Source organism: Conger conger, chromosome 13, assembly GCF_963514075.1.
Source record: "Conger conger chromosome 13, fConCon1.1, whole genome shotgun sequence".
Classification (NCBI taxonomy): domain Eukaryota; kingdom Metazoa; phylum Chordata; class Actinopteri; order Anguilliformes; family Congridae; genus Conger; species Conger conger.
The window spans coordinates 46,082,332-46,153,457 of record NC_083772.1 but is presented as its reverse complement, the minus strand read 5'-3'; the positions used below and the strand labels follow the sequence as shown (position 1 = coordinate 46,153,457).

General features: G+C 44.4%; 2 protein-coding genes across 2 annotated transcripts in view; both read left to right on the top strand.

Annotated features, from left to right (window-relative positions):
* The window catches only part of nrip1a (nuclear receptor interacting protein 1a), a 45,983-nt gene extending 40,469 nt beyond the window's left edge, over positions 1 to 5,514 (top strand). Inside the window, exon 2 of the mRNA XM_061216585.1 lies at positions 1,614 to 5,514. Coding sequence (XP_061072569.1) covers positions 2,098 to 5,514 — 3,417 coding nt within the window. The 5' untranslated portion in view covers positions 1,614 to 2,097. The remainder of the gene's footprint in view (positions 1 to 1,613) is intronic.
* A 23,261-nt stretch (positions 5,515 to 28,775) lies between these two features.
* zgc:153372 (uncharacterized protein LOC767695 homolog) lies at positions 28,776 to 42,828 on the top strand. The gene is made up of 11 exons (XM_061217326.1): positions 28,776 to 28,925; positions 29,188 to 29,253; positions 29,377 to 29,507; positions 35,135 to 35,285; positions 35,441 to 35,577; positions 37,178 to 37,247; positions 38,136 to 38,217; positions 38,689 to 38,820; positions 38,996 to 39,138; positions 39,354 to 39,476; positions 41,950 to 42,828. Exons 2-11 carry the CDS (start codon positions 29,224 to 29,226, stop codon positions 42,094 to 42,096), a joined length of 1,146 nt encoding a protein of 381 aa, XP_061073310.1. The 5' UTR covers positions 28,776 to 28,925; positions 29,188 to 29,223; the 3' UTR covers positions 42,097 to 42,828.
* The last annotated feature ends 28,298 nt before the right edge of the window (positions 42,829 to 71,126 follow it).

The window sequence follows — 71,126 nt, the reverse complement described above, 5'->3', positions numbered from 1 at the left end:
CTCAGAGGACTAACTTACAAATAAAACAATGCTAAAAATTTCTTTTGGAGATATGACCCCTCAAAATTGGTCCCCATTGGATAAAAAAAGTGGAATTTTAGGGCCTAATATCTCCTGAAGGAAAGGAGATGCATGTTTTCTGAACCCAGATGTAAATTCTACGTCCAAAATTAGATACACATTTTTGCAGATTTTGGGCTTTTCCTTACTCAATTTCGTGCCACGATGTGTTTAAAAACTCTTTGGTAGCAGTATGTTTGGAGCCATTGTCCTGCAAGGGGAGATGCTGTCCAGTGAGTTTTGAGACGTTTTGTTAGATGTGACTAGATGAGATGTTTCTGGACGCTTAAACTCATCCTGCTGCTGCCCTCAGCAGTTGCATCATCTGTGAAAACAAGTTAAGCCAGGTCCAGGTCCAGGTCCAGGTCCAGTTCTGGTGGCAGCTCAAGCCATAACACTGCCTTGTTCCGAGGTTGGGGGGTGGGGTGCTCTGGATCATAAGCAGTTGCTTTCTTTTTTCCACACTTTCCTCTTTCCATCACTTTGGCATAGGTTAATACTCATCTTGTTTGTGCATAACACTTTGTTGGGTGAAGCTTCTGAGGTCATGCTGGTGTGGTCTTCTCTCTCTAGTCTTTGACACATCTATGCCTCCATCCTGGAGAGTGTTCTTGGTCTGTTTGACAGTTGAAAAGGTGTTTCTCTTCATAATTGAAAGTATACTCCGGTCGTACACTAGTGCTGTGGTCTTCTTTGTTCTACCAGTTCACTTATTTAGTCCTCATGTTGACAGAACTGATACAAATGCAAATTCCGCGTGTAGAGTCCGCTCTAGGCCTTATGCATAAACTGATGATGCCCAATTTAACTGCCTATTGTCCCATTACTTTTACTCCCTTAAAAGGGGTGGGGGGACTATTTATAAAAAAACTGATGTCATTCCTTACGAGGATCACCTGATACAGATGTACATGCCCTCAAATGAAAGCAGTCTACTTCAGCCTCATGTTTCTTCTTTTCTGTCTTATCCAGTACTGAGACAACAATGCAGCAACGATTGTGTCAATATCTGAACTAGCCCTACCAAAAAGTATCCAGGCTAAAAATCTTTAAAGGTTGCTGTGACTTTAAAATTCACTAGTTGTGTAAAAAAGTGACTAAGGGGGTTTGAATAGTCACTATCTGGCAGCAAACCTGCTAGGCTGGCAGGACTGCACTGACAGCTGGAGCCTGCACTCAGTTACTCCCTCCCCAGTGACTCCCCTTTGCCAGACAGTGGAATTTCCCTGTGCTAATGGTCCAATCAAATGATACTTAAAATAAGCTATTTTAAGGCTTCATATGAGTGGTGATATATTTGATTCAGAAGAACCATTTTGTGAACCATATTCTGATGTTATGTTTTGAATATTCTCCAGTCGTTGCAAAAACTAGACATAAACTAGGCCAACTTTTAGCCCTGGCGTTTTTCTTTAATTGGGCTGCAGATGTTGTGTTTTTGCAGTGGGGTTGGAGAATTAAAGCTGAAAGAGTGTCATGTTTCTGGTGCTTGGGGGGAGGGGGTGTTGACATGTTTATTTTTTTCCCCTCACATCATGTTCTTTGTTTTGCAGGGTCTCTGTGGGAGTCTGAAGTCTGGAGAGCAGGATAAACTACCACCGCACACCTCCCCAAACCCCCCTCCCCTGAGGTCCCCCGGGAGGCCTCCCAGAAGATCTCCCAAACTCCAAGTCATGGAATGCTTGCTGAGGAAGAATCCTACAGCTATTCCCCCCGTCCTGCCCGTATAGCCCCACTCAGAGGACGTTGGGCGCAAAATGTGCCTTCGAATCCCTTCCCCTGTGCAGTCGGGCAACCCTCCAAGAGGCCTGACTCGCTCTTGAAGTTTTGAAGTTTCGAGCCCCTTGGGTTTTCCCTCATGGGATAACACCATTTCAGTTTTCCGCTTCTGTGACATCTAAAACACCATCTCCCCTCCCCGCTACCGCATTTCAACTCTGGGCTGGAAGTTTGGCTTCATTGCAGAATGAGAGTGAAGTGAAGGTTTCCTCGGTACGTGGCGGTTGAAGCGACACGAGGTGGACCCTGATATTGAACATGACTCATGGGGAGGAGCCTGGCTCTGAGACTCACCAGGATTCCGCCGTGCTAACTTATCTGGAAGGCTTACTCATGCATCAGGTGGCGGGAGGGCCGGGTGCTACGGGTGCCAGGAGGACGGAGGTCATCGGGCGCGAGGTCCAGGAGCCGAGGGCTCTCCCGCTGCGGTCCGACAGCCACGGCTCGGCCCACCAGGAGCAGGACCAGCAGGACCCGAGGGCGGGCGGCGCCTCCCAGCACCTCCGAAAGGCCCGCCTGCTCCGCTCGGAGGCCTGGGCGGGAAAGCTGGAGGTGGAGGGTCTGAGGGAGGCCGAGCCCACCCTGAACGGGCGGAGTGGGGAGCAGCACCACCACGGGGGGGCGCTGGAAGGCTCCCCGAAATGCAAGGGGGCGGAGAGCACCCTGCTGGCCTCCCTGCTGCAGTCCTTTAGCTCTCGGCTGCAGACGGTGGCCCTGTCCCAGCAGATCGTGCAGAACCTCAAACCGCCAGAGCCCGCCGCCCTGGACCAGGGCTCCAACGGGGACACCGCCGAGCGCCGCCCCTGCTTGGGGGCCGCCTCGAGTCGCCTGAAGGGCTTCCTGAAGAAGAGCAAGATGCAGAACCACAGCAGCAGTGTGCCTTACCGCCGGCGGAACGTCCCGGAGAGAACCGCCGAGTCCCCGCAGCTGCTGACGGCTGGCGGGAAAGGGACCACCGTCGCCACGGCGACGTCCGCCTCGGACTCGCTGTCCTGCGCGGCGCGGCTCAAGGCGGTGGCCAGCCTGGTGAACACGCGGTCGAGCCCGGCCCCCTCGCCCTCCCCGCGGCCCAGCGTGGCCTGCAGCCAGCTGGCCCTGTTGCTCAGCAGCGAGGCCCACCTGCAGCAGTACTCCCGCGAGCAGGCCCTGAAGGCCCAGCTGTCCGGCCGCTCCGCCAGCGAGAGGCTGGCTGCCATGGCGACGCACCAGTCGCAGCACGACCTCGGCAAGCCGCCCCAGCCGGCCCCCAGCGTCCTGGGCTCCTTCAGCCCCAGGAACGGGACGCTGTCGCCCCCGGGGCGGGGCGCAGGGGGCGGGACCACCTCGCCCCGGAGAACTCCGCAGCCGCTGAAGGAGAGGCGGGGTTTTGATAGGAGCTCAGCCAGGCCGTCCCAGAACTGCAGCAGCCTGCTCCTGCACCTTCTGAACAACCACAACGCGCAGAAACGCGCCAACGGTCACGTGGGACCGGGGGAGGCCCACAGACCTTGCCCCAGCCGAGGCTCACCCCTGCTGTCGGACAGCGAGTTCTCCAACCCGGAAACCAGCCTCCCGCGTGACAGCAGCGACACAGACAGCTCCTGCTCCAGCAGCTCCCCCATTGACCTCTCCATCCGGAGCAGGGTCGCCAGGGCCCTGCCAGCCTCTTCTTCCTCCTCCGCCCCATCCTCCTCCTCCTCCTCCTCCTCTCTGGACAAGCTGACGGAGTCCCTGATAAACCGCTGGAGGCCGGAGAACCCCGCGCCCGTTGCTGAGGAACAGGAAGGGGAGATGGGCTCACTCGTCAGGCCGCACCACAAGGTCACGCTCCTCCAGCTGCTGCTGGACCACCGCAACGGCGAGGGGAAGAGAGCCAGAACAAGCCCCGACAATCCTGACTTGCGGCAGGGCCTGGCCCCCCCGCTCGGCCGCGTGGCCGCCCGTCCGGGTCCCACCGTGGGGGCGCCGGCTGGTCGACTCACCTCAGTCTCCAGGGGCGAGGACAACACCACACGGAGCCCCCACGGTGGCCCAGTCAGTAGGGGGTTCCAGGCACCCCCCTCATTCCCCCAGCAGCAGGACTCAAACAGCACCATGTCCCAGTACAGCCAGTGCCCCCCGACTCCTGCGCAGTCCATCCCCCTGAACCTGTGCAAGTCCGAGGCCCCGTCAAACCCAGACACTGACTCGCAGGACCCTGCCTTCACCGCCAGCAAGCTGCTTCAGAACCTGGCCCAGTGTGGGTTACAAAGCTCTGCCCCCTCCTCTGCAGCCCTGAACACCCCGCTCCCTCCTGCCCAGCTGAGAGCGGACGCCCCCGTCACCCTCCTGGAGAGGCTAAACACCCCCATCCTGAGGAACGGTACCCCTGTTTCGGACATGCCCCTTTCCCTGATTATGAGCAATGGATCCCCCGCTTCAGACACGCCCAGGGCCAGTCTCACCAGCCCTCCCTCAGAGATCGAGAGCCTCCTGGAGAGACGCACAGTCCTCCAGCTCCTCTTAGGCGCCGCGGGCAGCAAGGAGAAGCCGTCGGCAGGCAGCGGGCGGAGAAAGAGGCCGGTGTGCGGGGGCGGGCCCTCAGAGCAGCGGCCCAACGAGCTGAGCCGCTGCAGCAACTCGCCAGACTTCAAGATCAAGGTTGAGCCCAGCGAGGACGGCCTGGCGGGGCCTGACAGCGAGGACGTGAAGCCCACGCCGGCCTCTCCGGGGGCCAGGGACGGCCTCCTCAGCCAGCTTCTGAAGCAGCAGTGCCGGAACCTTCCGGTGAACACCCCGACGGCAGGTTTGATGTCCACCCCGCCGGCAGGTTTGATGTCCATCACTGCATCTGTGAAAGAGGAGCCCAACGAGCTGCAGGCTCCGCCCATCAACCCCCGAACCCCACTCAGTGAGCCCCGAACCCCGCCCAGTGAGCCCCAGGCTCCTCCCATCCCAAAAAAGCGCAGAGTCTGCATTGAGGATTTCTCTCAAGAGCGGCCAGTTAGCACAGCTGGTGCTAAGAGTGGCAGTGATGCCCGTCCCTTTGTCTCGAGGTCCCCCGAAAGACTGGCCACCCAAAATGGAGGCAGCCCAGCAGAGGTCAACTCCCCCAGCAGCGGTTGCATGGGGAATTACCCCCGTGCCGAGGCCCGGGGCAGCTTCAACGTCCTCAAGCAGCTCCTGCTGTCCGACAACTGCCTGAAGGACCTCTCTCAGCTGCAGCCCGGGGGCCCCCCCTCCCCCCTCCACCCCTCTGAGGGAAGGCTGAACGGCACTCCCCCCTCAGGACGGCTCATCCCCTCTCACAGGGATCACCCTCACTCTGCCTCTCCGCCCTGGGGGGCGCGGGACTCCCCCAAAGTGAACCTGGTCCCTGTAAAGAGGAAGCCGGAGGCTGAGGGGCCGCTCCGATGGGTGGTGGGTGTGGAGGAGAGCCCCGATCAGCACCCCGACTCCCCACGCCTGACCAAGGCCAACCCCATCCTGTACTACATGCTGCAGAAGGGGAACAGTTACCTGGGGCGGGAGGGGAGGGCTCTGAGGGGGGGGCTCTGCCGGGGGGGGGCGCAGGCACTGCCCAGGGTAAAGGAGGAGCCCACTGCCCATGCAGAGGATGACGACTTCAAACTCAACACCAAACATTACCTGGACCAGCCAGAGGGGGCGCCAGAGGGCCCCGCCGACAGGCTCAACGGCTCCCTGAAGAAATGCTAATGCTAGTCATTAAATTACGAGACATTTTGAAAAAGAAAAAAAAAAAAACTATAGAAAAAGATTATATCTAGACTGAGTTCAGTTTTTTTTTTTTTGTATGCTTTGCTTTTATAATTTGCTTTTATTTGCATTTGGTAGTATAAAAAAACACAGCCACTGCAGTGCTAGAGGGCCATGTTCTCAGAATCTCACAAGGTTAACCGTACAATAAAAAAAAACCTTTTCCTTTCAAAATGTTAGTTTGTAATTATTTAGGATTTTTGTGATTTTTTGTTTTTGTTTATTTGTCATTCATATTTTTTCAAACTGGGGATTTGAGCGAAGCGTGAGCTGCAGGAGTGTTTTTATACATAACTTTTGAAAGGTATTCCTTGCTAGTACCCAGTCTTTCAAGCATCACCCACGCATGATATGACGTGATGATTATTCCTCTTGGCCTTGCGATGCCGTTGGTGAGACCCTCAGTGTGCAGGGTGGTCATCCCTGCCTGTGGTTCACCTCTTTCTGCTGGTCCAACGTGTTTACAGACGCGTTACTGTCCCATCGGATCTCACGTTTCAGAGAATGCAGTAAATGATCGGCAAACAGAATAACGCATATTAAATATTACTTATTTAGCTGACACTTTTATCCAAAGCAACTTACAGCTGATTAGACCAAGCAGGGGCCAATCCCCTCTGGAACAATGTGGGGTTAAGGGCCTTGCTCAAGGGCCCAACAGCTGCACTGATCTTATGAGGGCTTGAACCACCACCCTTCTGGGTCCCAGTCATGCATTTTAGCCATATGCTGGCCCCCTATAGCTGCAATTTCATTAAATCAGGTAAATTCAGCGCATTTCCCCCACTGATATACAATTTCAGTAATAACGATTTAAAAAACAAATATGTATGCATCTACTAGCAGTTATTAGACTAGGTTGATGGCAGTGAATATCATAACAAATGTCAACAGGAGAATCTGTTTTTGCACCTTAAATGGCTGTATAACTGGAAATGCATTTGACGTGCATACTTACATACATGCATACCTTTCAGAAGTTTGGAATTGATATAGTTGATATGGTTTGATAAAATTGCAATCATACTGCATGTAAAAATGTCATTGAAGCCCCATTTTCAACTGCCTTTACTCCATTGTAATAACAGCATTCTCTGTGGCCTCATCCTTAAGTAATCATGCTAAATGTGTCATTTGGTCTGAGAGGAACCACTCCCATTATATTAAGTGCAGCTGAAAACAATTCTGCTGCTTAATGAGGCTACAAAATCTATTTCAGTTGCCACACTTGTCTAGTATACTGGCATGTCTGAAGTTTAATTTTTGTAAATCCTGGAGTGGTCTCTTCACTGCAGCAGATGAAACTGATGTTTGGCAGGTGGGCCTTCTGTTGAGTGAGTCTGCTTGACTGCTTGAGGAAGGACCGGCTTCTCAAACTCGGGATGATGTGCTTCCGTCCTGCACAGCTGTGCCTCTGGGCCAGCCACTTCTCTGTGTCCTGGTTCGGTCCAGACTGCTCTCTTCATTCAAGACAGTAGTGCTCATCTTTGTATGAAATACGGTTTCTTGGCAATTTCACGCATGAATCCGATTCAATTCAGTTCAAGACTTTTATTTCATATGCACTAGAGTGCAGTGAAATATAAATAAACAAATGTTTAATGCATTTCTCTCAAGTGCTGCACATTATATAAATATAAATATAATTAAGTAAATTCTAAATAAATAAAAATGCTTCTTAAGCCAAAATCGAACCTTAGATGTACTAGACAGTGGAGCAACTGAAATAAATATATTTTGTGGCTTGATTAAACTGTAAAATAGTTTTCAGCTGTGGTTAATATAATGGGAGTGGCTTCTCTAGTGGCACATCAACACATTGGCATGATTACTTAAGGATGAGGTGGCAGAAAACGGGGCTTCGCAATCATGTGTAAACATTGAATTCAAAAAGTTATTTCAAACAGTAAGTAATTTGAAACCTCAATCAATGTTTTAGTTGTATTTTCTTTTTATAAATTTAATGCTACCTTGGTGAATAAAAATATCAATTTCTTTGAAAAACATAAACATTTCTTAGTGTTTCCAAACTTTTGAACAGTTTACATGCATACAAAGTGATCATCTGTTTGTATTGAGCAGTGTTTTAAACTTTCTGCATGTGCAATACCAATGGATTTCTACGCAATCGTTCAGCCAAATATAGGAATCTGAGTTTCAGAATGGGGTAGTCAGTCTGGGGAAAGATGTTTTCAGGATCAGTGAAGTCAACTCTTGCAGAATAACTTTGTTACTTTTGTCTTTTTAATTGGAATGAAGCTTTCTGTGGTTCTTTTCTGAGTTTGGCCAGGCTTGAGGAGGGTTGGGTCTGTATGTATCTGAGATCTTGCTTTTCTTTCTTTTGTAAAACATTTTTACTGAATACTTTTTGTTAATTATTTTTATTAATAATTCTTCTGCGAAGCTGTTAGCTCTGTATAAAACACTTTGTAGCATTTTAACTGTGCCAAGCCAAGTGAAATGTCATTTTTAAAAACAGAAAACAAATTGTAAAAACAGAGAGAACATTTATAGAAATTGACAGTGTATAAGGTTTGGATGGGTTTCTTGCTTGGAAATATAGAATTTAATTTAGTAACTGGAAAAAGGTTCTTATTGCCTGTGTTTTGAGAGTATCCCTGGTGTTTTTATATTTATGTAATGTGATCCCAGTGTTATAAATGGCCCTTGACTTGAGCACATTGACATTGTTGCTCAAGGGATCATTGGTAAATAGGGAATAAAACAAGCCAAGCAGTCTTTGAAATGAGGAAATTGTATTTTTAGTCTGTATTATACTGCCGCCCTGCTGGTAGATGACAGGCATAGGGTCTTCAGGGGTGGTAAAAATCAGACCACACTCTGAGGTCTTAAAATTGTCATATTTTTTCTTTCAAATATTCCCCCAATATTATATAGCCTACATTGAATTAGGCACGAAGAGAGTATAAAAAGTACACACATATATATAAATATATATTTGTGTAAATAATGCTTTCTTTTTGAAAGATGGCTATTTTATATGGTTTACCAGAAAGAGGATACAGTAAGATGTACTAGTTTACAATTCCCTAAGCCAATGTAAATACTGTTTAAACAAGTGTACATAACTGCATTGGAGGACAATGACCTTTGACCTGTTCTCTTGGGTTGTTTTCCCTTGTTTTCATTGGTTCTTTTTTGCATGTGTCACTATGTTGTAAGCTTATGATAATCTCTGTTGGACGACATGTTGTGTTATGTCTGATGCTCTACACTGCTGCCTGTTGCATGCTTACGCATGAGATGTCCCTCTGTATCAAACTGGATGTGGGGAATTTAAAGTCTTAAATATTGGTCTTTTACCACAACAAGAGCTCTCTTTACTCAAAAAAACACGAGCAGTCAGTAAATAAAATCATAGACTGACATATTTAAACTTAAAAAAATGTGCATTAAATGTTTTTCCTTTGTTTCTTTTTTCGCTGGCATTAATCCCGATCCGATCGCAGAATGCATGGCACAGTGCGCGCGAGGGGAGGGTTCGCACAGTGCGTTGTTGTGTTCTCGTCTGCCGGTTGGTTTTAAGGACAAACGCCCAAACTTCTATCGACGTGACGAGCTTAAATATGTGATTATGTTGTTTGTTGTCTTTTGGGTCTTTTTATTATACTTTTTTTCTCTCTTTTTTTGGTGTTTACTTGCACAGATTTTAAATAAAGTACTGAAATGCACAATTTGAATAAGCAAAATGAGTAATTTCGTCTTTTCACCCTTTTATGTTAGAAAATGTGAGGTTTTGTTCACCTGTCATATATACGCATCAGTGCCCCAGGTCTGGATAATTATAACGTGATACATTTTTTATTGACGTTACTTCTCAAATATCCTTCTACTGCATTTCTGCTGTCTAGACCAGCGCATCTTAAGTATTTCTTATCTAGTCATCACACTGAACACATTAAGCCTGAGATGCCGTTGTCATGACAGCCAGCCTGCTCGTTGAAAAGTTAAATGAAATTTTATAATACTTTTAGCTTTATTAAAGTATAGTATTGGTCTTTAATTTGAGATTGGCTGCTCAACTGTTTGAATCATGACCATAAAATAGCGATTGTCTGGAAATCTAGCCTGTGGAAGTTTCTTTCTGTGTAACAGTGTAAACTAACCATCTTCCCTCAGTGACGAAATTTTTCGTATTTCCTTCTGGAAACTTGAATGGCTCTTTACGTTCATGCGATATCTGTGGAAAACAGGCGGCGCGGTTACAATCGACTGCAGTCGGACGCTGTCCCTGATCGGGCGGGTGCTCGAACACACTGCAGGCTGCCTCACGCGCCACTCCCGACACATTTGGCTGACCTACTTTCAACACCGAGCCCCAAGTCTTGACCTCGATTCCTGCCGTGTGCGATGTCCCGACACGGGGAGACGAAACGCTGCGTGAGCAAAGGGAGTGTTCCACCGGGCCGGCGTCGGGGAGAAATCACGCCCGTGTGGAGTGGAGTTGTTCATGCTGGGCAGCAAAACATCACCATTGGGTGACGTTGGCTCAGCAGGTAAGAACAGTCGTCTGGCAGTTGCCAGTTCGATCCCACCCTGGATGTGTCAAACTGTCCCTGAGTGTGACACATAACCTCCAATTGCTTGATAAACTGGTTGATGCCTTGCATGGTGTGTGAGTGGGTGAATGAGAGCCATTAAACACTTTGGATAAAGGCGCTATATATATAAAGGCAGATATTTACATTCACACATTGCAGAACAGGTTCAACCTCAGGTCTCAAGTTAGCATCTCCAAAAGTAGGGCAGGAAGAAACTGTACCAAGCAACTTCTTTAGATGCCTCTGAATCACAGTGCACTGAAAAAGTATTTCCTGCTTTCCTGGCTTAATCTATTATTGCATAGGCCTATTCGGCACGCTGAGTGCTTTCAAATCTTTAGACAGAATGTCATATTAGACGAAGGGAACCTGCATTTTTATAATGATTTAATCAGGCTTGCAGATCATCCAAGTGTTTTTTTTTTTTGTTGCAAAAGTGAGACTAGCATTGTTTGTCATGCTTAGCAGTGGTTTCTACCTTCATACTCTCTCTTGCCCAGTCTTGGACACTGACTTTAGCTGAGGATCGAGAGGCCTGCTCTTCTGGGAAGATTCATCACTGTTCCAGGTGGATATAATGGCTCTCACTGTGGTTCAGTGGAGGCCCAGAGCCTCAGGAATGGCTTTGTAACCTTTTCAGACTGATATACCGTATTTCAACAACAATCTTCAACAGTTTTCTAACTATTTCCTTTGATGGTGGCATAGTGTGCCAATTACTTTTTCACAATGGGTGATCTGGGTGTTTGATAACTTTATTAATTAAATAAATAACATCCTTTTACAAACTAATATCACATTTTGTCTAAAGATCTGACACCATTCAGAGTGGCAGATGTGCAATAACAGAGGAAATCAGGAAGGGGAAAATACTTTTTCATGGTCCTATATTGATAGAGGAAAGGAAATGTTATGAAGATTTGCGGGATTTAAGATTGGCGGTCAGTTCGATAATGCTGTTGTCATTTTTTCAGGAATCAGTTGATCGCAGTTGTTTTTTGGACAGTCACTGTTCTTGTTCACCTTTTCTTTCTCTTGTTTTGTACGGTAAGGTCCATATTTCTCCAGGATGTTAAATGTGAGCTCATTCCCCTTTGGATGACCTCGTATCCTCGATCCCGTGTTCAGCCCCTCGACTGTGTCACGCACAGAGACAGGGACAGGGCATGGCACGAGGCCGGTCGAGTGCTGACGTCTGACGCAGTGAGCCTTCTCATCACCGGGATGGTGCGGCACAGTGCAAAAATAAATAAAAAAATGCATTGCACAGTGGCAGTGCCGTAGCTCCGTACAGCACGGGGGTTGGGGGTGTGGCTGAGTGTTCTCTGGCAGCAGATCCGTACAGCAGCCCTGCTTCTGAGGCTGATCTCTCATTGAGATTTCTGCAGCTGTAGGCCAAGAACTGGGTCATGCTTTGGTGTGTGAGTGTGAGAGAGAGAGAGAGAGTGCACTGAGTCAGTCTGTGAGTCTATTACGAGACGGCTTGTTTCACGGTGTGTCTCTTTAGAGCGCAGCCTTAAGCCTGATTTATACTTCTGCTCCCAATCTACGCAGAGGCTACGGCGTAGCCTGACGTGCACCTCCCCAGAAAAGCAACTCCGCGTCCTAGCCTCTGCGTAGATTTGATGCAAGTATAAATGAGGCTTTCAACTGCTGTATAGAACTGCAAACGGATGTTTCAGTACGTTTGAAAATGTTTATCACTTTCACATGATCATTTGACATATCTTTTGTATTTTCTTTCAATTTGTGGGTATCAGTCCACAGTCCACTTTATTTGGAAAATTCTATTGTTTTCATAAAAGCTGTTCTGAATCATTACAATGTGTTCAATGTATGTTTAATCTATGTTTTCGCATGTAGTATACACATTTATTTTTTCTTGTATCCAGCTTGATGTATACTTTTTGGCATTTAAGGCATTTCACTTGCTCATGTACCCTTGTGTATCGTAAAACTAGCACTTCTGACAGGCAACTGAAGTCTTTAAATCAGCATTGCCCTTTAGGTCTCACTGGGATTAAAGCAGGGATGAAACCAGGTCACTGGTAATTGCAGCAGTGGAAAAGTACAAATATAAGGTAGCACGAAGACACGGGCACATTAAAGAACAAGTAAGATAAAATGGCACAGAAAGAGGTACGGTTAATATGGCAACTGCATTAAATCCGCTGGATTAAAGGGGTAGCAGGAAAACAGCTGAATGTGCAGTCAGACTTTCCATTTGGTGAAGGTCTTGGGTTTCAGGATTTGAGAGAGGAATAAGTATTCAGGTTGTGGGGCCTCCGACTGTTAACTGATATTTATTTTTCCGTCTCTCTTGGTGTTTTGGTTATTTTGTGATTTTTTTTTCTTCACTTTTCAGCGTTCGACTTTTCTTTATAATTATTTGTTTGAAATGGCAAACAACAGTGTTGTGGTTTTTGAAACCTTTGCAGGTGAGAAACTTCAGTCTTTTGAGGCTTCTGGCTGAGGGAACCAATACTACTTTACATCGGTGGAGCACCAATCAGCTTGTCAAGCCTAGCAGTGATTGTGAGCTAGTTTGACAAAGTGTTGATGAAACCCTTGTAGCACACAATAAATCGCTGCTCACTTGCTAAATAGTGCTACAAGAAAGTTTATGAAATAAAAAAATCATTGGCCTGATCATTACACGAGAAGGTAATCAGGTTACCCGCCATAATTATCCGTTCATCAGGTTAATTGGTATGATTACCTGTTTACATTGCGCACTATGCAGTGAAGAAAATGTAAAATAAACATGGACAATTAAAACAGACGAACGCTAATTTCAGTTGGCTACCCTTTATTACAGTTGAATATTAGGCTACTGAGTAAGAACAGCGAGTAAGAACAGCCATAATTAATCGTTAAATAGGCTACAAAATCAGATCAATCTCCCTGAAATGATGTGTAGGCTACGCCGACTTTAAATTAATTGTACAATAATGCAGCACTACTTGGCATAAATACAGCGAGCTATATCACATAATTATTCAATCCAGTCCAGCAGAAGGGGCAGGGCAAGCAATGTTTGTTTGTTTGTTTGTTTTCTGCTAATTTTCTTAATCTTATTTTCTGTGGTGAAATTTACACAAGCCCCGCGTGTCGCTAAAATGTACAAATGGGTCGCTTCAAAGGATTTGACCAAGTTAGCCTAGCCTTCCACATCCCGACGGGTATCTGGAAACACTCAGGATTGAAAAAAAAATGTTCTTTAACCTTTTGATCGCCAGTTTATCTAAATATGCTTATTAGTAAAATAGTATTTAGGACCCTTATTGTTTCACCTGTTTTAGTCTTCATTGCACTCTATACGCAGCATTGTTTAAAACTAGCCCACAGATTTTGCCCATCCTCCCCTTGCATTTGATCTGTGGATGATGGAACTAAAAATATGACAATCCATCAAGTTCCAAGAGATTATGCTGGACTTTCAGAAAAGAAAGTCTTATTTTTCCCCAAGGCACCTTCACTTTTTGACAAGCTGTCCAAGCCAGTGAGCTGTTTTTGAGCAAACCTGTATAAGGCAGGGAGACAGATAAAAGATGTTCTCTCCTTCAATTATAGTGAGTGTTGTGGGGAAAAACGGATTGCCTTTCTGAGGTGCACAATTATCTCACTAATCAAAGAAAGCAAATTCTAGCTATCAGAATGTATTCAACAGAAGAAATCCATAAGGTCTGTACATCAGCTGTGCTTGGTGATGCCAACAAATCAGATTATATTTAAGTGATTTAAAAGTAATATTGTGGAGGTTTTTTCACTAGGAGAGAAAAATACCTAATTCTCCCTATTGTTTAGCTCATGTGTTCACTGCTTACTCAGTGTATGTTTAGCTTGGCAGTAGCTCCTTCAAAGCTGAAGGATGTATTGCCTGCTCTTAGCATACAGCATTTAGTCAGGTTATGTTCCCATATCCTTTCAAATCGCAGAAATTACTCAAGAAACCAAATTTGTATCCCATGTTCCTGGCTAATTGTATACCTATTTCACCATAGCACCAACACATCCCTCACCTTTAGTTATGTGCTATAGGTTAAGTGCTGCCTTTGATACTATACTCCTCTGCAGGCTAGAAAAATCAGTTGGTATTACTGGGCTCTTATGTGGTTTAAATCTTCTCCCTCTGATCTCAGTTTGTGAGGGTAAACAGTAAATCCCCTGTCTTAAGGATATCAGGGCTAGGATGACCCAAACTTTCCTCTTACTGAATTCAGATTGACTTAGATATTGGTAGTGGGTCTCAAACTGCTTAGAGAGAAATTCCTAGAGTTTTCTTAAAATTTATACAGCTTCTCTGTTTCCAGCAAAATAATTTGTTGAAATCTTGGCATACGTATTGATTCAGAACCTTCTCTTCAGCCACGTTAACAATATTACGAGCGGCCTTCTTCCACCTGAGGAACATTTCGAAATTATGGAAGGTATTGTCCCTCCCGGACGCTGAAAATTAAAAACGGTTCATGCGTTTGTAACCTCTGGATTACTGTCATGTACTAATCTACTGACTGCTTGCACTAAGTCAGCCCTGAAACGCCTCCGTCTTGCACAGAATGCAGCTGCTAGGGATCTTACCAGAACTAAGAGATGTAAGCATATCAGTCTGGTGCTCAAATGTCTTCATGTTAAATTTAGAATCGACAATAACATTAATATGCATCACAATGTGTTTTTCAAATACAGTCCTGGGGATTCACTGAGCAGGATTTTATTTTTATTTTTTTAAATATGATTCAAATCTTGCCATTTTAAAATTAGGCTTACATTCATGTCATGTATTGAAACAACAATAAAAACAACTGCAAATGAAGTGGTATTGGTATTGTGTTGATTTTATTAGTACCAAGATTCAAGGGGTATTTTCAAAATACGCATGAAAATACTTAATAAAAATATGTATTACAAATATGTATTACAACAATTATACAGCACAATGCATAATTAAAATGTAACTGGATTTAAAAAAATATTTAAATATATCAATGCTTTGTGGTGGACAGTACAGGATTACTGACTACTAGGATGTATTCATCTTGAGTGTTGCCTTTGAAGAGCCTTAGTGTTTGTTTTCCACAAGGAAACCGTGGACAGTGTCTGTCTGGAATAGTCTACTTTTACCAGAAGATTCTGGCGAGTTCACAAAGGGCCAGAGGTTCACAGGAACGAGGTCTGAGTGCAGGCTGAGCAGAGGGCTGGGGGGGGGACAGTGAGCGCTTGTGTTCCCAGTAGGGGGGAGGGGGTGGGGGCGCGACATGTTGCCTATCCAGCCCTCCCACCCCCAAGAGCAATTTCCACTTTATTTGATCTTCTGAAGATTACCCTTTCCTTAAACTTCAGCTGACCTTTCTTCTCCCCGTGAACTTCTCATTACTGTCGTGTTTATCAGGCCTGAACTACCAATAACCTCCCTACTTCCTCTGGCTGCAAGAGGAAGGAAAGAGAAGGAAATTAAACAAATAAGTCACTGGCTTATAGCAAGGTTGAGCTTTAAAAAACCTGACAATCGTCCGTTTGTCTGCAATCCCAACGCATGTGCGATGGTGCCTTTGATGTCCCAGTCTGACCCCAGTGGCCGTGAACTTCGGACGCCAGTGCAAAGGGTCGCTGAAGATTCAGACGATTGAAATTGAATTAGCAGGCCAAAAAAAAAGAAAAAAATTTGAAAACCCAAAAAAACCTCAAAGGCCCACCCGCCTTCCCAAAGCCCTGAACACAGCCTCTGCGAGGGCTTCCAGAACAATCTGCCACTGTCCACTCAGCCGGTGTGTTTGGGGAGACGACTTCTGTTTCATTTCAGCCTGACATCACAAATGCCATTATGTTCACTGTGTTATCTCTGTCAGGCTCTGCAGATAGACATCTATTCCGTTCCGCTGGTCTCCTCTAAACCACAGAGAAGAGAATGTCAATCTCTGGCCATCGAAAACGCGAAGGACAGGTGTGCCTGCTCTCCCCACCTTGTTAACTGACACTGGTTATTATTATTTAAGGCACAACGGACCCATAACTCAGATCTTACCCCCCTTAGACATGGCAGCTGAGGTAAAGTAGTCTTCGGAGACAAAATGGAGGTCAATATTAGATTAAAGTGAACCCGTCAAAGCCAGTGCCAGAGCCGTGTAAATGTCAGAGCTGTTTAACAGCTGAGGATGTGGCAAGAAAGACACTTCCCAGAATTCCTTTACAGATATCTAGAAATAATATTTAGAATATTAATAACTTGCAACGGTCATTAGAGTAAACAACTCTTGAATCTAAAGATAGCCGTGGCCCAGTTATAGTCACTGCGATGACTTCCACCCAGAGGCGTGCGGCTGTGCGCCCAATGTAGCGAGGGGGGGCGCTCGCCACCCCATGATAAAAAAATAAAATAAAATAAACATATATAGTTGGCCATTTGCCATTAAACATTAACTACATAAATTAGTACAACTAAAAATAGAACTGCTGAGAGGGGGTTGCTTTATTTTAGTGCGACACTTTTTTGTTGAAGTAGAAATGGCTAGCGACTTTAAACGAAATAGTGTGAAGTAATTTTGGAAACAAATCCCCAAAGCGAATGCTACTGCTAAGAGAATGAGAGCAAAGCGGGTGAGTGGTGACACTGACTGCTCTGTTGCTTCATATTGCCGAAAAAGGCCTCAGCCAACCCACAGCGGCGGATAAACGTTCATTCCAAGCTGGCTGGTATCATCCCAGAAGCTAAACGGCGGCTTGAATACTCTTGAATACAAATGCGACCGAATGTTTTACCTGCAGGTTATTTGAATGTAGTTTAACCGCATTTAAAGACGGTGCTTTCATTACGAGAGGGTGTGCTAATTGGAAAATTGGGTTGACAAAAAAAAAAGAAAACGCAGCAGGGGATCGACATAATACAGACATAAAACATCTGAACACCGTCGTAGTGCTGTCCTGATTGTCGAATATCACTTTAATTTGAGACAATGTGTTTTCAAGTAGCCTATGCTAAACAACCGCTATGCAGTGGTGCTGACGGTGTCTTGTAATGCAACAATTCTCTCAATAATGTTGCAGCTTCAGCTGCTACCTGGCTCACTATTAAATTAAATTGATTTTCACAAAGATAGGCTTAACTCAGGCAATGTTCCCAACAAACAGCTCCCAGTAGCATCCAGGTTATCAACCCAGCAGATAGCGGTAGCATGCCGATTTTGTTAATAATTCCATTAATATTGTGTCCCGTTTAAAATGCAAATACTTACTAAACTAATGTTAAATATGGTGCGGGTTTTTTTCTCGCCGCCCCCTTGTTGATTTACAATTCCTGCGCCAGATGGGAAGCTGATTAACCGTTTAACCGTCTCAAAACAACATACATACAATACAATGATACATTCATAAATAAGCCCAACACTGGATAAATAAATACTGAAAACACACAGGAATATATCGACACATTGTACGTTTTAGTTACTTCGTTGTATTTCAGCATTGTATTTATTTCCTTTGGGCTGGCCTGTGCAGCCGTTAAAACGCATAAATAGTAATCTCGACCTTTCAAGTAGGCTAAATCGATTTCGGGGGGTGGGGATTTCAAATAAACAAAAGACTACACAACTAAGATTTATCCATTCATATATATGTCTTCAATTGTATGTCTTAAATCATTTATCAAGGTTAGAGGCAGTCAACCAAGAAGAATTGTAGACTGCGCTACAGAAGACGAAATTGAAAAATACAGAACAATATACACAGGTTGCAGTGCTGTGGCGCTTCACAGATTTGATAAATTTCTTTGTGGCGTCACAAGGGGGCGCCACATAAGAGGGCAAAACTGAACGCTCATGCTTTTATTTGCATTCTCCGTTTCAGCGAATACGATGTTCATAAGTACTGAGAATTTATGATTCATTCAGGAGTGGAGGAAAGTAGACACTGCTTAGCTGTAGATATCGTCTTCACTAGCGCACCGCTGTTGTGTTTCGTGTTCAGGCGCCGCACAGAAGGACCAACAACGCGCTGCCCTTAGTGGAGTGGGAGAGACGAGAGAAGAGACGGGCAGAGCAGAAAGGGCGAGCTGAAAAAGAGCGGAGGAAGAGGGAGGATGAGGAGAACAGACAAGTAATGGAGAGGGAGATGGCCATAGTGAGAGAAAAGAAAGAAAAGATGTGGCAAGCAAAATAACAGCGGAGGAGAGAACAGGAGAGGAGGATTCAGAAGCGGATAGAGAAAATGATAAAAAGACAAAGACAGGACAAGGAAGGAGAAACAGCAGAATGAGAGGAGGTGACTGGAGAGAGAGAGAGAGAGAGAGAGAGAGGAAAACCAGAGAGAGGCACAAAGCCAGTTGCAGGCACAGAGATAGAGGGAGAGGCTAAAGAAAAGGGGGAGAAGGACAGGAGAGAACAAGAAAGAGGAGAGACCAGCCTTCTGGAAGAAACCAAACGGAGGGAGAGGGAAGAGAGGTAAATCCAGGAAGGGGAGAGGAAGTTAATAGAGAGCGGAAGAGCAAAAAATACTTATGGAACGGAAGAGGAGAGAAAAGTAAAAAGAAATCCAGCAGAGGGAGAGAAGAGCGAAAGAGAGAGGGGAGAGGAGGAGACAGGAGGAAAGGAGGATGAGAGAGAGGAGGAGATGAGGAGACAGGAGGAAAGGAGGATGAGAGAGAGGAGGAGAAGAGGAGACAAGAGGAAAGGAGGATGAGAGAGAGGAGGAGAAGAGGAGACAAGAGGAAAGGAGGATGAGAGAGAGGAGTGTTCAGGAGAAGGAGAGTGATGAAAGAAAGGGAAGGGAGGAGGAGAAGGGAGAAAGTGAGGACAAGAGAAAGGAAAGCAGAGGACGGCACACAAGGAGAGGGAAATCAGAGGAGGAGGAGAGGGTGAGGAGAGAGGAAGAGAAGAGAGGAATCAGAGGAGGAGGAGAGGGTGAGGACAAAGGAGGAGAAGAGGGAAATCAGAGAGGAGGAGAGAGAACAGGTCAGCCAGCCAGCTTTAGTGCTGATATCCTGACATTTAACATGAGACTTGTGGCGAATGTTACAGCACAGCAACAATGCTGTTTGTATTGATCAGAACATGCTAGCCAGCGTTAATGCCAGTTTTCCCTTCAATTGCAGTTTTTCACAATTGTTCACACATTAAAATTGGAACTTGAAACGCAGTCACTGAAACCTGAAACTCACGTACCAAATCCCTAAACCAAGTCTGATAAATTGCGAGCACAGTTTCTGCTTTACAGTAGTTGGTTTAGTGTGGTGAAGCAAGAGATAAGGAGTGAGAGTGAGAGGAGGAGGAGGAGGAGGAAGAGGACAAAGATGAGGTAGGACAGTTGTCTCACACACACACACTCAATCACATTACATTACCTTACATTACATTATTGGCATTTGGCAGACGCTCTTATCCAGAGCGACATACAGTTAATTAGACTAAGCAGGAGACAATCCTCCCCTGGAGCAAGGCAGGGTTAAGGGCCTTGCTCAAGGGCCCAACGGCTGTGCAGATCTTATTGTGGCTACCCCCGACCCCCGAACCCCCGACCTTGCATGTCCCAGTCATGTACCTTAACCACTACGCTACAGGCCACCCTTCACACACTCACACACTCACTCACACTCACACTTACACTCACTCACTCACACACTCACACACTCACTCACACTCACACACTCACACACTCACACACTCACACACTCACTCACTCACACACTCACACACTCACTCACACTCACACACTCACACACTCACACACTCACACACTCACTCACACTCACACACACACTCACTCACACACTCACTCTCACACTCACACACTCACTCACTCACTCACACTCACACACTCACTCACTCACTCACTCACTCACACACTCACTCAATCACACACTCACACACTCACTCACACACTCACACTCACTCACTCGCACTCAATCACACACTCACTCACACTCACACACTCACACACACTCACACTCACTTACTCACTCACACTCACACACTCACTCACTCACTCACTCACTCACTCACTCACTCACTCACACACTCACTCACACAATCACACACTCACACACACACACACACACACACTCACACACACACTCACACACTCACTCACACACTCACACTCACACTTACACTCACTCACTCACACTCACACACTCACTCACTCACTCACACACTCACTCTCACACTCACACACTCACTCACTCACTCACACTCACTCACTCACTCACTCACTCACTCACTCACTCACTCACTCACTCACTCACACACTCACTCACTCAATCACACACTCACACACTCACTCACACACTCACACTCACTCACTCGCACTCAATCACACACTCACTCACACTCACACACTCACACTCACTCACACACTCACACTCACTTACTCACTCACACTCACACTCTCTCACTCACTCACAATCACTCACTCACACTCTCACTCACTCACACTCTCACTCACTCACACTCAATCACACTCACACACTCTCTCACTCACTCACACTCACATACTCACTCACTCACTCACTCACACACTCACACACTCACACTCACACTCACACACTCACTCACTCACTCACACTCACACACTCACTCACTCACTCACTCACTCACTCTCTCACTCACACTCTCACTCACACTCAATCACACTCACACACTCACTCACTCACACTTACTCACTCACTCACACTCACTCACACTCACTCACTCACTCACTCACTCACTCACTCACACTCACTCACTCACTCACTCACTCACACTCACACTCACTCACTCACACTCACTCACTCACTCACTCACTCACTCGCACACACTCCCACACTCACTCTCATACTCACTTTCTTGCTCACTCACTCACTCACTCACTCATACATACTCCCACTTACTCTCACACGTATGCCCACTCACTCACTCACTCACTCACTCATTCACACTCACTCACACTCACTCACTCACACTCACTCACTCACTCACTCACTCACACTCACTCACTCACTCACTCACTCACTCACTCACTCACTCACTCACTCACTCACTCACTCACACTCACTCACTCACACACACTCCCACACTCACTCTCATACTCACTTTCTTGCTCACTCACTCACTCATACATACTCCCACTTACTCTCACACGTATGCTCACTCCTACTCTCTCACACTCCCTCACACTCTCACTCACTCTCACACACTCACTCACACACTCACACTGACTCACACACTCTCACTCACTTACACAGCTAGTCTTACACTTGTGATGAGTGAGTGTTGCCAATTGGTAAATAAAAAAATATATGTATATTTTTATTATGAATTTTTATCAGATTTCTTTCCCTTTTTCTCCCAATTTGGTAGCCAATTGGACCCCGTCTGATTCAATTAGAGCTAGCATTAGATACAACGCCCACACCCTGTCCCTCGGCGGCCGACGGGAGAGCGACATGCCTTCTTCAAGCCGTCTCGCCTCCCAAGTCGTGACTGTGATTCTGAGGCGCTCGAGGTGCTTGTTTGTGCGGCGATCTACTAACCCTGCCAAGTCCCTCCCTCTGGAGCAGAGAGCCAATTATTGCTGCTCCGCGTGAGCCGGCCAAACTTGGCTTTTTGCAGGACCGAGAATCGAACCCCGGTCCCCGGTGTGCAACTGCAGCAAACTGCAACCGCAAGTCTGCTGCATCTTAGCCAGTTGCGCCACCGCGGCTTCAAAAATATATATTTTTAAGTTTGACTGCTGTGCCTAATGTACAACTGTGAATGGTTGTAATTAAATGGTTGCCATTTATATAGTGCCTTTATCCAAAGCGCTGTACAATTGATGCTTCTCATTCGCCCAGTCATACACACACTCAGACCAACAGCGATTGGCTGCCATGCAAGGCACCAACCAGCTCATCAGGACAACAACTGGGAGTTAGGTGTCTTGCTCAGGGACACTTGCTCAGGGATCTGACTGCCAGACGACTGCTCTTACCTCCTGAGCCAATGTCGCCCCAACTGTGTGTAGAGTTTTCCAAAAGGTGTGATTTAGAAGTGAAAATTAACTGCAAAGCTCACAGTGCCTAAGCAAACCAAACCGGAACCCCCTCATCCCCCTACCATTTCAGAGGGTGGGAATGGATATAGTGGGTCCCCTCCCAAAGAATGCTTGGGGGCATCAATACATTTTGGTCATCGTAGACTATGCCACACCCTACCCTGAGGCGATTCCTCTATGAATGCTCAACAAATTGCAAAGGAATTATTTCTTTTCAGCAGTCGGGTGGGGCTCCCAAAATAAATCCTCACTGACCAAGGCAGTGTCATGTCCAGGGTCACACAGGAGATGTGCATTCTTCTGTGAGTGAAGCAGGTGACGACTTCTGTGAGTGAAGCAGGTGAGGACTTCTGTGAGTGAAGCAGGTGAAGACTTCTGTGTCACAGACAGTCCCACAGACAGATGGCCAGGTTGAAAAGTTTAACAAGACCCTCAAAGCCATGCTGAGAAAGGCCCTTGGTGAGGATGGTCAGACCTGGGGTGAGCTGCTCCCCTACCTTCTGTTTGCGGTAAGAGAAGTTCCCCAGTCCTCCCCTGGGTTTTCACCCTCACAAACCCCAGGGTCTCCTAGACATCTTCAGGGCTGGGAGGAACAGTCCTGCCCTCGCCACACAGTGATTGAACATGTTGGGGCAATACACAAGATGATGTATTGCGATAATCGATCTTTCCGATTGTCAAGGAGCACCTAAAGAAAGCTCAGAGGGGCCAAAGTATGGTGTATAACTGGCCAGCACAACCCCTGGGAATTTAAACCAGGGGAACGATTGGTCTTGGTTCCCACAGTGGAATGAAAGTTCTTGGCTACCTGGAAGGGACCCTATGGGCAAGTGAATTATACGGTAATGCAGCCGGGAAGGAGAAAAGGTGAGCAAATTTACCATGTTTATCTCTTGAAAAAATGGCGTGCCAGAGATGCGCTGTTCAGTTGTCTTCCCCCCAGAGAGTCCAAGGAACCAGCTCAGGAGGATCTACAGTTTGGCCCGGACATCTCTCCCCACTGAAGACAGCAAGTGATGGAGCTAGTAGACCGCAACCAGGATGCCTTTTCTTCCTGTTCAGGCTGTACCCACGTTCTAGAACACAAAATCCACACCCTGCCAGGAAAGACAGTAAATCAAAGACCTTACTGGGTGTCCGATGCACACAAGAAGGTGATTGAGGAGGAGGTAAGGAAGATGTTGGACCTTGGGGTCATTGAGAAATCCAAGAGTTAATGGTCTAGCTCCATTGTTCTAGTTAGTAAACCAGACAAATAGATCTGTTTCTGCAATGACTACATAAGAATGAATGACATGTCATGACATGAATGTCTGAGTTTGATGCTTACCCCCATACCATGTGTGGATGAGCCAATTGAAAACCTGGGTAAGGCAGGCTTTATAACAACCCTGGACCTCACCAAACGGTAATGGGTAGGTACCGCTGTCTCCTGCCTCCACCCCTGGAGGCCTATGGCAGTACCGGAAGATGCCTTTTGGATAGTTTTGAGCGCCCGCAACCTTCCAGCACCTAATGGACCAGGTGCTCCAGCCACATAAATGGTATGTACCCCCGTATTTGGATGATGTTGTAATCCAGAGCCCTGGTTTGGGAAAGCCACTTACCTAGGATAAAGAAGGTGGTGGATTATCTCTGAGAATCAGGCCTGACCGCTGGCTGAGACCACTCACAAAAAAACAAGTGAGATCCTTTTTTGGCCTGGCGAACTATTACCGATGGTTTATCCCTAGTTTTGCAGTCCTAGCTGCCTCTCTTACCTCATCAGGGAGTTTGTGGTCCAGGCAGATGCCTCTGAGGTGGGTCTGGGTGCTGTGCTCTCCCAGATGAATGATGAATGTGAGGAACACCCCATCCTTTATTTGAGTCGGACATTGCTTCCAAGAGAGAAGAATTATGCAACTGTCGAGAAGGTGTGTTTGGCTGTGAAGTGGGCCCTAGAAACCATGGAATGCTATCTCCTTGGAAGGAAGCTTGGCCTGGTGACCGATCACTCCCCATTGCAATGGATGGCTAGAAATGAAGAAACAAACAGCAGGGTGACAAGGTAGTTTCTGAGCCTTCAGGCTTTTAATTTCTCTGTGGTTCACAGGCCAGGCTGGTGCAGGTGATGCCTTCTGGGCCTCCTTCGCCCTGTCGAGGACGTCAGGCCCAGGGAGGGGGATGTGTGACATCACCAGGGGACAGGTGATCGATGGACTCTATGTCCCCATCTGCTGGCAGCAGGAGAGGCCGCAACACAAGATGGCTACTGGTCCAAAAACTCAATATCCCAGTGACCACGGGGAGAATGGCAAAACAAAGCTGGAGAGAGACAATCCCAAGAGAACGGCCTTTTGGAAGCAAACAGGGAAGTATTTAATTTTTTTATTTTAAAACTTTGAACAAAGAAAAAGGACACTTTGAAATAGTGAATATTTGAGTTGAAGCACAATTTTATTCTTTGACTTATACTGTTTTGTTTAAAGAAGCCTTTGGTTGCTATTTGGGAGAATAATTAAAATCTTCTGTTTTTCATTCAAATCTCTGTTTTGGTGTTTTTATGCACAAGATGGCCTCTCATGCCATCACAGGACATATACATATTCATAAACCTTTTGCTAAGGTCTACCTGTGGTGGCGTTTGTAGCATTTTTGCTAGCTAGTTTATCCTGTTACGGTTAAGATTTTGTTTCATATTAATAATGCTTCACTATTTGGAGTCAAAAGTAAGCTTTGAAAAGTTAGCTTTACTTCTGTGATACTTGTGCATGCATATTTAGCTAACTAACTTAGCAAACTAATGTTACTAGATATAACCATTGCACAGAACAGAGCTGCCACCTGCCTTTTTCCACTTAAAATCCATCTACTGCTTCATCTCTCCTAATAGCCCTTATCCACAGCTTTCTTTGGTGTTTTGTCTTAGAGACGGAGAAGAAAAACAATGCAAGCTTTATTTGCTTCTGAACCAGAGTTTTGTCCTCGGAATTTGCGCTCCATTTTCTGCGGTGAACTCAGTCACAACCGTTATATTACAGTTCCATGGTCAGAACCAAGGAGGAAGGCCGCCAACCCTCCTTCTGGTTTGCCTACCCGAAAATATGGGTTTCCATTGAAAGTAAATGAAGGCCGCCAACAGTGTCTCTCTACCGTTACGCTTGTTTACTTAAACCGTAATGCTGACGACCTGCAGATCCTACACTTCTAGTGAACTCAGCATAGCTTTGGCTGCTTCCCTGCAAGACTTTCTGGAGAATTAGGTGGTAGCTGCTCATGTTTCCGCTCCATCGCACGGCTGATGCCAGCATGCTGCTGCCGCCCAATCTATGGCTCTTCGACTGCTCTTGAAAACGGTGAATGCCAGTCCTGCCCTCCCTCCACTGTAGCCTCGCACAATGAGTTTGTTTCTTTGTTTCCTACGGCACAGGTCACAGCATGAATTGGCCCTCTAGTTTTACTTTCTTGTAACTCTGTACTATAAGTTGCTTTTATTGTTTTACTTTTGTGTTGGTAACAGTCTCACAGTATCTGGGCCCTGTTTCACAAAGCAGGATTACTGAGTTAGCTGGTTAACTGCATCGAGTAAAACCCAGAACCCTCCCAAATCTGGAGCTGGGACCTAAGTAAAAACAGCAGTGTAGTTATCCAGCTAACTCAGTAATCCTGCTTTGTGGGTTTCACTCAGTGTAGTTATCCAGCTAACTCCATAATCCTGCTTTGTGAAACAGTGTCCAGGTGTATCATTTGAGAATCTAAATAGGAAATCTTATTCAATTCAGGTTCTTTTGCGCATGCTCTTACAACTCACAGTGTAACCGCAAACCTTTCCACTTTCAACACTGAGATGTTGTATAGAGAAGTCAGCTTAGGACTATTTCAGGTTACATTTATTGCTAAATGTTCCAAGGTCTGAATGGTTATGCTCTTAAGAAAATGGAACGGAAGAAATGCAGACAAATTATATTTTCTCCAGGCAAAAGGACTTAACAGCTTGTTCCAGAAATGTCTGCTTAAGGCAAGAGTTTAAAAGCTGACCTATTTATTCATCCAGGGGAAGGCCTCTGCTGCTTCTTATGTGACAAAGGAGGACAAGGGCCAAATGGAGGTCAGGTCAGACCAAATCTTCTTAATGAATGTGCTTAATGTCAAACAATACAGTTCCTTACGGCACATTTCTGGGACTCTACAGCCCTGTATCTGCTCAGCTGACCCCAATATAATAATAATAATAATAAGAATAAGTATTATTATTATAGAAATAATATAATTCAATTAATAATAATAATAATAATAATAATAATAATAATAATAATAATAAAAATAATAATAATTGCATTTGTTGCACTTTTCTCACACTGAGGAGGTGGCATTCGTCTGAACTACCTCCAATGTGTAGCCCCCACCTGGGTGATGCAACAGGAGCTATTTTGCACAGGAACGCTCACAACACACCAGCTGAGGTGGAGAGGGAAAGAGAATATGATGGCATTTAAATCAGCTGATGATTAGGTGGCAGTTTGAGAGAGCCAGGTTGGGAATTCAGCCAGGACACTGGGAACCCCCTACTCTTTTTACAATGAGTGGCATGGGATCAAATTACCCCAGTGAGTGAGTCAGGACCCCAGTGAGTGAGTCAGGACCCCAGTGAGTGAGGCAGGACCCCAGTGAGTGAGGCAGGACCCCAGTGAGTGAGTCAGGACCCCAGTGAGTGAGTCAGGACCCCAGTGAGTGAGTCAGGACCCCAGTGAGTGAGTCAGGACCCCAGTGAGTGAGTCAGGACCCCAGTGAGTGAGTCAGGACCTCGGTTTACATCTCATCCAAAAGACAGCATCTCCTAGAGCACAGTGTCCCCATCCCTGCACTGGGGCATTGGGGTTTATTTGACCAGAAGGAAGATCTCCCCCTACTGGCTCACCAACACCACTTCCTGCAGCAACTTATTTTCCCCAGGAGGGCTGTTATCCAAGTACTAGACCACACCCACTTAGCTTCAGGCATTCACCGATTTAACACGAGGGACCAACTGTAACCTTCCATTCGACCTCAAAGTACGCAAACTTGATTACAAATAAAATGATCCTCCTCATATGCTTCTGATCATAGCAGTTGTGCCGCTCACAGTCACATTTGAATATACGCTAAACACCCCAGTGGAAGTTACAGGTGGTTAGGCTAACTGGCATCGCCTAGTTGATCACAGATATCCCTGCAGAGGACAACAGGATAGCACAGTGTGTGAGCAATGTCCCAGTAACCACCATCCAAGTACATTATGTAAATGCATAAATCTGCTGATGGTCAAAGGCCCTGCGGTCACTATGACAACAGGGCACAAATAGGCCTCAATTTCAACTTCACTTTCTGTAGCAGGCACATGTCAAATTACAATATTTTGATTGTGATTATCATGACATACATACACACAAACACACACACACATATACACTCTTTATTAGGAACATTATCTAAGTGACTTTGACCGTGGAATGATTGTTGGTGGCAGACAGGGTGGTTTGAATATCTCAGACTGCTGATGATCTGGGATTTTCATGCACACTAGTCTCCCGAGTTTGCAAAGAATGGTGCAAAAAAACAAACGAAAAAATCCAGTGAGTAGCAGTTCTGCAGACAGAAACAGCTTGTTACTGAGAGACGTCAGAGGAGAATGGCCAGACTGGTCAAAGCTGACAGGAAGGTGACAGTAACTCAAATAACCACACATTACAACAGTGGTATGCAGAAGAGCATCTGAACACGCAACGCATCATAACTCTTAAGTGGATAGGCTACAGCAGTAGTAGTCCAAAAAAGATGAGTGTATATTTATACATATAGTATAATAATATGTACTATTACTTATCTGGAAATATGTATAGTATATAATAGAAACAGTAAATGAATATGGTTTTACCGTGTCATTAAACGGTAGACAAAACAGTACAAAGCACCTTCCTATCCTTATTGCTGTTATGCAAATATATTACGGGTTCCGCTCACAGTTCCATGCAATCAATGTTAAAAGTGAAAGGGCAGCGGACTGGGAATACGCCGACATTACTTACACAAATTACGGTGAAAAGCTACATGGGCTCCACCGGAAAGCATGGCAGCATTGAAAATATAGTATGTATGCCACTAGCGCTATCTAGTGGACAAGAAAATAAATGCCTTGTGTATTTCATTTTTATTACCCGTTTTTGGCTTAGGCCGGGACAAATTGTAAAAGTAGACATCACGTAAATTCACAGGTTTAGATAGTACTCAGTGTGTAGTCACTGTGCTAACTTGTACAAATTTAGATAAACACTAGTCGAGTTCAGGTCAATAGACTACTATTTTGTTGCACTGCACAAAAAGCTTATCTTCGGTACAAAGGTGAATTTACAGACATATAATCCCAATACTATCAGCAAGCCAAGCAGCAGCAGTGTATGTGTTTATAAAAATGTATTAATAATTTAATATTTTCCCAAAACGTCTGAACCAAAAAAGAAATGCACATACACATAATTCAAGTTATAATGAGGTTTCTTAGGTTGTTAAATACCTAATTGGGTTTCTCCACTAAATGCAATGTACAGCTTTCAATGGACATGCAAGTTACTTTGACGTCAACGTGCTCTGCTGCCAATGACTTCCGGAGGCTTCGCCGCCTGGGCCCTCCAGCCCTCTCCACGTCCCATGGCTCTATGGCTCACGCGCTGAACTGTGCTCTAGTTAATATGCGTGTCTATGGTCTATTCCGAGTTGCCCGAGGTGCTCGTGTGGACTTTTCCCGTAAATTCAACACCACTTCAAAGCAGGGTAAATCGGAAATACTATTTCGTTGGGAAGTAAGAGTTCATCGCTAGAACTAGAGCAGTTGCTTATTATTAAGATGTGCAATAGCTACTTTACATAAATTAAACTTTAACACTAATCGGTAGATTTGCGGTCGTGTTCGACCTTTACACCCTAGCAGTGGCTGCACTGTGCATTTACTCATTGCAGCGTTTCATGCGACATGAAATTAAATGTCATGCCAGTGACCATTTCAAATTATGTAGTCTAACCAACTCTTTTGCAGCTGTAACGGAACTGTCAGTGGAACTCTGTTGACGACATGGCTACTCCGGTGCATGAAAATGTTCAGGTATCCCTGCTGTTATACTGTATATATTTTTTAACGGCACATGTGTTGTTTAAGTTTGATCAGAAAGTTAAGTTAAAGAACCTGGAGTTAACTATTTATTACTTTATTTGCTTCTCTGAGCAGAAATACTACGGCTCTCGCCTAGGAACGTCCGAAGACCTACAAACAAGCGCATCTTGCGCGTTGCCCTCCCGCCCTATGTCCAAGAGTGCGTTAGCTGCTCTCAAACTGGTTCACCCAGAAGTGTCCAAAAAGTAAGCCAAAAAGATTGTTTCTTGTTCTGATGTCATCATGATGATTGTTTTTAAAGCAACCGCGTGGTAACACTTGTTGCATTGTGCAGCAGGGTCATTCCTGTTATCCAGTGCATTTTCTGTCCCCAGGAAATACCTCTTCATATTTGCTATAAAATGTGTAATTTTTTTAATTCCAAAATAAAATTCAATTATAGGTTGAGAGAGAGAGAGAGAGAGAGAGAGAGGGAGGGAGAGAGGGAGGGAGGGAGGGACAGGGAAGACAGGGAGAGGAGACCTCAGTGAGCCTGCAGCTGAAAGAAGAAAATGGAGAGAAAGGAAGGGGTAGCTAGCTCAGACAGTGGCCCTCTCGCTCTGAAACTGAGTTACTGCATTGTTACATTATATTTCTGTCATTTGTATCTATCATGAACCAAGTGGCCTTTTCTTTTGCTTTAAGTGAATAAAAAATCGATCAACAATGAGTCATTGTTCAAACCTTTTTTTGATCATTGGTGATAATTCCACCCTGTTGGGCTCCGTTTCACTATGTTATACTCCATTCCACCCTGTTAGCTAAGTTTTTCAATAATTTCACAATAATGTTTTTGTGTTAATTAGGAGGCGGCACGGATGGTGCAGTGGGTAGCACTGCCGCCTCACAGCAAGGAGGTCCTGGGTTCGAATCCCCGTCGGCCGGGGCCTCTCTGTGCGGAGTTTGCATGTTCTCCCCGTGTCTGCGTGGGTTTCCTCCGGGTACTCCGGTTTCCTCCCACAGTCCAAAGACATGCAGGTTAGGCTGATTGGAGAGTCTAAATTGCCCATAGGTATGAGTGTATGAGTGTGTGAGTGAATGGTGTGTGTGCCCTGCGATGGACTGTCCAGGGTGTATTCCTGCCTTTCGCCCAATGTATGCTGGGATAGGCTCCAGCCCCCCTGCGACCCTGTTCAGGATAAGTGGGTTCAGATAATGGATGGATGGATGGATGGATGTTAATTAGGAAAGATGGAAGGGATTAACTGCATTCATCATAATAATAACAAAATTCTGTTATTCGCCATCATAATAGCATTATACTGTCCTCTACAACAAATTCCCTAGGGTTATTTGATTTCGATTTGGTTTGCTATTCTTGTTTTATCGTTGCAAATGTCTCAATCCTATGTAAACACACACACCTTACTGAGCTAGAGGTGTTCAGGCTGCTAATATTTATTAACATGCTATGTTTTAAATGACATGTTATATAATTTAAAGTTCAACAATAGAACGCTTGTTGTATTGTACTGCATTATATGCTTTAATTTTCTTCTTGATTTCTGACACATCAGTAAAGATGTGGACAAATCAATGATGATAATAAATATCTCAGTTTAATTGTATGGTCCCGTGAGCATGGGAATTTATCCAGAAACAAAGCTTGGTAAGAAAGTGAAAAAATTACGGAAAACAGATCTTCTATGGGATCTTTTGCGTGAAGATCCGTAAATCTTTCTAATTCGCCGCGTAGAAAGAGGATGATACCGGACATAGGCAGAGCTAATATGACAGTTCGAGCTTGTGACGGAAATAGGCCTTGGAAGGCTGACGTACCCCAGAGCAAAACCGTTGCCTGTATATCGCGTCAAAGCTCAATTTCACTGTTGGAAAAATAACGGCCATTTCACATAACCGTCTCTGTCACAGTGTGTAATTTAATATGGAGTTTAATATTTGGACGTTTTTATCCTGACTCATTTCTGTCTTAAGCGGCACTGGGTCCACTGAATTCCGATGCTGCTTTCCAACGAAATAACGATTTCGTTAGCCAAAAGCTACAGTTTCACCACAGCCCATGTTACATACGTCACATCAGGGTTCCCACGCTCGTCGGTGCTACCGTTAGCTCGCCAAGAAATGTAAAGCAACGACTTGAAAAGGATATTACTAACGAGAACACCAATGATGGCAAGAATGAAGACACTTCCGGCGATATACACTCAGTGAGCATTTTATTTGGTATTTATTAGACTCGTTTTTTAGACTAATTGATTCTGCTGCTGTAGCCTATCCACTTAGGTTCATTTATGGTTTGACACGTTGTGTGTTGAGATGTTCTTCTGCATTCCACTGTTGTAATGTGTGGTTATTACTTTCACCTTTTGTCAGCTTTGACCAGTCTGCCCCCATTCCTCTGACCTCTCTCATTAACAAGGTGTTTTTGCCTGCTGAACTGCTGCTCACTGGATGTTTTTGTTTTTTGCACCATTCTCTAGTTGTGTGTGAAAATCCCACATTTCTGTGATAGTCAAACCATCCTGTCTGGCCCCAACAAGTTATAATAAAGTAATAGTATTGCTAACATAATAAAGTGGTCACTGCGTGTATACAACTGTGCAAAAAACATTATTTATTACGCGAACGAGTAATAGCTATCGGCAACGCACGTGAATGCTTAGTGAAAATACAGCCAGAATCAGCCCTGTGCGTGATGTTGTTATTGTTTTGGCAAATTTACACAGATATTTTTTAAACCATAGAAAAATTCATATTCAAACAAACGTCCAAATGTCATAATTAATTTTAAAGGATGAAAAACAGTTTTAAAAACTCCATTAATTTCTCCCATAGACTGTCTGTTTTTTGATCCGGATTTCTAGAAAACCATAGATAATTTCGAAGGGAATGACGACACGACTTCTAAGGCCTATGACATATTTAGTGTGCTCCATGCCTCAGCTGTACCCTTGTAACGACCATTAGTCTCTCCTAGCTATCGCACATTAGTCTACCTTATCGGGCAATGTTTCCTTTCTCGCAATAAGATTGAATGGACATACAGTGGGATCCAAAAGTCTGAGACCACATTGAAAATATGGTATTGTTTTTCATGTAATCCTGGACATAAACAGAAATGTTTAAACAAATTAAAGTTACTTCCACTCTTTACCAGAACTACTTGGAGACCAAAGACTGCATAATCCACAATCAGCTGACCTCAACCCCATTGAACATTTATTACATTACATTACATTACATTATTGGCGTTTGGCAGACGCTCTCATCCAGAGCGACATACAACAAAGTGCATACCCATAACCAGGGATAAGTTCGCTGAAAGACCCTAGAGGGGGCACTTGAATACTGACAAAAGCCAAACATTCACTAACATCACAAGATGTCCTTTGGAACATTGTCAAATAATGCTGGGATAAAAAATAATAATAATTATGCTGGGATAACATGGATCATCTGGGTTTGCAGAGATCCATAAGGGGGACATACGAAATACTAAGAAATGTTGAAATTCACGTACAATTTTCAAAGATTCAACTTTTGACTGAAATTGTTATGCTGATAATATAATTTGCTATGAAAATGTTTGAATTAAATTAGAAAGGAATGCAACAGAAGCATTTTCACTTGTGGTCTCAGACTTTTGGACTTCACTGGATCTGAAAAATGTTGTTTTTTGTATGAATTGCTTTAACTGAATGGAAGGGAGGGGGGATATTTTGCCTGTGAACATTCTTTATGGCCCCTGAGTTCAATTCAGTTTAATTCAATCTTATTTGTACAGTGCTTTTCACAGCAGACTGTCACAAAGACACTTAACAGAAGGGAAGAAACATGGGAAATATCAACCCTAAGCCCCCAAATAGCACATGAGGTAAACAACTCCCCAGAAGGAGAAAAACCCATGAACAGTGGCGAGAAAAAACTCCCAAATGGGGAGAAATCTCGAGAGGAACCCGGCTATAGGGGGATGCCCATCCTCCACTGGCCTACAGGTTAAGATGGTAACAGTTCAGGTGTTGAGCTAGCGGGTAATCCAGAAAGTCCACAGGATGGATGTAGAGTGTGCAGTTCAGAGGGGAGGGGGTGAGTCTGTGTTGGATGTAGAGTGCAGTTCAGAGGGGAGGGGGTGAGTCTGTGTTGGATGTAGAGTGTGCAGTTCAGAGGGGAGGGGGTGAGTGTGTTGGATGCAGAGTGTGCAGTTCAGAGGGGAGGGGGTGAGTCTGTAGCTCCAGGATGTAGAGTGTGCAGTTCAGAGGGGAGGGGGGTGAGTCTGTGTTGGGTGTAGAGTGTGCAGTTCAGAGGGGAGGGGGTGAGTCTGTGTTGGGTGTAGAGTGTGCAGTTCAGAGGGGAGGGGGTGAGTCTGTGTTGGATGTAGAGTGTGCAGTTCAGAGGGGAGGGGGTGAGTGTGTTGGATGCAGAGTGTGCAGTTCAGAGGGGAGGGGGTGAGTCTGTAGCTCCAGGATGTAGAGTGTGCAGTTCAGAGGGGAGGGGGGTGAGTCTGTGTTGGGTGTAGAGTGTGCAGTTCAGAGGGGAGGGGGTGAGTCTGTGTTGGATGTAGAGTGTGCAGTTCAGAGGGGAGGGGGTGAGTCTGTGTTGGATGTAGAGTGTGCAGTTCAGAGGGGAGGGGGGTGAGTCTGTGTTGGATGTAGAGTGTGCAGTTCAGAGGGGAGGGGGTGAGTCTGTGTTGGGTGTAGAGTGTGCAGTTCAGAGGGGAGGGGGTGAGTCTGTGTTGGATGTAGAGTGTGCAGTTCAGAGGGAGGGGGTGAGTCTGTGTTGGATGCAGAGTGTGCAGTTCAGAGGGGAGGGGGTGAGTCTGTAGCTCCAGGATGTAGAGTGTGCAGTTCAGAGGGAGGGGGTGAGTCTGTGTTGGATGTAGAGTGTGCAGTTCAGAGGGAAGGGGGGTGAGTCTGTGTTGGATGTAGAGTGTGCAGTTCAGAGGGGAGGGGGTGAGTCTGTGTTGGATGTAGAGTGTGCAGTTCAGAGGGGAGGGGGTGAGTCTGTGTTGGGTGTAGAGTGTGCAGTTCAGAGGGGAGGGGGTGAGTCTGTGTTGGATGTAGAGTGTGCAGTTCAGAGGGGAGGGGGTGAGTCTGTGTTGGGTGTAGAGTGTGCAGTTCAGAGGGGAGGGGGTGAGTCTGTGTTGGATGTAGAGTGTGCAGTTCAGAGGGGAGGGGGTGAGTCTGTGTTGGATGTAGAGTGTGCAGTTCACAGGGAGGGGGTGAGTCTGTGTTGGGTGTAGAGTGTGCAGTTCAGAGGGAGGGGGTGAGTCTGTGTTGGGTGTAGAGTGTGCAGTTCAGAGGGGAGGGGGTGAGTCTGTGTTGGGTGTAGAGTGTGCAGTTCAGAGGGCAGGGGGTGAGTCTGTGTTGGATGTAGAGTGTGCAGTTCAGAGGGGAGGGGGTGAGTCTGTGTTGGATGTAGAGTGTGCAGTTCAGAGGGGAGGGGGTGAGTCTGTGTTGGATGTAGAGTGTGCAGTTCAGAGGGGAGGGGGATGAATCCAGGATGGGCATGAAGCAGAACAGGAGCAGGGTCCAGTTGGAGTGGTCCAATAGTACAAGAGCTCGATGAAGGGGAGGGGGAGCAGATGAGGATGCTGTGATGTGATGAGTTGTGTCGTGGCGCTGTAGTTGTAATGTCTAGATGATGTGATGAGTTGTGTAGTAGTGTAGATGATGTGATGAGTTGTGTAGTAGTAGTGTAGATGATGTGATGAGTTGTGTCGTGGTGCTGTAGTAGTGTAGATGATGTGATGAGTTGTGTAGTAGTGTGTAGATGATGTGATGAGTTGTGTAGTAGTGTGTAGATGAGTTGTGTGGTGGCACTGTAGTAGTTGTATGTAGTTGCGATGTTGGCTATCTGCCGGATCTTCCTCCAGGTATTTTGGCTGTGGAATGGTGGTCCCAGAAAAGCTGACTGGCTGCAGGATCCTGGATCTGGGGAGCGGTTCTGGGCGAGACTGCTACATCCTCAGCAAGCTGGTGGGAAAGACTGGCCATGTGATCGGCCTCGACATGACCGAGGAGCTGGTACTGTACCCTGGAGCCCCCTGTGTTACACGAACCAGCCTCTGCATGCGCTGGGTCTCATGGTACACTAACCAGCCTCTACATGCGCTGGGTCTCATGGTACACTAACCAGCCTCTGCATGGGTCTCATTCCTCTGCGCTGTTCCCCTGTCCAGGTCCTGGCATCCCAGAAATATGTCACGTACCACCAGGAAGCGTTCGGGTTCGAGGAGCCCAACACCGTCTTCCTCCAGGGATACATGGAGAGGCTGGAGGAAGCCGGGATACAGAGCAACTCCGTGGATGTCCTGGTGTAAATGGTTCCCCTGGGATATTGCCTTGCTGTTTGTTGTCGTTTGTGTCCATGCCGTTGTCTGACAGAACAGACCACACTGTGCTCTGTAGGGGGCGTGTGCTTGCAGGCACCTCTCTTTTCCAAAGCTTTATAAAACTTTGTTTCTGTCAGTTAACACCTATAGAAAAGCCACACGACTCCAAATATCACCAAATGTTATATAGTCCTATGTTAAACTTTTGGGCACCCCTGGGCAAAAAGCCTTTTACAATTAATGTCTAAGTGAACAGAAGCGAACGTGACCACTAAATGGTACAAAGTTAAACATGACACATTTCTTCAAATTTTAAAGTGAGATTACTTTTTATTTTAATTTTTTACTGTTTCAAAATAATAAGAAAAAGGAAAAAGGCCCTCTGCAAAATTTTGGGAACTCTGTTAGTTATTACTTTGTAACTCTTTTGGAATTTTTCCCTATTCTTCCTGGCAGAACGCCTCTAGCTCAGAAATATTCTTTGGCCTCCTTGCATGTATGGCATGTTTGAGATCTCTCCATTGATTTTCAATAATATTCAAGTCTGGTGACTGAGGTGGCCATTCCAAAACCTTCATCCATCTTTCCTGGAGGTATTTCATGGTTGATTTCGAGGTATGCTTTGGATCATTGTCTTGCTGGAATACCCAAACTCTCTTCAACTTCAATGTCTGGACTGACAAAAAAATTTGCCTAGAATTTCTTGATATTTGGTGGAATCCATTCTTCCTTCCACCCACACAATATCTCCTGCTCCCCCAGCTGCCACACAACCCCCAAGCATAATGGATCCACCTCCATAATGGATCCACCTCCATGCTTCACAGTTGGCTGGGTGTTCTTCTCTACAAATACTTTTTTCTCCAAAAGATACCTTCTTTGGTGGTGGCCAAAAAGTTCTATTTTGGTTTTGTCAGTCCAAAGCACATTGTTCCAAAAGACTTTTGCTCAAGCTCCTCAATGTTTTCTTTTGCATACTTCAGATGCTTAATTTTGTGTTGAGGTTGTTCTTTCTGGAAGCTCTGCCATGTAGGTCTTTGTTGTTTAAAGTAGATTGTATTGCTGTCCTGTGAATAGCTAGAGCCGTGCCTGCTACTCTTTTGCAGTGATGTGTGGGTTCTTCTGAGCATTTCTTACCAGGTCTTGGGCCATTTTCTCAGTCTTCTGGACCTTGCTGTTCCATTTATCTTCCATTTTCAGTTTGAAATGTTGAGAATTTTTTGTAGCCTTCATTCTGACATCCTCGGACAACTGTTTAGAGGAAACCATGCTGGTTAACACCAGACAGAACAGCCAGTGCAACTGGATACTTCAGAAGTTATGAATTTACTTCAGAATAAAAAGTTCAGCCCTGGAGTTATACTCACCAGACTCACTGAAGTAACAACAAATAATCCAAAAGGGTTCCCAAACTTTTTGAACTCAAAGTTTTACAGTTCAGGTTTGCTTTCCCTCATGTACAGATACGTTGTAGCAGGCAGTTTAACCAGGGGTGCCCACATTTCTGCTCCCCACTGTATACCTTTCATTCCATTTTAACTGAAATGAAGTGAAGATTGAAGTGAGGTTGTTTTTCTTTTCAAGGTCAAACTGTGTGATCTGCTTATGTCCGGATAAGAAGGCTGTCCTAAAAGAGGCCTACAGGGTCCTGAAGGTATTTATTTCCCCATACTGACACAACGTCCCGATTACCAGACCTGTATGAAACAGTGTTTATTTTTCTGGCCGGGCCATCTCTGAAGCCTGATTCAGGCTTCATCTCGCAGCCTCCTTCGGAAGATTCCGGGGTTGGCGGTGCAGAAATGGAGACTTTGTGCACCGCCAAAAAACTGTAACCATACGGCCTGCTGTGTATTGATCCAGATTGTAGTTTTATTGTCTCTGGAGTGTGCTCTGAACAAACCAAAATGATTGGAACTACGAAGTCTCTGGGCAGTACTGTATCGCCCCTCCGTACAGTGGCTGCCGGACCAAGCACGAGTCAGGCTTTACCCTTTGCTAGCCATTGAATGGATTCATGTCATATTCCATATTCCACCTGACGCAAATGCACACAACATTCTGAGAAATAAAGGTTCAGTGGAGGTACGTGTTTGTTCTTTTAGGAACAAATTTTCCAAATGTACAAATTAATTATGCATAGCTGGCTAGGGGTATGTTGTTATGTATCAATAGGGTATCATTCCAGAGAGAACCTTTTAGGCTCTCTTTGTACCTTTTCACTGAGAGACAACCAAGCCAATTAAGAGAGACTTAAGAGAGAGATTTTGGTTTTCATTTGAGACATTTACAGAATTGTCTGACAACCTGGCAGCTCTACAATAACTTACATAGGGGTATTTGGTAGTATAGGGGCACTTGAAGTATATTTTCTTGCTTTAGGTCACCCCAAATGCTGCTATACCAGCCATGTAAAGACTCCTGTGTGTCCTGAAATACCATTCATTGCGCATAAACACTGCCTGGGCTGCTCAAAAAACAAAAACTGAAACGTAAATTTATATGCACATTAACTTATTTTCTCTGATGTCATTTTCCATAGGATGGTGGCGAATTTTATTTTAGTGATATGTATGCAAACAAGGTGGTTCCTGAACATCTAAAAGAAGATCCAGTACTATGGGGTAAATATTCATCATCATTGTATTTGTTTGTAATATGACTTAGCCTCCAAACAAAATAAATAGGTTTGTGTTTTGTCTTGGTTCTGCCCTGCTATTGGAGTGCTTAGAGAAGTGTATAAACTTCACTTCCTGAATTACACAGAAGCAGTGTAAGGTCAGACTGCCTCTAATGGGATGGCTGTAAATATGAAATGGGCGTGTTTTGAAATAGCTGGCAATAACCTGCTGGCAAACTTCATGTTGCACTTTGTACAAGGTTTTTCATGGCCACGCAATAGACTTTGGACCCACTGCTTGCCTCATTGTGTAGCAGGCTACTACAAGTCATGCGAATAGAAGGGCGTGCTGTGCATTGCATCAGATTCATACATATTGCTACACTTCTGTAGCATCTGCCTCTTGTGCTGTGTTTTCTGAAACAGATTGAGGAAATAGAGGAAATTGAAAGTGCGCTGTGTTGTGCTGAAACAGGGGAAGGCATGGGCGGCTCCCTGTTCTGGCTGGATCTCATCGGGCTGGTGCAGGACATCGGCTTCAGCGCTCCCCGGCTGGTCACCTCCTCCAACATCCTGGTCCATAACACGGAGCTTTCGAGGAAAACCGGTGAGAGGACAGGGTCGGCCATGTTTGCTCAGAGAAAAACATGTTGAGTAGAAATGATCTGTTAATGGACATGTTGGCGGGAGTCCAGGCCAGTGTGTGTCCATTCCTCCGTCTGCTCGGATCCCCGCTTTCCCGCCTACTGTTTTTAAACACCGCTCCTGTGTGCTCCGTGCAGGTGACATCAAATACACCTCAGGCACTTACCGCTTCTTCAAACTGCCCAAAGACGCGGAAATGGTGCCTGCAATAGTCACGTATAAGGGAACAGTGCCTGACTACACTGACCAGCTGGACTTCGATAGCTCACACTCCTTCAAGGTAGGCCACTGGCCTCAAAGATTTTTAAGCATTGTCCAACGGAACATGCTGCACAGCGCTTATAAGGAATGCAACAGCAGAAAAACCTTTAGCCCTTCCAGTCTAACTGCAACACGAAGCGGCTTGCATTTAGACTCAGTCCAGACTCAAGCCCTGTCTTAGTCCTGTGCGCCAGTGTTCAATCCCTCATCGGGTTTCCTGTGTGGCCCCTGCAGAGGGGCGTGCCATTTCCTGTGGACGCCGAGACAGCGGCCATACTGCGTTCCTCCCGCTACTCCTCTGACTTCTGCATCCAGGCCTCGGAAAACCAGGAAACACTGCGGAAACCCACACCTCAGGTAAAGCAGAACCCCAGGTAAAGCAGAACCCCACACCTCAGGTAAAGCAGAACCCCACACCTCAGGTAAAGCAGAACTACACACCTCAGGTAAAGCAGAACCCCACACTTCAGGTAAAGCAGAACTACACACCTCAGGTAAAGCAGAACTACACACCTCAGGTAAAGCAGAACCCCACACCTCAGGTAAAGCAGAACCCCAGGTAAAGCAGAACCCCACACCTCAGGTAAAGCAGAACCACACACCTCAGGTAAAGCAGAACCCCACACCTCAGGTAAAGCAGAACTACACACCTCAAGTAAAGCAGAACCACACACCTCAGGTAAAGCAGAACCCCACACCTCAGGTAAAGCAGAACCCCACACCTCAGGTAAAGCAGAACTACACACCTCAGGTAAAGCAGAACCCCACACCTCAGGTAAAGCAGAACCCCACACCTCAGGTAAAGCAGAACCCCACACCTCAGGTAAAGCTGAACTATACACCTCAGGTAAAGCAGAACTACACACCTCAGGTAAAGCAGAACCCCACACCTCAGGTAAAGCAGAACCACACACCTCAGGTAAAGCAGAACTACACACCTCAGGTAAAGCAGAACCACACACCTCAGGTAAAGCAGAACTACACACCTCAGGTAAAAGTGGCAAGCCACAGGGTAATCCCCCAGGTCAGCAGGGTGACCCCTCTCCCAGGCATTGGGGCAACATTGTCCTTGTGGACTGTGGACACTTAAAAGGGACCCATGGAGGATGGGATGTGGCCTCGTCAACTACTCTCATCTTATTTAGAGCAGGGTTGACGACAAGTACTCCTTCAGAGAGGTGGCCTTGTTTCTCGTCTTAGAGGTGGGGGGTTGTCCTGGTAGAGGACAGTGTCTTTCACTGCAGTTCAGGATTTTTTCCCACTTTGTACCTATAATTCTGTTGCTACGATTACAGTTTTTTTACAATTCACTTTTTCTTCATACAACACTCTCCACCAACATGCAGCTTGTCAGTTCATTTCATTCGCAAAATGGATCAAAACTACCAAACCACTGCAGACTACTTACAAGTGATCTGTTTCCATAAAACTGAGTGCCATACATAAATAAATGTATGTATAAAAGAAATATAATAAAGTAAGATGTAAATATAGAATGCTTGTCTGACAGATTAAACTTTCATTTTAACTTGCAAGTCAGCGGGCTCAGTTTGCCCAGATGTGTGCTTCACCACACCACTATCCCGGTGGCTCGAACCTGGAGCCTGCTGGTCTGCAATACTGTCATTTAAAATGTGTTAATTTCAAGTAAAATGAGTGTGAGAGTTCAGATCCAGGCAGAGACCCGTTCAGGGCAGTGGTTTTTGCTGTCCTTAAACACTGCACGTGAGTGAATTAACGCCTACTGTGAATTATGTAGGGCTTTTCATTATTATATCCAGACACAGCATACAGATCGCATCAGAGATGTAAACCGTACCATTTCCTTACACACTGGCTTTGTAAATAACAATAATACAATGAATAACAGTAGGTACACTGCAGTGGCAGGACAGTTCTGAAGGGCCTGTTCTGGTCATTATGTTATAGTATGTAAATTAAAGTATTTGCATGAGGTGTACTAAGTGCTCCAAAGATAGCATCACCTCATTAGATCATTAGGCAAGATGCAATCAGTGTCTGTTGAGCGATCCGTTTTCAAATTGTCACGCAGATTAATCACAGCCAGTAATCAATGGCAGACTTCACAGGATTTGTCCTTTATAGCGCCTTTTATCAAATTCACTGGCCTCTCCTGATGGTGACTGCTCTGTTCCTGTTAAACACAAGGTAAATGACTGCATTTATATTGCGCTTTTATCCTAAGTGCTTTACAGTTGATGCCCCTCTTTCCCCCATTCGCACACACCAACTGCCATGCAAGGTGGCCAATGCAAGGAACAAATCAGTTTATTGGGAGCAATTGGGGGTTAGGTGTCTTTACATTTCAATTCTTGTTGTCAGAAAACCTCATTGATTATGCAGTCCAGTTAAGCGCATGTTGAATGAGAATTGTTCGGCACTGTTCTGCCCATACTGTAAGAGGCGCCCTGCGCTCAACTGTGGTGCAACCAAAGTGCATAAAAAATACCCTGTAATAGAATCTGTGTACTTTAACTCACGGGGGGTCACGCATATACTGTGCAACCGCGTTACAGACACTGATCAGAGAAGCTCGTACGTGGTCTCGTCGTGTTCCCCTGTGCTGGACTGTGTGCCCCTGTGCTGGACTGTGTTCCCCTGTGCTGTGCTGGACTGTGTGCCCCTGTGCTGGACTGTGTTCCCCTGTGCTGGACTGTGTTCCCCTGTGCTGTGCTGGACTGTGTTCCCCTGTGCTGGACTGTGTTCCCCTGTGGTCGACTGTGTTCCCCTGGGGTGACTGTGTTCCCCTGTGCTCAACTGTGTTCCCTGTGCTGGACTGTGCTGGACTGTGTTCCCCTCTCTCTTACAGCACTGCCACCTCGACCCGTTCCTGCTGGCTGAGAGCCTGGGCTCCTGTGTCAGACACTGCTCCAAGACCCAGAGCCAGGCGGGCTGCGGCACGGCGCCCCCTGGTGGCTGCCAGGGTGCTGCCAGCACAGGCCACTGTGGGAAATAGGCCTGGCAACCTTGGGTACTGGGCAGGAATGTTGTGCTTTATATGCATTTGTAGGCAATGTGAGCACAACGTCTGAAAGTTAGTGATGCCTGCAGCTGAATTGTTAGGCCGAAGAACAAGTACGGCAAACAACGTTAGTAACATGTTTATCTCTGATCTCTGCTAGGGGATTGATTGTTGATGTTGCTGTGTGTGTGTAATGCATAACACAGCTGGAGTGCTACAAACATAATTCCTGCTTTCTTCAGAATTGTATTGTCTGTGTTTACATGCCTGGAGGTAAATTCAAGCTGAGGTCAAAAAAAAAAAAAAAAAAAAAAGCTTCTATCTTGTTGTCATGCATTCCATTTCCCTTAAATTTACAGCTTTTTAATCATAAACCATTAAACAAAACTCTCACAGACATTTAATATAACTTGCAAGTGTCTTTATTTACACCTTTAAAAATAACCCCGGCCAGAACACACAGGAGGGCCCCTGCGCTTGGTTTGGATCAAATTGTCCTGGTTTCAACTTTTAGTAAAAGAGGTATGATACTGTTCAGAGATGTAGTTCATAACCAGTAACTAAAATGTCAATGTAAATTTGGTTCTTGTTCTTTGTTTTTATCTGTTGTTCATCATCTGTATTTGCTTAATGACTTTTTGCCTTTATGGTTTCTTTGAATATGGGACAAAAATAATTGAGAATGCCAGTTCATAAAAACAAATATCAATAATCTATTAAATGAAAACTTTGTATTTTGCAGATACAAATGAATCCCCCCCCCCTACATATCACAACCCTGTCATAATTAAAATGTAGGTGGACATCGTCAAAATCTTTTTCCTTTACAATTTTACAGATATGGAGTATTTCTTCTGTAGGATCAGTTTGGAAGACTAATTCAAGTTTTTTTACAATCACTTTGACACTAATCTCACAAGGTTGTGCTCAATTTTCACAACCATAGACACAACACTCAAAATGGTAAGCGCTTGTAACACAGCCTGTTCGCCTGTTCAAAACATGCAGTGTGCATTCATATCTTTGCAGAAATCTTGCACTTCCAAGCTCATTGGTTCAAATTCCTCATTTTTAATGAAATACTTTTTCAAAATACTTTTCAACATTTGTTTAGATCGGCCACACAAAAGATACCTATAGATTCACTGTTTAGTTGTTTTTACAATACTTTGCTATGGCAGGAAAAAAATACATGATACATGTTTCAATACGGTCCTTTTTGTGGTTCTAAATAAAGGGAATAGGGGAAACAGTAGAAGAGAGTGGAATCATTGGACAAAATCAGAATACTGTAAAAAATATATAATTACAACATACAGTGTTTGTTTCACAGTTTTTTTTTACAATTGCAAACAAGCATTTTTTTGACAGAGTTTACTTTTTTAGAACTTTTCACAGTTAAAAATCAGGCTGAACCACCAAAAACTATACATTTCTACAGTCCAATTTGAAAATCACTAACAGAAAATCTACTGAATTACCGTAATGCCACTGGTTGCTAGTGTTTTTGAGGTCATTGTTCTATGATTCACACAAAAAAATTCTAGTGCTGGTGCTTTTCCTTTGAGACATGTTTGCAGTGATTTGGTAGTTTTTATCAGTTTTGTGAATTAAATGAACTGTTGTGCCAAGCACAGAGTTGTATGAAGAGTTTTGTACTCCTCTCTGAAGGAGTACCTGTCGTCTGCCATTCCATTGACCACCTCTTACATTAAAAAATGGATCCTGTTCCAAAATAATTGGTGTCAATCGATTAATTTATCCGAAAACATTCATAATCTAAACATGGAATGTTGTTACAAGTAATCTGTTTCCATGAAACTATGCTTTAGGAGTAATGTTGCAGTTCATTTTGAGTAGTAGAATACATTGGTAGTTAGATGCATTGTAATGAATGAAAAAAGTATTTTCAAATGTAATATGTGTATTTCTTTTTGAAATGCTAATACTTTGAATGTTATGTTGTGTCATTATGAACAAGTGATTTGGTTTAGCAAACAAATGACTTTTGGTTTATATATATTGTAACCAAGCAGTTGAAAAAAGTGTTTAGAGTTTTGCAAAATGTGCATTTTGATTATCCGTTTTCAGTTTTGTGTCTACGGTTTTCTAAAATTAGTGTCAAAGTGATTGTGAAAAAACTGATATTGCAGTTAAAAATGATTCATGCATCATTTCACTTTTACCTACATTTGCAATGGAAGCTGACAGGGCCCCCTAGGGGCTGTCCACATACTGCATGTTGTAATTAGCATGTTTGTTAGCTATCCACATACGGCATGTTGTAATTAGCATGTTTGTTAGCTATCCACATACTGCATGTTGTAATTAGCATGTTTGTTAGCTATCCACATACGGCATGTTGTAATTAGCATGTTTGTTAGCTATCCACATACTGCATGTTGTAATTAGCATGTTTGTTAGCTATCCACATACTGCATGTTGTAATTAGCATGTTTGTTAGCTATCCACATACTGCATGTTGTAATTAGCATGTTTGTTAGCTATCCACATACTGCATGTTGTAATTAGCATGTTTGTTAGCTATCCACATACTGCATGTTGTAATTAGCATGTTTGTTAGCTATCCACATACGGCATGTTGTAATTAGCATGTTTGTTAGCTATCCGCATACTGCATGTTGTAATTAGCATGTTTGTTAGCTATCCATATACGGCATGTTGTAATTAGCATGTTTGTTAGCTATCCATATACGGCATGTTGTAATTAGCATGTTTGTTAGCTATCCATATACGGCATGTTGTAATTAGCATGTTTGTTAGCTATCCACATACTGCATGTTGTAATTAGCATGTTTGTTAGCTATCCGCATACTGCATGTTGTAATTAGCATGTTTGTTAGCTATCCATATACGGCATGTTGTAATTAGCATGTTTGTTAGCTATCCATATACGGCATGTTGTAATTAGCATGTTTGTTAGCTATCCATATACGGCATGTTGTAATTAGCATGTTTGTTAGCTATCCACATACTGCATGTTGTAATTAGCATGTTTGTTAGCTATCCACATACTGCATGTTGTAATTAGCATGTTTGTTAGCTATCCACATACTGCATGTTGTAATTAGCATGTTTGTTAGCTATCCACATACTGCATGTTGTAATTAGCATGTTTGTTAGCTATCCACATACTGCATGTTGTAATTAGCATGTTTGTTAGCTATCCACATACTGCATGTTGTAATTAGCATGTTTGTTAGCTATCCACATACTGCATGTTGTAATTAGCATGTTTGTTAGCTATCCACATACTGCATGTTGTAATTAGCATGTTTGTTAGCTATCCACATACTGCATGTTGTAATTAGCATGTTTGTTAGCTATCCACATACTGCATGTTGTAATTAGCATGTTTGTTAGCTATCCGCATACTGCATGTTGTAATTAGCATGTTTGTTAGCTATCCATATACGGCATGTTGTAATTAGCATGTTTGTTAGCTATCCATATACGGCATGTTGTAATTAGCATGTTTGTTAGCTATCCATATACGGCATGTTGTAATTAGCATGTTTGTTAGCTATCCACATACTGCATGTTGTAATTAGCATGTTTGTTAGCTATCCGCATACTGCATGTTGTAATTAGCATGTTTGTTAGCTATCCATATACGGCATGTTGTAATTAGCATGTTTGTTAGCTATCCATATACGGCATGTTGTAATTAGCATGTTTGTTAGCTATCCACATGCTGTGTGTTGTAATTAGCATGTTTGTTAGCTATCCACATACTGCATGTTGTAATTAGCATGTTTGTTAGCTATCCACATACTGCATGTTGTAATTAGCATGTTTGTTAGCTATCCACATACTGCATGTTGTAATTAGCATGTTTGTTAGCTATCCACATACTGCATGTTGTAATTAGCATGTTTGTTAGCTATCCACATACTGCATGTTGTAATTAGCATGTTTGTTAGCTATCCACATACTGCATGTTGTAATTAGCATGTTTGTTAGCTATCCACATACTGCATGTTGTAATTAGCATGTTTGTTAGCTATCCACATACTGCATGTTGTAATTAGCATGTTTGTTAGCTATCCACATACTGCATGTTGTAATTAGCATGTTTGTTAGCTATCCACATACTGCATGTTGTAATTAGCATGTTTGTTAGCTATCCACATACTGCATGTTGTAATTAGCATGTTTGTTAGCTATCCACATACTGCATGTTGTAATTAGCATGTTTGTTAGCTATCCACATACTGCATGTTGTAATTAGCATGTTTGTTAGCTATCCACATACTGCATGTTGTAATTAGCATGTTTGTTAGCTATCCACATACTGCATGTTGTAATTAGCATGTTTGTTAGCTATCCATATACGGCATGTTGTAATTAGCATGTTTGTTAGCTATCCATATACGGCATGTTGTAATTAGCATGTTTGTTAGCTATCCATATACGGCATGTTGTAATTAGCATGTTTGTTAGCTATCCATATACGGCATGTTGTAATTAGCATGTTTGTTAGCTATCCACATACTGCATGTTGTAATTAGCATGTTTGTTAGCTATCCGCATACTGCATGTTGTAATTAGCATGTTTGTTAGCTATCCATATACGGCATGTTGTAATTAGCATGTTTGTTAGCTATCCATATACGGCATGTTGTAATTAGCATGTTTGTTAGCTATCCACATGCTGTGTGTTGTAATTAGCATGTTTGTTAGCTATCCACATACTGCATGTTGTAATTAGCATGTTTGTTAGCTATCCACATACTGCATGTTGTAATTAGCATGTTTGTTAGCTATCCACATACTGCATGTTGTAATTAGCATGTTTGTTAGCTATCCACATACTGCCTGTTGTAATTAGCATGTTTGTTAGCTATCCAGACAGGGGAGACATAGTTGTTGCAATCTGGCACCAGCTGTAATATTATGTTATGACTAATTAAGTTAGTAAGTTATAAGTATGTTATAAGTTACTAATTAACTTATCTCTTGCCGTTGACCGGGCAGTGAGTCCTGTGATGTAGGTTACTACAATAAATAAACCTTTATCTATAAATAGTCTTAATCAAGAACAGAATAGTTATCCATTATTAGTAAAGTAATAAGTAATAAGTATGCCAGAGGGTAAACATTACATGGTGTCAGAGTAGAGGTTTGATTACCCACTCTTTGTGAAAAAATGGAGTCCTACGGTGTTCCAAATCCAAGGATGGACTGGGATATGGCAAACTTACCAGAAGCACGGAGGCGACTCTGACAGCACACAGAGCTCATGTTCAAAGGCCCCGTGTGGAAAAATCAAGGCGGAGAAATGCAGTTTCTCTTGTTATGGATTGGGGGAAAAGGACAGGTTGTGCATAATACTTACACTCACAGAAGATGAATCCGAGACACTCAAGACATACTACGATAAGTATACTGAGTACATCACACCCAAGGCTGACCCCGTCTATGTTAGATATAAATTCCATGAGAAAATGTGGGGAGAGACATCTAAAGCTGTTGGTAAAAGAGTGGATACCCAAATACCAAGGAAATGGTGTGTTGTGAATTGTGAATTGTGTTTGCCATGAAAAACTACTCAGTCATGGTTCTGAGCTCATACTAGAAAAGGCCAGACATTGCACGTTCACATGAGCTAGCACAGCAACAGCTAAAGTCTATGAGGCAGGGCAAAGACAACAGCAGCCAGGACACTGTGCATGCAGTAGGGCTAAAGTCTATGAGCCAGGGCAAAGACAACAGCAGCCAGGACACTCTGCATGCAGTACGGCTAAAGTCTATGAGGCAGGGCAAAGACAACAGCAGCCAGGACACTGTGCATGCAGTAGGGCTAAAGTCTATGAGGCAGGGCAAAGACAACAGCAGCCAGGACACTGTGCATGTAGTAGGGCTAAGTTCTGCAGTAGGCAGAAAAACATACAGAAGAGAAGCAGCACCAAAAGCAGCAACACAAAAGGACAGTGGCACAGCAGCCAGGGCATTTAGCCACTGTGGAGGGCAACACAGCCCCCAAGTCACATGCCCAAGTCACATGCCCAGCAAAAGGAAAACAATGCATTAAATGCAATAAGTTTAAACATTTTTTAAAAGCATGCAAATCAAACTTCCAAGCACAGACAAAACCTTAGCGCAGCACAGTGCACACTGTGGGAGAGAACCCGGGAGAAGAGCTCACAGAGGATGAGCAGACAGAGCTCTACAGACAGCATCACAATAGGGAACCAGGGGAAAAGCAATGAGCAGGCTTACGTAGCGGTAGGGATGGGCTCACATCAGAGTGGCACCTGGCACAGGGGCATGGGCCAATACAATTCCAACAAACATGTTCCAGGCACTGCTCAAAAACATTGCACTGAAGCCAGCAGCACACTGGCTCAGAGGAGGAGCACTAAGCGGCAAAGGCACATGCCAGTTAAAATGTCAATACAAGGACAGCTCGTGGCTGGCCCCACACAAAGAAAAAGTGCCCGCCCAGCATGCAAGAATACTGGAACCACAGAGATGAAATCTCTGAAATCCATGGCGTCTTGTTCAAAGGCGAGAGGATCATCGTCCTCCACAAGATCTGGGAGGTCATGATAGAGCGCATACAGGCCGGTCACATGGGCGAGGAAAAGGGCAAAACCCGAGCAAGGGACCTCCTGTTCTGGCCTGGCGTGGGAGAACAAACGGAGGTGGCAGTGGAAGCCTGCAGCATATGCCAAGAGTGACGCCGCGCAAACCCAAAAGAACCCATGACATCACGCGCATGACATCACTCGCCGTACCTGAGAGACCGGGGCGAGTGACAGGCACAGACCTGTTCACATGGAACTCGCAGGACTGGGTTGTCATAGTGGACTATAGCAGGCTCCTCCAGATGGAGAGGCTGCATAGCTGCACCTCATCAGCTGTCATCATGAAACTAAAGGCAGCGAGTCCCGCAATGTAGGCTACTGCAGGGTGGAATCCGGGATGTTGATGGAATGAGCCTGCCTTAATGAAGAACAGAATAGTCGTTCATTATTAGTAAATAATGAAGAACAGAATAGTCGTCCATTATTAGTAAATAATGAAGAACAGAATAGTCCATTATTAATAAAGTTAATAAGAAAGTCTCTGCAGTTGTCAGTAAAGTTTGAAAACACTGCAGATTTTGGAGATTTTTTGTTTAAATGAGTTACTTGGGAAAGCGTTCTTGAAATGAAAGAATATTTTTACTAAATACTAGCAAAAGTACAAGTTTCTTCTAAAATTGTCAGTCATTTGCAAGACCTTTACTGTGGTCTGAGGGATTAAATATTTCCGGCACATTGTAAATGGATGACTGTTTTTGTTTTGTTTAGGCTTTATCTGTGCCTGGTTATCAGAAATTTCCACAAATCCCATTCTGGAGTCCCGTCTGTGGGCACTAGAGGGCGACAGAATCCACTGAAAGTCCTTCTGCCCTGAGCCTGAGACATACTCTTCAGCACTCAGCTCAGGGAAACGCGTTTTGCTTCCTGTCTGTGCTGGTATAATTTCACAATGAAACATTTTGTGTTTAATAATCCATATGCAAATTATTATTATAACACTACCTCAGAGCCCAATTCCTCCTCCACCACCTGTGGTCAACTCTCTGTGTTAACATCTAGCAATGTCATCTGATAATTATGTGAAACTATACATCATATATGTCATATTGTGGGAAATTGTTTCAGAAACAGCTCGGAAAAATTGCACTTAGACCCTAAAATACACATAATTCTACCAAAATTGCAATCGTTTTACTTGGATCAGTATGGAACACAAATCGAAAGCTCCAGGATGATACAGAAAGCTGACAAAACACACAAAAAATATGCGCGTGGGCCTTTAAATCAGAGATACCTACTGCTGCTGTGCAGCTACCTTTCTAGCCTGTGGTTTTCCCTCCGGTCCGGTCATTAGAACGTCAAGCCTGAACGCTGGTGTTTGGTTTCAGCTCTGACATCATTTCCTGTCACTGATCGGTGAAGCCTTGTTTGAAATCGGCCGCTATGTTCGCACACCGTGTCCCACCTTTCCACCCCGACCCCCACACACACACACGGACCACTCCTCTCCATTCCACCGCTATAAATAGCGAATTGAGCCGGGGTGTGGATCGATACCCATCGCTCCTGGGGGTAGGAGGGGGAGAGGGGGGTTAGACTCTCTCTGACTGGGTACTGAGATGATCGCTGCCCTCTCAGAGCGGTTTCATGATCGATGGTGCTGTGGGTCTAATGACACCAGACTGCGCTCTTCTGCCAGCACACTGCACTGCGCACACGCCATCTCCAGGTCAGGCAAGGACAGCCCGTTTTTTATTTTTTATTGAAATCCCTTTTTTTTTAAGCGAGCCGTCACTTCCTGTGCTCGTTCATGTTCTCCCTTTCAGAGGAGCGTTCTCTGTGATCTCTCCTGCCAATCAGCTCCCAGCTAGCCGCCGCACGTTCACACGAATCCTCCGCCTCCCACCGCTGTGCCTGCAGCCTGTGTTTATGTTTCTGGAGCTGTTTCCAAAGGGATGTATCTGTTTCAGGTTTCCATGCCAACTTCTGCTCTTAATTATTTCATTAGATATCACAGCTGACCAGAGTAAAGATCTTATGAAAGCACTTTAGAACTTACCGATACATCTTTATAAAATGGCCGCTGGAGGTAATTATGAGCAAGAGCTGCAGATACGGATAAGGCCCACGGAACAGGGCTCCTCGCCCGTGTGGTAAAGGCTCTGCTCCTCGCCCGTGTGGTGAACGTTCTGCTCCTCGCCCGTGTGGTAAAGGCTCTGCTCCTCGCCCGTGTGGTAAACGCCCTGCTCCTCGCCCGTGTGGTAAACGTTCTGCTCCTCGCCCGTGTGGTAAACGCTCTGCTTGTCGTAAAAGTCAGGAGGACAGAGCTCCTGGAGAGCTGCAGAGTTTTGTTTCCATCACCTCCCTTTGGTGCCTGGGTCTGAAATTTGATGATTTTAAGATGAAACAGAAATCTGCAGATGCCTGCTCGCAACGTCACAATGTCACTGTGATTGAACACGGACCTCGAGGTGTGCGTGTGAGCGTACAGCCTCTCTCTCTCTCTGTCTGTTCCCCTAGCTGCATGGAGTCACGGTGTACCACAGGGAAGAGCCCTCTCTGTGGACCCAAGAGCTGCTGGCCTATCTCAGGCAAGCCTGTCTGTTGGCAGGTCACTGGCAGGCCAGGGTCAGTCTGGGTCACTGTTCATAACCATAACCTGACCTCCTGATTCCCCATCTCCAGGTCTCTGGCCTTGCTGCCAGCTCGATCTGGGAACAGAAGGCGTCTGTGTGTCGATGTACGTACATTTACACATGGGGACAGTTACTTATTTAAAACCCATTTATTTAAAACCGATTCACTAATTACCTGGTTGGAGCCTCTGATTGGATGTGAGCCTTCCGTGGGTTAATGGCTGAAAAGCATCTGTTCAGCCTCAGTGCTGGATCTCCAGTTTCCCAAACTGGGGTGAGAGAAACGGAAACTGCAAATATGTGTTGAACAATCATGCAGGAGGCATGTTTTAGCATGCTCGTTCGGATCATGTTGATAAATAAACCTCACCAAGTGTTGGTTTTGAAAAGACGCCTCTATCCTCACAAAGCTGGTGTGAATAGTTAAGTCTGGGCCTTACCCAGTGTAGCCCTGACACTTTGCAAAATGAAACGCTTTAGCGCAGTGAGGACTTCATCTGTACACAGCTGTGTATCGTGCTGTGTATTCATTTAACCATGGCACAAGCACTGTCCACACACACAGACATGCACACATGCACACATGCACACGCACACATACCCACGCACTCTCACATACGCACGCACACACATACACGTGCACGCAAAAGCACACAGACAGATACACTTGCACACTCACAGATACACTAGCACATGAGCATGCGCACACGCACACACACACACTCAAACACGCACAAAAACATACACACTCACGCACACATGGACACATACCCTTGAACTCCCACACACACATGCTCGCTCACACACTCACACTCACACACACACACACACACACACCCATGCACACATACCCGTGTAATCTCACACACACACACACCCATGCACACATACCCATGTAATCTCACTCACACACTCACACTCACACTCACACACACACACACATACACACACTCACACACACACACACACACACCCATGCACACATACCCGTGTAATTTCACACACACACACACACACACACACACACACTCATATGTAAGGGAATCTGAGATGGCGTGGCTAATGTTACGGAGGAAAGCCCCATTTGCCCGTCTCGGGTCTGTGTGTAACCCGACCCTGGCATTGTGCTCCTCCTGACCTGCCAGGGAAGAGGAAGCTGTGTTTGGGAAAAGAGAACACACCCCAGCAGCCTGAATTCCCCTGTCCTGGCCTGACCTCCCGACCAGCCTGCTGAACGACCAGCCTGCTGAACGCCCAGCCTGCTGAACGACCAGCCTGCTGAACGCCCAGCCTGCTGAACGACCAGCCTGCTGAACGACCAGGCTGCTGAACGACCAGGCTGCTGAACGCCCAGCCTGCTGAACGCCCAGCCTGCTGAACGCCCAGCCTGCTGAACGACCAGCCTGCTGAACGACCAGCCTGCTGAACGCCCAGCCTGCTGAACGCCCAGCCTGCTGAACGCCCAGCCTGCTGAACGACCAGGCTGCTGAACGACCAGCCTGCTGAACGCCCAGCCTGCTGAACGCCCAGCCTGCTGAACGCCCAGCCTGCTGAACGCCCAGCCTGCTGAACGCCCAGCCTGCTGAACGCCCAGCCTGCTGAACGCCCAGCCTGCTGAACGCCCAGCCTGCTGAACGCCCAGCCTGCTGAACGCCCAGCCTGCTGAACGCCCAGCCTGCTGAACGCCCAGCCTGCTGAACGCCCAGCCTGCTGAACGACCAGCCTGCTGAACGCCCAGCCAGCCTGGCCTTCTCGGGCACATTCTCTGACTTCTGGCTTTTGTCTTGGAGGGGAAACCTAAGATAAAATCAACACCAAACCGCTTTTCCAGTACTCACACTGATGCTACTCCAGAAAAGACAATTTGTTAAGATAAGTCAAGTTTCATTCACTCTGTCAGTTTTTCAGAGTGACAACAATACTAAATATTCAGTAGTTCTGTCGATCACCCTCAGATTTTGCACACTTGTGCTCAATGAATTTATGATAGAAAATGTATGGGTTTAGCTGTTTTAAATTTGTGATTCTCAGTACTTCGTGGGAAAATAAAGAAAGAAAACTAACATTTACAGCTACTTTGTATTTGTTATTTCTGACTGACCCTCATTGCCAGTTAAGTTTATTTTCGATGTGGCGAGACAAGAAACCTGATGTTATTATTATTATTATTATTATTATTATTATTATTATTATGGCGCATTACCGCAGTCACCTGGCAAACTGCAGCTTATTCGTGGTGCATGGGCAGGGCTTGGTTATGCTCAAATTATTATCAGTGAGTGTGGTGCACCTTGATTCATTCACATCCAGTCAAATTAACTCTTTCCATTACCATTAAGATAAAAAAAAAGAAAAAAGTTAATAAAAATTCGAAAACGAATCCCATAAATAAGAGAAACCCGTCCATCCAACATATTTTCCTTTGTAAGAATTTCAATAGAACATCGCCAAAACGTTTAATATGTTATAACTATTTTTAATTCTCCATTAAACATGTAGCGCAATACTTTAAATGCGCTATTATATAACTAAAAAATACTGACAGGTTTTTCAAGTGTTTCTTACGTTTTACTTAACAAAAAAAAAAGAAAACCATGGAAGATCACTACATACAGCCTAACATTCGCAGCAGTGAATGACTCTGCAAGAACTGTTTCCCAAACATAGCATACAATTAAATAATTCATTTATATTAATCATATGGCTTACTAAACTGAACTGAGCGATTCTCTTTCTAGTGGGAAACGGGTGTTACACGTCGTGTTTGCGACTTTCTCCTCGGTTATTTGAACTTGAACCTGACCTAAATACTTGAACTTGATTTTCAGGCTACCTGTCAACGTAGCCAGCCCTCCAGACAAAACATAAAAACAACAGGTTTTGTTGTTTATCGGTCTCTTTGACAATGACATTGAGCCCAACTGGATTTTAGCGAGAAAGATATGCTAGGGGCTAACTAATGCCCTAAATGCAGCTTGATAGACGGTTCAGTGATGGTGGTCGTAACCACATCATGATAGGAGTAATGATCATTGCTTGTTTAAAAGAAAAGGCAATTATTTATTCAAGCATACATTTTACAGTTTATTTAGTACATATTATGCCAAGAGAGAAATTGTAGCAAAATATCAGATTCATCGTCAAACAGAGTTTACAAATGCAGTCTGTCGCGTAATTAAAATGAGAAGATTTTACATTAGAAGAAAATAAGTTGCGTTATGCCATTTCTCATTACAGACGGGTGTAAGAAAAAAACGTAGTCTAACACAGTCTACAATGAGAATAGGCACAAGCAATTAAAAACGTTAATAAATACACAGAAAAAACAGTGAACAATAAATGCAATGTAACCGATTCATTTCCCTGCCTGTGGGATCTACATCAAAGGCAAACTGAACAGCTAACAACTAACCACAAAAACTGTTAATTACTGAAGCTTGCATCTTAGACCTGGGTGGATGACAAAAGGGTGAAATTTTGACCCGTCTGACCACAAAACTGCAATAAGCCACACCGAACTGGCAATGAGCCGCTCCCTCTCGACTGACACACCTCGAGCAGCAGCTCCTCCCACTTCGGCGTGCCGCCAGTCCCGAAATTACCAGTGGCAACAGCAGGGTTGTCCAATCTTATCCAGAAAGGGCCGGTGTGTGTGCAGGTTGTTGTTTTAGCACAGGGCTAAGACAGCTGATTCTACTCATCAAGGTCTTGATTAAAGACCACGATTAGTTCATTAGTATAATCAGGTGTGTTACTGCTGGGTTAAAACAAAAACCTGCACCCACGCCGGCCCTTTTAGGATAAGATTGGACCCCTCTGGGCTACAGGATCGTCCGGAAAATGCGAAATCAACAGCATGGCAGCTCACAACATGCCAGACTACAGCCGGAAAATATGGCCCTATAAGTCAAATTTCAACATTTGCCAAAACTCAGTTACATACTGTACAATTGCTAGGAAACCAGCTAGAGTCATTAAACAGCCCTGAAATGATATTGAGCTCTAGTTAGTCTATATTATTCCTGAGAAATTCTTGTTTTTAAGATTATTTATTTACATGACAGATTTACTTTTATTCTTTTATAGCTTTCTTATTTTTACATATTGGACATATTGTCCAATAAACAGCCGGATATTTTTAGTGAACAAGTGCAGAAGTGCTTGAAAAGAGAAGGATATCCATACAGTGGGCTTGGGGGTGTGGGGGTGCTCGGAGGTTCACTCCTTGTTTGTTTGTTGTTTTTTTTCCTTGAGGGGGTCGGGTGCGTTCAGCCTCACTGTGGATATAGCTTTTCTCCTCCTTGTTTTCCGAACACGGCCGCTTCCGCGTGTCTGCTGCCGCGCTCCAGTGAGAGCAGCCGGGCCGTTACCAGGGCGATCTCTCATTGTCTGATTTTCTGACTGTCTAGACAATCCCCGCATACCGGGAACGTGCCGTTGTTCAATTTGTCTGTGAAATCGATGAGTCCGAGCTCCGGACTCGGCCCTCCAGACGCTATCGTGAGGCCCGCCTGATAACGTGAGGTGATTGGGGTTTTTCCCCATGGATTCAGGTGTCCGAATCCGCTGGGGTCCCGCCCGTTTGTCTGTAGTGTTAGCGCCCTAATCTAATGAGGCGGGATCGCTTCTCCCCTGAGGAAATCCACATTTGTTGCGGCATCTATTACAGTAATGCCGCTGTGCATCCCTTTAAAAAAACATTTGTGATAAAATGTATGTGCTTTTTTTAAGATCGTATCACATATGCAGCAGTGTCCTGGCGAATAATTGGTGAACTAAGCTCAAGTGAACTTCAGCTCAAATAAGCTTACGGCTGTGTCAACCATGGCTTCCTGCTGGCGCAGCGTGTCATTTCCTACACAGCCTTGTTTTGGTATGTCAAAGTGCAGGCAAAGCAAGGATACCCACGTTTTAGCGCTCTTGTTCCTGAAGAATAGAGGGAACAACAATTAAAAGAAAATCATAGGTTAATCTACGTTTAACCCTATATTTTGCATGGCGTGACCACTCTTACTCCAGTATGAGAATCAATTGTAAATAATTATGCTCATGAAATTTACTGGCACACTTAATTTCACAAATTTATGCAGCAGTTAATGTGGGAGGAGCTACCACTGCAATGTGTCTTCTAGCCACATAATACATAATCAAATATGACAGGTAAATTGGAATTTCAGATGGTTCAGCAGTTTTCTGTGTATGCCACTGGAGATCTCATGAGCACCAAGCACAGCAAGGCTGAGGAGTCACGGCTAGGCAGGTGAACCTATCGTGTTTCTACTGCAGGGAGCTGGCCTGTGATTGGATAATGGGAGAAGTAGGCAATAGCCAATTCAAGTCAATTTAAGTGGACCGCTAGGGGAAGACTAGGTGTACCATTGTCGGCTAAAGGTGATATGTCTGCCTTTCCTTTACAATGGTTGTCAGGGGACTGAACCTCTTTTGGTGCGTTTACTGCTCTCGAAACGTAACGAGAATGTCAATTCTGTGATGTGAATAATCTGTATTTGTACATTTAATTTAAGGATGTTTGGTGTGTTTAGTTCACATCAGTCATCATTGTCATTTTCAAACCATTGGTTCTAAAACATATTGTCCACGTAATCAAGTGCCTCTCGCATTAAGCGAAACAACTGGAATGAAGCAAAAGTCATTAAATCCCATTGTATTGCAATTATGGTTGCTTGACATTTTGACCAAGAACAGTTGCAGACTGTGTGCTACACTGCAGTAAGAATTAATCAATGAAGGAATGCATTTCAGTAACTTCTCATTTAAGTATTATTAGTAACTGGTTCCTCTTTTGTGCATTCTTATTTTTGGGAAGCTCTTTCAGTGAAACTTGTTTTTGGTCTATTTTAGTTGTGGCACCAGGTGACTGATCTCTCGCCCTTGGCTGGACGGTCAGACCTTGTGACTGTCTGGCAGCCATCTTGAGACAGACTAACTGTCTGATCACATGCAGAGGAAGTGAGTCCTGGTGGGGGGCCTGTACTTCCTGGAGTGGGGGGGGGTTTCCACAGCACTGTGCTTTCTGTGCGGGGGTGAGTCTTAGGGCATGGTGCTGCCTTGCAGATTAATTGCTCAGCTCATGTTTTTTATGATTTGTATTTTATTCATTTTCATCAAATGTACATCAAAGAGAACATTTCAATATGGGAACAGAAACCACAGGAAACAAAATAAGGGTTAGGATTCGGCCAGTGCAGTATTAAAGCACTCTGAATGAGGTGCACTCATCCACAATAGCATTACAGAAATGGGTCGATGTAACTGGGCAATATACAGTGAGGTCCGTAAGTATTTGGACAGTGGTGCAATTTCTGTTGTTTTGGATCTGTACCCCAGCACACTGGATATGAAATGAAAATGAAAGGATGAATATGAGGTTAAAGTACAGACCTTGAATTTGAGAGTATGTGCATCCATATCACATGATCTGGATAGGAATTACATCCCTTCTGGTACGCAGTCCTCCCATTTTAGGGCACCAAAAGTAATTGGACAGTTGGCTGCTCAGCTGACATGTGTATTCAATCGCTTCCTTAGTGCAGGTATTAGAAAGTTTCAGTATATAGTCTTCATTCCAGGCTTTTGTCAACATGAGGACCAGCATTGTGGCAATGATGGTCAAGGAAGCCATTATGAAGCTGAGTAATTGGGAAATGGTATAATCCGAGCCAAATCTTAAGGTTACAAAAATCAACTGCTTGGAATGTCATGAAGAAGAAAGAGAGCTCTGGTGGGCTCAGTAATTGCAAAGGGGCTGGCAGGCAAAGGAAGACCTCTACAGTTGATGACCGAAGAATTCTCACCATAGACAAGAAAAAGTCCATAACACACAGGTGTGTCAGTGACTACTCTCTGCAGAAGACTTCACACACAGATCTACAGAGCCTACGCTGCAAGATGCAAACCCCTGGTTAGCTGCAAAAACAGGATGACCAGGTTACAGTTCGCAAAGTCGTGCCAAAAAGAGGTAGAATTCTGAGATTGACTGGAGCCACAGGTGCTGGCTCACTTGTCTTCAGTGAGAAGGCAACTGCTGATAGCAGCTGAATAATTCTGGAATGTACTGTTCAAAGTCAGAATTAGACAGTGCTTCATCCCACAGCAAGGCAGTGATCCCAGACATACAGCTGTGCTCTCTTTCTTCTGAATGATGCTCCAAACAGTGGGTGGGCTTGCTAATAAATGACTACCTTTTTAAAAAAAAAATAGGCATGAATTCGGTCCATTGACCTAAATGTTTTTTAAATACTGCGACTCTTCTAGGATGACCAAACGGTTCATTATCAGTGGGTTCAGAAGCTTCTCTCCATTCACCCCAGCATGAGGGCTGTTTGGACCCAGCATGAGGGCTGTTTGGACCCAGCATGAGGGCTGTTTGGACCTAGCATGAGGGCTGTTTGGACCCAGCATGAGGGCTGTTTAGACCCAGCATGAGGGCTGTTTGGACCCAGCATGAGGGCTGTTTGGACCTAGCATGAGGGCTGTTTGGACCCCAGCAGGAGGGCTGTTTGGACCCAGCATGAGGGCTGTTTGGACCCCAGCATGAGGGCTGTTTAGACCCAGCATGAGGGCTGTTTGGACCCAGCATGAGGGCTGTTTAGACCCAGCATGAGGGCTGTTTGGACCCAGCATGAGGGCTGTTTGGACCCAGCATGAGGGCTGTTTAGACCCAGCATGAGGGCTGTTTGGACCCCAGCATGAGGCCTGTTTAGACCCAGCATGAGGGCTGTTTAGACCCAGCATGAGGGGTGTTTGGACCCACTCTGCATTGGCTGGGGTCCAGATACTTTGTGAAGTAACTTGAGCTGGGCAAGTCTCCTTTTACGTTCTTTGGACATTTTCCCCATGTTTTTAAGGGTCCTGTCACTGTGTCTGCCTTGGGAGGAGGCCACGGGGGAGAGGTCAAAGTAAGATGACTCTTGAGCTGTAAGTACCTCCAGAACTGGTTCTAGGAGAGGCTGTATTCCTCCTACAAGGTGTCAGTAGATATGAGGGTGTCACCCACATACTGGCACTCCCCAACACGTAGCTTGTGGTTCAGCCAGGTTACAGGACACATGCGATGAAGAACACAACAGCATGTTCTAGCAGGTCAGCTGTGGTCTGGAGAAATTGCATATTGCGTTTCTACTGTTCAAGCCTTTATTGACCTTTGTAAAACAGGGTGGAGCCTTTCTCAGTTTTAGTGAATCCCTTCCCACACATCATCCTAGACCGCCTTTCTGTTCAGTGCAAAACATTTGGAAACACGTAGTTAATTCTGAAATGTAAATACACGTACTGAAACAACTAGTTAGCCGGTTATTTATTTTACTAATACCTACCATTGATTATGTATCGTAGCTGCAGGAATGATCACTTTATTACTTTATTTAAACTTTCATATTATTGTATTACTGTAATTAGTTGTAGAATACTATAATGGTAAGATTCATATTTTACAATATTATCTGTTTATTTCTGAATAATATATTTAGGAATAATATTAATGATAAGAAATATTTTTGACTCGTCTGTACTGAGTAGAAGTAGTAGTTTTTCTCTGACCACTGTGAGGAGCCCCTCGGCCCCCCCGGCCCCCCCGGCCCCCGGCCCCCCAGCCCTGGCCAAACAGCCCTGCTGGAGGCCTGTTCCACAGGGTGCAAAGTAGGAAAGGCAGAGGCTGGGTCTCGGGCCTCCGTCGTGTTTCCTCAGCTGGGTCTCTCCGCTCCCTCATCTCAGAACTCAGCCTGAGGCACCTCCAGAACCAAACAGGACTGGGGAAAACTGCTTCTTAACCCAATCCAAATGATGTCCTGGTCTGCAGGGTCTGTGTGTGTGTGTGTGTGTGTGTATGTGTATGTGTATGTGTATGTGTATGTATATGTATGTGTGTGTGTTTATGTGTGTATGCGTGTGAGTGTGTGTGTGCATGTGCGTGTGTATACATGTGTATGTGTGTTTATGTGTATATGTGTGTGTCTGTATTTGTGTATGTGTGTTTATGTGTATATGTGTGTGTCTGTATTTGTGTATGTGTGTTTATGTGTATATGTGTGTGTCTGTATTTGTGTATGTGTGTTTATGTGTATATGTGTGTGTCTGTATTTGTGTATGTGTGTTTATGTGTATATGTGTGTGTCCGTATTTGTGTATGTGTGTTTATGTGTATATGTGTGTGTCTGTATTTGTGTATGTGTGTTTATGTGTATATGTGTGTGTCCGTATTTGTGTATGTGTGTTTATGTGTATATGTGTGTGTCTGTATTTGTGTATGTGTGTTTATGTGTATATGTGTGTGTGTCCGTATTTGTGTATGTGTGTTTATGTGTATATGTGTGTGTCCGTATTTGTGTATGTGTGTTTATGTGTATATGTGTGTGTCTGTATTTGTGTATGTGTGTTTATGTGTATATGTGTGTGTCCGTATTTGTGTATGTGTGTTTATGTGTATATGTGTGTGTCCGTATTTGTGTATGTGTGTTTATGTGTATATGTGTGTGTCCGTATTTGTGTATGTGTGTTTATGTGTATATGTGTGTGTCCGTATTTGTGTATGTGTGTTTATGTGTATATGTGTGTGTCCGTATTTGTGTATGTGTGTTTATGTGTATATGTGTGTGTGTCTGTATTTGTGTATGTGTGTTTATGTGTATATGTGTGTCTGTATTTGTGTATGTGTGTTTATGTGTATATGTGTGTGTCTGTATTTGTGTATGTGTGTTTATGTGTATATGTGTGTGTCCGTATTTGTGTATGTGTGTTTATGTGTATATGTGTGTGTCCGTATTTGTGTATGTGTGTTTATGTGTATATGTGTGTGTCTGTATTTGTGTATGTGTGTTTATGTGTATATGTGTGCGTCCGTATTTGTGTATGTGTGTTTATGTGTATATGTGTGTGTCTGTATTTGTGTATGTGTGTTTATGTGTATATGTGTGCGTCCGTATTTGTGTATGTGTGTTTACGTGTATATGTGTGTGTCTGTATTTGTGTAGGCGGCACGGATGGTGCAGTGGGTAGCACTGCCGCCTCACAGCAAGGAGGTCCTGGGTTCGAATCCCCGTCGGCCGGGGCCTCTCTGTGCGGAGTTTGCATGTTCTCCCCGTGTCTGCGTGGGTTTCCTCCGGGTACTCCGGTTTCCTCCAACAGTCCAAAGACATGCAGGTTAGGCCGATTGGAGAGTCTAAATTGCCCGTAGGCATGAGTGTGTGAGTGAATGGTGCGTGTGCCCTGCGATGGACTGGCGACCTGTCCAGGGTGTATTCCTGCCTTTCGCCCAATGAATGCTGGGATAGGCTCCAGCCCCCTGCGACCCTGATCAGGATAAGCGGGTTCAGATAATGGATGGATGGATGGATGGATGTATTTGTGTATGTGTGTTTATGTGTATATGTGTGTGTCTGTATTTGTGTATGTGTGTTTATGTGTATATGTGTGTGTCTGTATTTGTGTATGTGTGTTTATGTGTATATGTGTGTGTCCGTATTTGTGTATGTGTGTTTATGTGTATATGTGTGTGTCTGTATTTGTGTATGTGTGTTTATGTGTATATGTGTGTGTCTGTATTTGTGTATGTGTGTTTATGTGTATATGTGTGTGTCTGTATTTGTGTATGTGTGTTTATGTGTATATGTGTGTGTCTGTATTTGTGTATGTGTGTTTATGTGTATATGTGTGTGTCTGTATTTGTGTATGTGTGTTTATGTGTATATGTGTGTGTCTGTATTTGTGTATGTGTGTTTATGTGTATATGTGTGTGTCTGTATTTGTGTATGTGTGTTTATGTGTATATGTGTGTGTCCGTATTTGTGTATGTGTGTTTATGTGTATATGTGTGTGTCTGTATTTGTGTATGTGTGTTTATGTGTATATGTGTGTGTCCGTATTTGTGTATGTGTGTTTATGTGTATATGTGTGTGTCTGTATTTGTGTATGTGTGTTTATGTGTATATGTGTGTGTCCGTATTTGTGTATGTGTGTTTATGTGTATATGTGTGTGTCCGTATTTGTGTATGTGTGTTTATGTGTATATGTGTGTGTCTGTATTTGTGTATGTGTGTTTATGTGTATATGTGTGTGTCTGTATTTGTGTATGTGTGTTTATGTGTATATGTGTGTGTCCGTATTTGTGTATGTGTGTTTATGTGTATATGTGTGTGTCCGTATTTGTGTATGTGTGTTTATGTGTATATGTGTATGTGTGTTTATGTGTATATGTGTGTGTCCGTATTTGTGTATGTGTGTTTATGTGTATATGTGTGTGTCTGTATTTGTGTATGTGTGTTTATGTGTATATGTGTGTGTCTGTATTTGTGTATGTGTGTTTATGTGTATATGTGTGTGTCTGTATTTGTGTATGTGTGTTTATGTGTATATGTGTGTGTCTGTATTTGTGTATGTGTGTTTATGTGTATATGTGTGCGTCCGTATTTGTGTATGTGTGTTTATGTGTATATGTGTGTGTCTGTATTTGTGTATGTGTGTTTATGTGTATATGTGTGCGTCCGTATTTGTGTATGTGTGTTTATGTGTATATGTGTGTGTCTGTATTTGTGTATGTGTGTTTATGTGTATATGTGTGTGTCCGTATTTGTGTATGTGTGTTTATGTGTATATGTGTGTGTCCGTATTTGTGTATGTGTGTTTATGTGTATATGTGTGCGTCCGTATTTGTGTATGTGTGTTTATGTGTATATGTGTGTGTCTGTATTTGTGTATGTGTGTTTATGTGTATATGTGTGTGTCCGTATTTGTGTATGTGTGTTTATGTGTATATGTGTGTGTCCGTATTTGTGTATGTGTGTTTATGTGTATATGTGTGTGTCTGTATTTGTGTATGTGTGTTTATGTGTATATGTGTGTCTGTATTTGTGTATGTGTGTTTATGTGTATATGTGTGTGTCCGTATTTGTGTATGTGTGTTTATGTGTATATGTGTGTGTCTGTATTTGTGTATGTGTGTTTATGTGTATATGTGTGTCTGTATTTGTGTATGTGTGTTTATGTGTATATGTGTGTGTCTGTATTTGTGTATGTGTGTTTATGTGTATATGTGTGTGTCTGTATTTGTGTATGTGTGTTTATGTGTATATGTGTGTGTCCGTATTTGTGTATGTGTGTTTATGTGTATATGTGTGTGTCTGTATTTGTGTATGTGTGTTTATGTGTATATGTGTGTGTCTGTATTTGTGTATGTGTGTTTATGTGTATATGTGTGTGTCTGTATTTGTGTATGTGTGTTTATGTGTATATGTGTGTGTCTGTATTTGTGTATGTGTGTTTATGTGTATATGTGTGTCTGTATTTGTGTATGTGTGTTTATGTGTATATGTGTGTCTGTATTTGTGTATGTGTGTTTATGTGTATATGTGTGTGTCTGTATTTGTGTATGTGTGTTTATGTGTATATGTGTGTGTCTGTATTTGTGTATGTGTGTTTATGTGTATATGTGTGTGTCTGTATTTGTGTATGTGTGTTTATGTGTATATGTGTGTGTCCGTATTTGTGTATGTGTGCGTGCATGCTGCCATACAGTGTGTGACATCACTCAGCCCAGCCCGTTCAGAAACCTGATGCTGTTAAATTGAGGCCAGACCTCAATTTGCACTAGAACCAGACAGCTTGTGCTTGTGGAAATGCTAACCTGCCTGCCCCACATCCCACAAACCAGGTGCAGATCACGTTTGCCTGCCGCTTTGCAGTCTTGCTCCAGGCTACCTCCCCTGCTTCTGTCAGTTTCTCCAAACCCAGCAGCCAATTCGGGAGCTTCTATTTGGCTGTTTTTCTAGTCAACAGTAAATTGCAATTGCAGCAATCTATTAGCATTAGCGCTTGGTATCCCTCAGAGCAGTACGGGTAAACAGTGTACAGAAAGTTAGCACAGCACCCAGGGGAGGGGCAGGTAGTGTTGTCTGCTCTTTGTATTGATGAAGATTTAGGCTGTGTCACTCATGCCATGCTTTTATATATCTTTAATTTCATTCCTGCATTGATTGTACATTATCACCTGATGTTTTTATGAGGCGGTCCGAGCATTTTAGCTTTTTAGCAGGCTAATGGTAAAATATGGGCAAACTTTTTCATTTATCGATCCGGAATAAATTGCTCCAGAGCTCGAGAGTGCCTGGAAAAGTAACATGGCCGTAAAGTCATTATTGAAATTCAAGGCCGAGTCATTCCTCACTGTCTCAGAAGCAGCCCTGAGGCCCTGTGATGGGAGCACGTTACATTCACTTTCTCACACGTTCGCTCTTTCTCACACGTTCGCTCTTTCTCACACAATCCATAAGTATTTGGACAACGACACGTTTTTTGTTGTTTTCACTCAAAACTCTATTTGGCTGTTGAAAAAAAAAAAGAGGTGAAATAAAACAATCACTATGAGGTTAAATTGCAGACTTTCAGCTTTAATTTGGGGGCGACATGGCTCAGGCAGTAAGAGCAGTCGTCTGGCAGTCAGAGGGTTGCCGGTTCGATCCCCCGCCCGGGCTGTGTCGAAGTGTCCCTGAGCAAGACACCTAACCCCCAAATGCTCCTGACGAGCTGGTCGGGGCCTTGCATGGCAGCCAATCGCCGTCGGTGTGTGAGTGTGTGTATGAATGGGTGAATGGAGAAGCATCAATTGTACAGCGCTTTGGATAAAGGCGCTATATAAATGCCTGCCATTTACCATTTACCATTTACCATTTAATTTGATTCCATCTGTATTAGGTGAACCAGGTAGGAATTATAGTTCTTTTTATACATACCCCCAAATTTTAGGGGACCAAAAGTAATTTGACAACTGAACACAAACTGAAATAAAGTGCAAATTCTTTGCAATCAATGACTGCCTGGAGTCTACGACCCACAGACATCTCCAGACGCTGGGTCTCTCCCCTGGTGATGCTCTGCCAGGCCTGTACTGCAGCCCTCTTCAGCTTCTGCTTGCTGGTCTTCAGCAAGTGAAATGCGTGCTCAACAGGTCAGGTGATTTTCTTGGCCAGGGAGGGACATTCAACTTCTTCCTTTTTTTTTTTAACTCCTTGGTTGCCATGCTGTATGTTTTGGATCAATTGCTGCATGATGGAGCATCATCCAATCAGTTTAGATGCTTTGGCTTGGATCTGGGCAGATGTTTCTGTATTATTCAGCATTCATCCTACTGCTGCCAGCAGTGACATCATCAAAGAACACCAGGAAACCTGCACCTGTTGCAGCCAAACATGCCCAGACCTTTACACCCAAACCATCATGATTCTCAGTTGGGGGGGGGGGGGTCAGGCAGGTAATGGTCAGATATGAGCAGATGGGAATATCACAGGTAGAAAATTTTGCGGTGATTAACACAGGTGAGGATTTGAAACAAACGAAGTCCAAAATCAGCGGTTCCAACAAGGATAATCCAGAAGACTGTGGTCGAGCTAAAGAAACAGGTCAGTAGACAGATAAGGAAGGAATAGCAGAAGCACATCACAATCTGGCAAAGAACAGAAGACAGAGGCGGGTTAAAATAGACAGATAACAAGGTGTAATGACTAACACAGAATCAGGAAACAATCGACAGGTGAAACGAATAATGACTGGAAACAAAACTATAGAAAAGTGGGATGAAAAGGTGAAAAGGCAGTGGAAATACACAAATACAGAGACACAGATCATGGCATGGGCAGTTCCTTTTAGCCTACACATTTCTTTCCATCACTCAGGTACAGGTTGATCTTTGTCTCATCTGTCCTTAACACTCTGCTCCAAGACATGTACATTTTTTCCAAACCGTAACCTTCTATTCTTGAGGCTTGCCAGGGGTTTGCATCTTGTGGTGAACCCTCTGAGGTCTTGCATAGTTGTCTCTTGATGGTCGTCATTGATACATCTACACCTACGTCCTGGAGAGTGATGTTGATCTGTTGAACAATTACACTGGTCTTCCATGGTCTACCAGGTAGTTTTCAAGCTCACCAGTGCCGTCTTAACAATGTACTAAACATGTAATTTTTTTGGGCAAATTTTTACTGCCAATGACACTTCTATGGTCCACAGGTTGAGGGACAAAAACTACAAATGTTGATGTGACTCCAAATGCAGATGGCACTCTTACACATTTGAGCAGCCAATTGTCTGATTACTTTTGGTCCCCTAAAATTGGGTAAAATTACAGTGGTGTCAAAACAAATGTTTTTACCCAAATTTGAATTATGGATTTTTGGACAATCTGGCGAAATGAAACAATACATGATAGAAATATAAAGTTAGCTAGTGGCTGGCTCTAGCTGCCCATGCTTTTATACATTAGCCAGGGCTGGAGGATGGGTATGAAGCTGTGAACTCATTTAGCGAAACATAGAAAAAACACTCTTGACTTTATGGATTACTGCGGGGGAAAAAACATGTCTGCTCACATATTAAAGTGCTCACATATGCCATCTGGTGGTGGTTGTGCAAACCATTGCGCAAACCATTAACCAGTCGCCTAATGCCATTGGCCTGTCGTGTAAGTAAAATAGGCACTGTAGTTGCAAGAAATATGGCAAAGAAGAGGGAGTTTGGATTAGATATGTGGGACCAAGTAAACGTAGTGTAAAAGAAATTGCAAAGAAGCTGAAGATCTCCAGGCTCAGTGTTCAGTTCACATCCAGAGCGGCCCCGCTGATGGGTAATCATATTAACCTGAGAAGACCAGGAAGCAGAAGGATGACATCAGAGACAGAAGAAAAATACTGTATCTCGTGGTGCCTAGAGAAACTGCTGTAAAACTGCACCACAACTACCAGAAGAATTGCTTACAACTAGAGAGAAACCAGTTTCCCTGACTACAGTGAACGATTTGCGGGTCTAGGATGTATATCTGCGAAAAAGCCTTTTCAATTTCAATGGGATTTTTATCATTCTTTTTACTGAACACTGTCATAAAGACGCTTTATAGAGTAACTGAATTTTTTCTTGATCCATTGCATCCTTTTAGACTGGCAGATGGGGCTTCATGCAGGAAGCACTGATCCGAATAGATTTGTCCTTAAATTGTTGTAAGAGTGACTTATTAAGAGAACTTGGTAGGAACACCATCTTTTTTTATTGGGTAGGAACACCATCTATGAGTGGTCCCGACCTGTTGTACAAATCATGTAAACAATGTATTCCATTCATATCCTGTAGAGAGCCTTAGACTGTACCTAGCCTCTGTGTACCTGCTACACAGAACATGGATCAAACTTTCAAACTAGGCTTTGCAGATCAATGTGAATCAAAATTCAGCAACTGTATTGCTTATTACTGAAATGCATTCAGAAACATATTTCATTGGACTGTTTAGGAGGAATAAGAGAAAGATTATCAAAGGTCCATATTATTGTTTTTCCAAAAACCAATGATCAGTCTACCCAATCAGGTATCAGTCGTCCCTTGTTCTTGTTAATCCTGTTAAAATGTTAAAAGAGGGAAACTGTGAAAGAGGGAGTCTGAAAGAGGGACACTGTGAAAGAGAAACACAGTGAGACACTGTAAAAGAAAGAGACTGTGAAAGAGAGAGACACTGTGAAAGAGGGACTGTGAGAGAGACACTGTGAGAGAGACACTGTGAAAGAGGTACACTGTGAGAGATGGACTGTGAGAGAGAGACTGTGAGAGAGACACTGAAAGAGAGAGACTATGAGAGAGACACTGTGAAAGAGGTACACTGTGAGAGATGGACTGTGAGAGAGACACTGTGAGAGAGACACTGAAAGAGAGAGACTATGAGAGAGACACTGTGAAAGAGGTACACTGTGAGAGATGGACTGTGAGAGAGAGACTGTGAGAGACACTGTGAGAGAGACACTGTGAGAGAGAGAGAAACTGTGAAAGAGAGATTGTGAGAGACACTGTGAGAGACACTGTGAGAGAGACACTGTGAGAGAGAGACACTGTGAGAGACATTGTGAGCGAGAGAGACTGTGGAACAGTGGGAGGGTGTAAGAGGAGCGTTTGGCTGTGATTGAGGACGGAGGCTGGAGGGCACAGCTGCATGAAGCGGACCGCAGCACTGAGCCTGACCGGCAGGCAGAGAGCCTCGGCGCTGGGGGAGGGGCGATGGGGGCGGGGAGGGGGGCAGGCTCAACTCCGCCACTCTAAGTTTCTGTTTGTTCTAATAAGGGAACTGGGCAGTATCTCAGTGCACAATGTGTAGCATGGACTGGGGGAAAAAAAGGAATTCTTCTCCTCCCTGGCCGTTTATCCACCCCTCTCTTTATGGTGAGTGAACCTCTTTTTCTCTCTCCCTCTCCCCCTCTCTTTCTCCTTGTCTGTCCCGTGGTTGTTTGCTGAATGCTGTTTTATGAGAATCGCGGGGCTGGGAGCGACTGTGCCCCCGTGTGCACGGGGCTCTGGGGGCGGGCCAGCCTTCCCCCACGCTGCTCCTTAAAGCCCCGGGGAGCAGGGGAGCGGGGGAGCGGGTTCGGGGGGATAGCGTGCACTCTGCCGGAGCGAGCGGGGGAGAGAGCGGAGTCAGACTCCGGAGAGCTTCGTGTTTCAATTCCAAATGAGCTGGAGGTTTCTGCCCGGGGGGCGTGAGCTGTGCCCTGCCCTGCCGGTCCAAAAAAACATACTGCCGTCTGCTGCTGCGTATCCAGAAGTGTTGGAGTGTAAATGCGCCCTGTGTAGCCGTGTAAAAGTGTTGGAGTGTAAATGCGCCCTGTGTAGCCGTGTAAAAGTGTTGGAGTGTAAATGTGCCCTGTGTAGCCGTGTAAGAGTGTTGGAGTGTAAATGTGCCCTGTGTAGCCGTGTAAAAGTGTTGGAGTGTAAATGCGCCCTGTGTAGCCGTGTAAAAGTGTTGGAGTGTAAATGCGCACTGTGTAGCCGTGTAAGAGTGTTGGAAAAGCGCGCTTCTCCTGACACCGCCGCCGTGTGTAAGAGCGCTTTGAGAAAGTTTTCCAGCACCTGTGAAGCATGCCGAACAGAGCAACGTGGCTGTAGCCCTGAACACCAGGAAACCAGAACTGCTGTGCTGCCGTAGAACTGCTCTGTCAGGTTCTGATGGGATTTGGTCAGAACCTCTGTACTGCCGTAGAACTGCTTTGTCATGTTCTGATGGGATTTGATCCGAACCTCTGTACTGATGTAGAACAGTTCTGTGAGGTTCTGATGGGATATGGTGTGGTTACTACAGTGCTTTGAATGCTTGCAGGATTGTTTTGGATGTTTCTGAAATGGATTTGAAATTTGCAATGCATTTATCTGTATATGTGTAATCATAAACATAAATTGATAACTGAAAAGGATGATGAATATAAGGTATATGTTTCATTCTGTTTTAACCAAGGAGGATTTATAACACCACACACATTTGCACACACACACACACACACACACACACACACACACACGCACGCACAAACATATACTCTTTCTGAAGTGTAAGCTTCACTGAGATTGACAGTGTTCATGCATTTGTTTTCCTGCCCTCACACTTAAAGGGCCAGCATGTGTATATGTTGCAGGCAGTGTTGTATGAAGATAAAAGCACAATCTGATGAATGTGGGCTCTCTGCAATTTTTTACGAGCATACCTGCACCCACAGTGTTAATATACCTTAGAACATCCCTGCCCCAATCCCCCCCCCCCCCCCCCCCCATCCGGCCCCCAAAAACAAAACAGGAGAGGACTGAGTTTGTGTGGATTCTGCAATGGAAAGGAGAGTTGGACTGAGTTTGTGTGGATTCTGTAAAACAGGAGAGTTGGACTGAGTTTGTGTGGATTCTGTAAAACAGGAGAGTTGGACTGAGTTTGTGTGGATTCTGTAAAACAGGAGAGTTGGACTGAGTTTGTGTGGATTCTGTAAAACAGGAGAGTTGGACTGAGTTTGTGTGGATTCTGTAATAGAAACAGGAGAGTTGGACTGAGTTTGTGTGGATTCTGCAATAGAAACAGGAGAGTTGGACTGAGTTTGTGTGGATTCTGTAATAGAAACAGGAGAGCTGGACTGAGTTTGTGTGGATTCTGTAAAACAGGAGAGTTGGACTGAGTTTGTGTAGATTCTGTAAAACAGGAGAGTTGGACTGAGTTTGTGTGGATTCTGTAATAGAAACAGGAGAGTTGGACTGAGTTTGTGTGGATTCTGTAATAGAAACAAGAGAGCTGGACTGAGTTTGTGTGGATTCTGTAAAACAGGAGAGTTGGACTGAGTTTGTGTAGATTCTGTAAAACAGGAGAGTTGGACTGAGTTTGTGTGGATTCTGTAAAACAGGAGAGTTGGACTGAGTTTGTGTGGATTCTGGAATAAAAACAGGAGAGCTGGACTGAGTTTGTGTAGATTCTGTAAAACAGGAGAGTTGGACTGGGTTTGTGTGCATTCTGTAAAACAGGAGAGTTGGACTGAGTTTGTGTGGATTCTGGAATAAAAACAGGAGAGTTGGACTGAGTTTGTGTAGATTCTGTAAAACAGGAGAGTTGGACTGAGTTTGTGTGCATTCTGTAAAACAGGAGAGTTGGACTGAGTTTGTGTAGATTCTGTAAAACAGGAGATTTGGACTGAGTTTGTGTGGATTCTGTAAAACAGGAGAGTTGGACTGACTTTGTGTGGATTCTGTAAAACAGAAGAGTTGGACTGAGTTTGTGTGGATTCTGTAATAGAAACAGGAGAGTTGGACTGAGTTTGTGTGGATTCTGTAATAGAAACAGGAGAGTTGGACTGAGTTTGTGTGGATTCTGTAATAGAAACAGGAGAGCTGGACTGAGTTTGTGTGGATTCTGTAAAACAGGAGAGTTGGACTGAGTTTGTGTGGATTCTGTAATAGAAACAGGAGAGTTGGACTGAGTTTGTGTGGATTCTGTAAAACAGGAGAGTTGGACTGACTTTGTGTGGATTCTGTAAAACAGAAGAGTTGGACT

What these genes read in the sequence shown, in the direction of transcription:
- zgc:153372 (XM_061217326.1), top strand. Translation starts at nt 29,224, where the DNA reads ATGGCTACTCCGGTGCATGAAAATGTTCAG. An exon ending in AGGCCTACAGGGTCCTGAAG is followed by an intron (nt 37,248 to 38,135) that starts GTATTTATTTCC and finishes CATTTTCCATAG; the next exon opens with GATGGTGGCGAATTTTATTT. An exon ending in AGAAGATCCAGTACTATGGG is followed by an intron (nt 38,218 to 38,688) that starts GTAAATATTCAT and finishes GTGCTGAAACAG; the next exon opens with GGGAAGGCATGGGCGGCTCC.